This window comes from Crocuta crocuta, unplaced genomic scaffold (assembly GCF_008692635.1).
Source record: "Crocuta crocuta isolate KB4526 unplaced genomic scaffold, BGI_CrCroc_1.0 scaffold247, whole genome shotgun sequence".
NCBI lineage: Eukaryota > Metazoa > Chordata > Mammalia > Carnivora > Hyaenidae > Crocuta > Crocuta crocuta.
In genome coordinates this window covers 2,345,146-2,412,981 of record NW_027531910.1, presented here as the reverse complement: position 1 = coordinate 2,412,981, position 67,836 = coordinate 2,345,146, and the positions used below count along the sequence as shown (strand labels likewise).

Below are 67,836 nucleotides of genomic sequence, written 5' to 3'. Positions count from 1 at the left end.
TTTTGTTTTGTTTTTTCTTTTTTCTAGTTTTTTTTTTTTTTTTTTTTTTTTTTTTTTAACTTTGGGAGAGAAGAAATCAACCTAAACTGACTGAAGGCAGAAAAAAAAAGGATGAAGAAAATAGAAATGAAATGTCAATGGATATTAGAGAATGTTTCTAATATCTTGGTCAGACTAGCAAGGCATTACTAGAGATATTTCCAAGAGATAGTTACAAAACTGTTTTTCAACAATTAATATATGTTGGCATGTGAGTTTAGTAAGTCAAAATGTAGGCTCACTGTCCTAGTCTCAACTGTGAAACTATTTCTGAGCTACCTGGCTTATACAATAAATCCTATCTTCCATCCCACGTTTTCAAAATGATTTGGCCTCATATAAGAAAGATTTCATATATCTGTTTATACATTATCTCCATCTCAAGGCATTTCAAATGCTTGATCAGTTTTGGATTATAACTTCAACTCATACTTTAGATAACGTAAAGTTTGTGGGATACATTAATGACAGATCATAAAGAAAGTCTGCTAAATCCACATCAATGAAAAATCTATACTAGAAGAATTCTTCTCCTTTGGTCATATAATCTAGACATACTACTTAATGAAAGTACATAAAGTACCAATGGTATGCTTTTGAAGGAATATAGGCAATTGGATGTTTAAATTCTTTGCTTGTTAACCCCCAGACTCACTTCCTCAAAGCCACAAATCAAGTCTTCAAATGTCCCTCAGAATGTTGGATGAAAGGAATAAAAGCAATACTTTAGTTCCCATTGCAATTTACTGAGAGTAAAATGTTGGATTTTGGGCTAGGCAAAGTTTTGGTTTTGTGGGTTTCAGATCAAACTTAGTGGTTTCTACTTTATGTTAGGCACCATTCAAACCAAAGCTTTCAGGCTTTTAGAACTTGTAAAGCATCAGCTAAAATATCAGAGGATAAAAAAAAAAAAATCAGTGGAAATCACTTTGGTACATTCATTTTAAAGACATATACACCTATGTCAGCTTGTAATGTGAAGCTGTTAATTCCTGACTATCCATGAAAACAATTATTTTCTTTAAGAAGTATTATTTAATATTTGTTTGCTAAGGCCTATGCTTGATACAAAGGAATCTACAATGAGAAAATTGAAGTTGACAAGTTCCTATAAACAGCAAAGTGATCATAATTGACTAAAATCAATTGTCTTCCAAATTCTATGCATCTGATGAATTGTTTCTTAGAGTTAATTATAACTCTTAAGTTATATTGATTTTTACTGATATTAAAATTATATTTTAAAATTGGAAAAATTACAACTAGGGCTTTCTTTAGGTTTTTTCACTTAACCCAATTTATTCGTTATTAGGGCCCACACATTATAGAAATGTGTATATTTTAATAATTTTGTATTAAAATACTCTTCATTGTGCTCCTTAAAATGGCTTTATCTTATTATGTTCTAATAGGTAATCTGAATCAACTTACTTTACTTCCAAATATTTTACTTTCTCTAGAAAGTTGACACACATAAGTATAGCTTTCATTTACTAATTTTTTTCTATGCTAGTAAAATATTTTAATCTAACATGTCTACCTAAAGTATTTATAATCATTTCAAGTATTTATAATCATTGAAGTTAACTCTATCTTACACAAGCCTTAAGACAAACTAAATTTTCAGACAAAAATGGAAAAAAATTCACTGCAAAATATTTGAACTTTGCAGATCAGTTCCACAGTTTTGGGAAATAACCTATATCAATAGAGACAAAATGATTTTAAATAAAATAATTAAATTATATTTAATTACATAATTTTGTTATTTATTTGCCCAGGACAGTATTCCCCGTAAACACTTCTGCTTAAGGGGAACATAAAGCAGATATTTAGCATGCACTTTGTTACAGGCTTAGTCAGATGTGTATTATGTACTCTATTTGTTTCAGTGGATATTGGACATACATACACAACACAAAAAGCTAGCCTATTGCCATACTGTAGATAGTGGAAGAAGACACTAGATTACTGGATCGGAGGTAAAGTATTTTATTATTTAGGGCAAAGCAGTAAGTAGAATGTAGTCAGCATGATGTTCACACTGCGTCCCCATGTCCTGCAAGTTCCAAGATGGTGGCACACAGAGTAGGTTCTGTTAATGGAGAGCTCATGGGTTTACCATTTTTATAGTAAACCAAAGGATGTCTGCTTTTTGTTAAGAGAAAGATGTTCCCTCATCCCTGATGGTTGCTCACTGCAAGTACAACCCCAAGAAATGGCCCAAATAAAAAGCATTTAGAGATTTCACTTTCTGGAATACCTAGGAATAATTTTAAGGGACCATGGTAGATCACCATTCCAACAGACTACATATGTTTGAAATTTTCAAACAAACAACAAAACCTTTAAAAATGATATAGAAGATTTACAAACTAGCAAAGTAAAACTCATAGAAATGAAAATACCAACACGATAAACTCAATGATTAGATTAAACAGAAGAGCTAAAGAGAGAAATAGTAAACTAGAAGATCAGAAGAATCTATTCAGAATAAAGAACAGAGATAAATTTTGAAAAAGAGGGTAAGACAAAATAACACAATAAAAAGATCAAATGTTTAATAGAATCCTACAAGTAGGAAAGAGAAATTTAGGTAGAGAAAGTAGATAGTCGCTGAAAATTTTCCAAAATAAGCAAAAGACATCATAACCATATTTAAAAAAATCCCAAAGAATCCTTAGCAGGTTAGGTAAACTGCAATCTAAAACTATGTTCAACATGTTTAACTTACTGAAAGAGCCAACAGGAAAAATTAAAATAAGCCCAAAAGATGGTAATGAAAAGAATTTCTCACAAAGAACCTGCAGTAAGTTAACATCTGAATTCCTACAGTTAATTTTATCCATGTAATAATCAATAAAAGAAATCTACTCAATTCAAGACATTTGGTTCTCTATGGACTTGCACAGAATATAGCAATTTCCCCTTGGAAGGGTTCATATAATAGACTACACAATCTTCTTGACATCTGCTTTTTCCATGGGTTTTCCTTCTCTTCCTCTTGTTCTTCCCATTCTCTTATTTCTCACAACCAAGAAACTCTAGGCTTTGAAATACAGTCACTGCTAGAGTCAGCTCCCCCATCCCCTCTAAGTTCTAGCTTTCATTCTAATCTGAATAATCAGAGAATGTCTTTCCAGAAAATAGGAGGATATTTCTGAAATAAAATGTTGCTGAAATAAATTCTGGTTATATATATTTTTTCAACTCACAGCACACATACAAATGTATGCCTTAATCATTCAGTCAATGAAAAGTTATTCCAAAGTTGCATCATTAAGAAAATATGGATGAAATATCTGTGTGTGTGTGTGTTTAAATTTCTCCCTTCTTCAAAATAGTAACAATAATGCCAACCTAAATAAAGTCTTACTCTTTTCACCTGCAACTTCTTCAAAAATATTCTATTTCTAGTTTCTCTGCATCTGTGTTCATGGAATTTTCTCCTTTTTTTGGCCTGTCTGATATTACGTATGTTTTATTTTGTTTCTTCGTGCTTTTTTTGGTTGTGAAATGAAGTACTGAAACATGAAAGCTTTTATGTCAATTTGGCTTACGTGTTACCTTATATAGGAAGCCATGTAGGAGATGTGTGATCTTTTTAAAGTTTATTTATTTATCTTGAGAGAGAGAGAGAGAGAGCATGTGTGCATGAATGCAAACAGGGGAGGAGCGGAGAAAGTGGGGGAGAGAGTGTGATGTGGGACTCGATCTCATGAACTGTGAGATCATGACCTGAGACTAAATCAAGAGTAGACGCTCAACATACTAAGCCACCCAGGTGCCCCTGGGCTGTGTGATTTTGAAAATGTGCAAGCAGAGCTTCAGCTTTCTCATGATTGAAATAGTGACGACTGTTTCACAGGTTCTTTTGAGAATTAAATATTTTAACATGTAAATGGTTCAGATTATAGTGTATGTTTATTAAATATTAGGTACCTCAGTGTACTTCTTCTTTCCTTTACCCTAACTTATCTCAAAAGTACCTGACAGCTTTACTGATTTCTACCAGTCCAAGGATTTTAATCTTAAGCTTGACCAAAGCATTCTTTTTTTTTCTAAATGCATAATTCCATCCATGCACATGACTTCTAGCCACTTTATAGTGGCTAGATATCTTTTATAGTGAAGATATCTTTTGCTATATATCCAGCTTTGATATCTTTTTCTCTTGTGAATTATAGGTCATTTGGAAAGTTTTGCTCATGTACAACACTGGTAGGCCCATGACATCATCATTTCATCAAGGCTGATCTTCCTTATTGCAACAAATGACTTCACTCCGTAGCCACCTTATTTTTTTTAAAGTTCTTTTTTAAATAATTAACTGCAAAAGGTTTACACGATTCCTTCCTCTCCCCCACTTTCAATATAGAGTCAGCAACTAAGTCTTGCTAATTCCATCTACTAAATATTTCTCAAATATGTCTTCTTTCTTACGCTATTGCATATATAATTTCTCAGCTGCAGTACACCAAGAGCCTGTCTTCATAACACCTGTCTCCAGGATAAGTTCAAGCCACGTTGAAACGATCATTCTAAAATCTAAATGCATTCCTGTACCTGGAATATACACTCCTCACATTATGTTTCTCCTAAATCGCTATCAAGTATATGGAAAAATAAAACCAATAACAAAACAAAATAAAACAAATCTGTAAAAAGCAACTCAAGGATTAACTTCTCAGGGAACAGTGGCCTTATCCTCCAACCATGGATTTGGTGCTGCATCTTGTTAGCAAGACAGGAACAGGGACATATTTTTCAGGGACAAGTGAACATGCTTATCTTTCTCAGATTGCATTTAATCATATTGTGAGTAGTAGTATAATTTTTTATTTCTCTCACTAGATAAGGAGTTTTCTAATGCCATGTATAATGAACATTTATTCAGTGATTAGTAATTGCCAGGGAGTATGCTAAAACTATGCATCAATTACATCATTTAATCCTCATAAATCCCTGTGAAGCAGGTAGTACTATTATGAACATTTACAGATGAGGAAACCAAGTCACAGAGGTTAAGTAATGGGCTGAATGTCTCTTAGCTAGATGGTAATTAAGACAAAATTCAAACTTAGAAAAGGTAGCTCCAGAGTAGAGCTTCTAAACAATTATATTACACTTTTTCCTTTAAAGATCGAGACATTTCTTTGCTTCTATATATTCAATCCCTACTATAATACTTAAACAGTAATAGACATTTTGTAAATGTTCATTGGATGATAACTACATAAATGAATGAATGACAAATGAGTGAATAAATAAATATTTTAATAGAGAGCTTTTTGCTTTTATATACTGGATTTATAAAATAATATTTGGCCAGGGAGCAAATAAGTTTCTGCAATTAAAACATCAATAAAAAGCTGTATGAGTTAAAAAAATTTTTAAAATAAATATATATTTTAAAACTTGGGAGTATTCTTATAGATTATAAAGATTTAAATGATTGCTATGTTTTGAATACATATATAAGCCTCTATTTTATTTTTAGATTCAAACTATAGCCATATACAAAATAAATCTGCAAAATTGTCTTTGCTTTCCCCCTCCCACTGACAAATTTAACAATGTTAGAGATGTGACCATAAGCAGCCTAACAAAATACAGTATCATCAGAGTCCTCATCTGTAAAATGAGGACAATGAGCTATGGAATCTCAAAGGCCCCTTCTAGCTCCATCATTTATAATTTTCTGACTTAATTTATATCATATGTTTTACTAGTGCACAGCATGTTTTCTTTTAGTTCCAGACTAATTTCTTCCTTTTTCTAAGTCTATAGACTAGTGCTAATTGTCATGCCTAATCTATAGGCCAATTTGTAAGGGAAAAAAATCCACTGGGGACATTGCAAAGAGTCCACAATTTGCAGAGGGTAGAGTGGGAGACCTGCTGTGCCTGGACTGAAACAGCTGTTTCAAGAACCTTAAGCATCTGGGGAAGTCATCCAGAGAAAGGCCATCTACTGTGCTTTGATCTCTCCACCGAAGCACTGCCTGCCCATATGCTTGGTGAGAGTCCAGCCTGTTAGACCCATGCCTAGGGCTAGCTTTACCCCTTGTTTCTGCCCAGGAAATGGCACCAGAGTGTTTCTAAAGTGTCAGTGAAATAAAATTTCATTATGGTAGAGCTTTGTATGAAACTGAGGTTATATGGTATTACATTAATTAAGCTAAGTCAACATTGTGCTTTATAAATGAATAAAAGAAAAAAATAAGGGATAAAAGTGTAATGTTTAAAAACATGTGTGTAGAACCGGATGGTTTTTAAAATGCTTCTCAAATATTTTCTCCTTTAATCCCCATAAGAATCCTCTGAGCATACTCTAGTTACTTCCATTTTATAGAAGGAGCAATTGATTTTCAGATAGTTGCTTAGGAGCCCCTAATTACCAAACATGGGGTCTGGGCTCAAATTAAATCTCCTGTTACAACTTTCTTATCCTTTCCATCCCTATGCATTATCCTAAGAGAGAGAATGATAAGATAGATATACTCTAGGCATATTTAACTTCCTAAACTAAATTGTATTCATATATAGAAGGAATACATTTTTTTTTTTTTAATGGAAGGAAGTGTAATTTACTTTGGCTGTCATTTAAGAAACAATTTTATGAAGCTTATTTCTCTAAGAATGCAAATTAGTCTCATAATATTCAACTTAATTATCTTATTCTCTATCAGTAAAAACAATTAAGAACATGATGGGGCACTGAGGATGGATACTAATCAAACATTGCTTGATTTACACAAAAAAGACATTTAAAGCCTTCAATGTAAAGTTCTCCTTAAACCATGCAAAAAGTCAAAGGTATCTTTGTCAGGACCAACTAATTTTGTATACCTACGTTTGTCAGAAATCACTAATTGCCTATCTTACCTAGTCTTCTCCTCTGGTTTACTAACAGTACCTCAAATAACTAAAAACAGGATTTTCCAGACTTAAGCATATAATCTGAGTTGCAATAATAGTTGTTGGATGGCTCCAAAGCAAGTTCTTCAAGTGTAAAAAACTCACTGGAATGAGTATTTTGCCTTTGTCCTTTTCGCTTCTTCCTGAATGGAATGCGGGTATGGTACTAGTTGTGGAGCTGCTATCTGGGGACTACAAAGAGACATGTATGAAGCATGCTGTCTGGTAAGGATGTCTGAGAAGAGGAAGAAAATACTATTGTAATGGATAATGCAGCCACTGACCCTGTCCCAGCTTGCCTGTTCTGGGCTTGTTGCATGACACAAATAAACTGACATTTAGTTAAACTGCTATTATTTGGGTTCTCAGTTATATACATGTGAATGTAATACCTTACATATTTACCCTGAACCAATCACTATATCCAGGAGGAATTAATGGGAACAGACTAACTTATGTGCATCTGCTGCCTCTCACCTTACTAATTTCTGTCCATTTATATATATTTTCAAATCAATCCATCAGGGCCCACACCACAAAAACCATATAGATACTATCAAATGGGGAAAAATCCAGTCCTCTGAGAAAGGGACAAGGAAATAATGAATGATGGGTAGTCCCTCACAAATTCCACTATAATATCCCTGTACCATAATTTCTTTAACTAGTCCTCATTTAGGGATACCTAGGCTACTTCTATTTTGTTATTATCATGAGGCTTAAACTCTGTTGTAGATAAATCACGAGTTTCTGTGTGTGTGTGTGTGTGTGTGTGTATGTGTTTCAATGTAAACTTCTGCCCCAAGTGTATAAGAATGCTTAAAGTATAGTTACCCTCATCATCACCATTTATTTCTATCATCATATATACATATATACAGGTTAGTTGCAAATAAAAAATTTTATAGACAGAATTTATTTTCTTTGATTTAAACAATAATTTTTAGTTTCTGAATAGTATTTTTATTTGTAAATCATGATGTAGTTAATCAATTAAAATCTCCATGGCAGTGCTTCTTAAACTTGAGTGTGTACATCAGAATTGGCTGGGGGACTTTCCCCACCCCCAGCTTTATTGAAGTATAAATGACAAACTTGTATATATTTAAGTCACATAATATTATGATTTGATATGCATGTACAGTGTGGAATGATTACTACAATCAAGTTAATTAACACATCATCACATCACAGTTACCATTGTTGTGTAGGCATGATGAGAACATTTAAGATTTACACTCTCAGCAAATTCTAAGTATACAATAAAGACATTTATTAAATGTATATTTAATATACATTTTGTATATTATTGTATAATATCTTATTGTATATTAAAGTATACAATATAACATTCTGTGCATTAGATCCCCAAAACTTACTCATGAAAACTGAAGTTTTTTTCCTTTTAACAAACATCTCCCCAATTCCCCAATCTCCCACCCTCTGATAACCCACTGTTCTACTGTTTCTAGGAGTTAAATTTCTTTAGATACCACATATTAGTGAGATCATATAGTATTTATCTTTCTCTGACTGGTTTATTTCAGTTAGCATAATGCCCTCCAGATTCACCCATATCATCACAAATATACAACTATATATCACATTTTCTTCATCTCTTCATTCCTCAATAGACACTTGTGTCGTTTCCATATGTTGGCTATTGTGAATAATGCTGGCAATGAACATGGGAGTGCAGGTATCTCTTTGAGATACAGATTTCATTTCCTTCAGATAGATGCCCAGAAGTGGGATTGTTGGATCATATGGTAGTTCAATTTTTATTTTTAATTTTAACTTTATTTCCTTTTTTGTGAACATTCAGTTTATGCCCTTAATTAATTTTTGTAAGGATTATATTACCTTTCTCTAAGGATTGTCTTTGTCTTTTTCATATGTGCTAAATACAATATTTTTCTAGTTCCAGTATTTAAAACTTCTCTTTTAGGGGTGCCTGGGTGGCTCAGTCAGTTAAGCATCCAACCCTTGATTTCAGCTCAGGTCACGATCTTTCATGGTTCGTGAGACAGAGCCCAAAGTCTAGCTAGCACTGCATGGACATCACAGAGTCTGCTTGGGATCCAATCTCTCCCTCTCTTTGCCTTCCCCCTTCTCAAAATAAATAAACATTAAAAAATAATAAATCTTCTTTTAATATTTTGAATTTCAAGATTTCAAATTTCAGAATAACACAAACTTAGTAAGAAGCTTCTGTGTTCCTACATTGCTTTTACATTTAATTATAAATCAAGAACTCATTTATATTTCCTTTTTTTAATGTTTATTTTTTAGAGAGAAGGAGGGAGACAGAGGATCTGAAGCAGGCTGTGCACTGACAGCAGAGAGCCTAATGTGGATCTTGAACTCAAGAACTGTGAACTCAAGACCCCAGCCAAAGTTGGATGTTTAACCAAGTGAGTCACCCAGGAGCCCCATCATTTATATTTTTTTATACCAAGATGCTTTATTAGTTTTTAAAAATAGCTTCTTGTTTTACTAATTATCTCTATGCATAGTTGATTAATCTGATTTTTTAATTAAATTTTTTTTCTTTTAATTTTTAACCACTTTCTTTTCTACAGTTCCTTTGGGTTGATGATGTTTCCAACACGTTAAGGAAAATGTTCATTAATGTTTAGTATTTCCTATTTTCTAAAACAAATTTAAAAATATAAATTTCCTTCTAAGTTCTTATTTAGCTTCATTAAACTTCACCCATCATGGTGCTGTTTAATCATGATTAGCTTCTAGCACTTAATAGAGCATTTTACCCATTCACTCTTCATAAACCCATTTTTATGTTCCAGATCTATAGATGAGAATACCTGTTTATTAGCGAATTACTAATATTATGATATAATCAGTAATTTTCCTCTATGCAGAGTTGATATTTTATTATTTAATAGCACTTTCTTTACAACCTGGAAACAAATATTTGTAAATGTTGCATGTATCTTCGAAAAGAATGGGGGCGGGGGTGGAGAGTAACATTAATAAGACCGTGAATCGGAACCTCCAGACTCCCCTTCCTCCCAAATACAGATGCAAGGAATAAACAGCTACACGTGTAGGACCGCTCTGAAAAAAATCCAGAAACTAGTTGGGAATCTCCTACACACCCAGTGACTGAGAAAATACCCACAACGAAACAGGCAGGGAAAGCTGAGACACACTCCTACCTTAAACCCCATCCCTGGGACAGCACCATACTATCTAGAAAGCATCCCCAATTCACAGCTTCTTCCTGAGGAGTGAAAAGTTGAGACCACGCGTCCAATGCACCAACCGTTACTGCTGCCACCTGAGGAACGGCCCCCCCTGACTCGCATTTCTGGGAGCTGACATTCGCTATTCCCCTGGAACCACAGACACCGTGCCTGCCCCCTTTAAACCCGTGCAAGAGCACTCCAGCAGCTCGTCCACACGGCTCTGCGCACAGCACGGCGGCGAGCCTGCCGGAAAGCCCAGCTCCGGCCTCCCCATGGAAGGGGCTAGAATGCGCGGCCCAAGCCCCGACTCTTCCGCCTGCTGGTGCAGGGTCTAGCTCTCCTAACTTTGGCGGCTCACACTGTGCTCTGGAAGCTTGGCCAGTGTCCGGCTGGTGGGACCACATAACCTCGCCCCCCAAGCTGGTTTTCTGAGGTGAACGGGGGGAGCCGCGGGCACCGGAGGTAGGTGACGCGTGACGCGTGGGGGCACTTCCGGCGCTTCCCACCTCAGGCAGTCCTCCACCCCTTGTTCCAGGGAAAACAAGCAAACCCTTTTAGCTTCTACCCGGGAGGAATCGGACGACATTTCCAGTGCCCTCACTTTTCAGCAGCTGCCAGAGCGGCTGGGCTTCTAGCCGCGTCTAGGAACTTCTGCTTCAGGGCATGTGTTAGTCCCTGGGGTGTCGGGTAAACGAAGCAGCGCGGTTTTAAATAACTCTGCAGGCCCCACTGTGACTCCAGTCCTATCCGCCCCATTAACAGCACCCATCTCCTGGCCTCTCCCTAAAAGAGGTTAGACTGCCCATCGAGTACCCCAACTTTTCCAGCTGCCTCCCCGGAAGTCTGGCTCCTAACTGGCTAGTCTCTAGCAGGTAATCACTGGTCTCCAGGGGGTTGGAAATGGCGGGTGAGCACTTCCTGGAGGACCCCTCCTACCCCCTTACTCCGGAGATGGAACGAAGCCTTCCGCTAAGGCGCCTCTGAGAGCTCCTGGGCCTGCCGTTCGCTTGTCCCCAGGAGTGACAAGAGAGAGAACAGCGGTGCGAAGTGGTGTCGCAGGATCCTTTACCTCAAAACCGGGGTTCCTCGTCTCCTGGCGTTGAAGAGTGAAGAAGTGGACAAAAAATGAACAGCAGGCAAAAGTGTAGAGTATAATATCAGAAAGGAAGAATAGTATGAAGGCTCTCTGCAGAGAGGGGACATTGGGAGGTGAGTATCCCCGACTATAGGCAAGGGGCCTTGTTTTATAAGGTTCTGGTCAGCCGTCCCCTTCACTTCTCCCCAGTTTCAGCTCAGGCCCCACCCTTATAGGCTTGACAGCCCTAGGTGCTGAGTGGTCCATTCCCGATTGGCTCCATTCCATTGTATGAGGCGTTACCAATGGCCTTAGCATTCCTTCTGTCGTCTACTATTTATTTTTAATTAGATATTTTGTCAAATTCCTGAGGGGAACTTCAAGGGGAGTAGGTGGTGTCTGTTACATTCTTAAGAGAAACCTTACGCCAGAGGGAATTTGTTGTAGTCAAGACACTCAGCATTGTTTCAAAGTGTGTGTTTTTCCCCACCCAGGGACCTCAGGTCCTGTCCCTTCCGTCTTTGCCTATTTTATCCTGTTGTAGCAGGATTCTCACACAGGGTCCTGACGCCACTGAGGCTTTTCTTTCCAGAAAGCAACTTTATTCCAGCCGGCCTCGCTCAGTTGGGTTCATACCCAAAGAACTGAGCCCCTAACACCACATGGCATGGTTTTTTATATATTTTTTACCTCTTTGTCTCCCATATATGGTAACACAGAAACACGCAGTCTGATTAAGTGGTCTTATGTTACAGGGTCCTGAGGGATGTTGTCACATGCACAAATTGAGACGTTCTTTTTTTCCCTTTCCTTAGAGGGGGGGACACTACCACACTATCTTTCCCTGTCATAGTGGCACGTGGTCTGAAAAAGAGTTCAGGCATCTGCCATAGCTCCTTTCCCCAGCTCAGTGCAGAGTGAGTGTAAGGTAAACTCCAGCTCCCAGGTTCTCCATGAGGAGAGAAGAAATTGGACCACATAGCTAGCACCTCAACTTTTCCAGCTGCTGCTAGAGAGGCTGGCATCCATCTTGCCTGTCTCAGGGAACTGAAAGGACTTGGCACACCCTAGTCTCCTGGGGAAGAAAATGTTAACTGTGTGAGGAGCTGGTTATGTTAATCAGCTTGACTGTAATAATCATTTCACTATGTGTATGTATCTCAAAACATCACCCTGTACACCTTAAATATAATATGGTGTTTATTTTGAACATTTTAAGAAGGAAAACAAATGTGTATACTAAACTTTTTGAGCAGTGTTACTTATATATATTAGAACAATTCATAAATTGTGGTTTTCAAACCTTCCAGTGTTTCAACTGTTTTGCCTACATATCTGTCATTTTTCAGGATTTAAAATGTCCCTTATGATTTCAGATGTCTTTTAACTAAAAACTTTTTTTTTCTGTCATGAATCACATCACATTTGTAGATAATGTCTTTATTGGAGAGCAGGGAAGACAGCATGATGTGTATTTTTACAATTTCTAATCCAACTCTCTTTTCAAAACTATGCTGCTCACGTAATATCTCTTAGATAACATCTTTTATGCTGCCCATTGCGCAGTATTTTTTACCTGAATACCGGAGATTCGTTGTCTCCTCGCTTTGAAGAATGAAGAGGTGGACACAGATTAAAATGAGCAGCAGGCAGAAGTTTATTAGAGTAGAAGATTAAAGAGTAAGAATAGTATGAGAGCTCTCTTTACAAATGGTGCACATTAAAAAATGAAAACCTGCGACTATAGACAAGGGACTCTTGTTTTATAGGGTTTTGGTTGGGGGCACTTGTTCCTTCTCAGGTTCTACCCTTGACTAGGTAACTCTAAATGCTTAGTCATTCTTTTTAGATTGGTTCATTTCCATTGTATGAGGGAACAGGTCACTGTTACTTGTGGGTCATATGTTTTATGGTCTGCTTATTTTTAGTTGGGTCTTTTGTTTGTCAAATTCCCAAGGGAAACCTGAGGGGGAGTAGTAGGTGGTATCTGTTACACTCCTAAGAGGAATTTTATTCCTGAGGGAATTTGCTGGAGATGAGATATTCCCAGAAGAAATGTTTTAAAATGTGTTTTTCTTTACCCAGGGACCTTTTCTGCCTACTGAACCCCATAGTTCCCTATCACACCAAAACTCATCCAAACCCTCAATATTATTAAAGCCCCCAATTCTCAGAAATTGACTTCTGAGACTCTTACAAGAGAATGCTCCCTTATGGGAAGACTGCTTATTTTCAATATAGCATATTGCTTATGTAAACCTGACTTTAAAAGCATATCTTCAGGACTCCTGGGTGGCTCAGTAGGTTAAACTTCCAAACCTTGCTCAGGTCATGATCTCATGGTTCCTGCTTTCAAGCCCTTTGTTGGGCTCTGTGCTGACAATGTGGAACCTGCTTGGGATTCTCTCTCCCTCACTCTCTATTCCTGTCTCACTCTCTTCAATCTTTCAAAATAAATAAAATTTAAAAAGTAAAATAAAAGCATATCCTCATAAATATATGTAAAATTTAATCTTGATATAGTAATGTACAAGCCCAATGATTTATCTTAGGTTAACTTTAAATATCTATCATAACATAAGAGATTTTACTTGGTTCCTCCAATTTTCAAATCAATTATATATTAATTTTAATCAGTCAGACTCATGGACTGATTCTCAATGATAAACACATGGGAGAGTTAGATTAAGCCAACAGGCACTTTAATACTTTCATGATGAGGATTATGCCACTGCTTTTTGAGGGACTGGGACAGTGATGTTAATCATTCTTGGCATCCTAGACTGGTATAAATGTGTATTGGACTGAATTCTAATCAGAAGTATCATGAGGGATAACATGCCATGATTAAGTTATAACTTTTTCTAAGTTTGATGATTGCTTTTTCCTTTAAATATACTCTAACCATCTTGATTAGATTTGAGGATATTCCACATATTTACAGATTGTCCCTGAGGATAAGATACTTCTAGGATGGCACCTCTCAAATATTACTTCTTGATGTTTCCGTCTTTACTCTCAGTGCTAATATTTTATTGAAATTAAAGAGACACATATTTCAAACTCATTCTCAAAATTTTCACTTGATTAATTTTAAGACTTCTTCCTGTCCTTGAGCTGCTAAAAGGAAATCAGAACATTTCAGAATGTTTTTTGACCTATAACTGGCCTTTTATAACAGAAGTTTCACTAAGATAAATGCTTTTGATATGTATTTTTAGTTTATAATCCTTTAGAATATATTGAAGCACTACTGATTGAATAAGAGTTAAAAAACATATTGTTTAGATATGTTTTCAGTTTTAAATAATAAAAATTATTTTCTTGTATCACATCATTTTGTATTCAATATTCTATAATTCTGTGTTTGTGATTGTATACTTGTAGAGTCCTGAACAGCCCTGTAAATCTTCAAGATCTTTTAATGTTTTATGTATACTAACTCATCTTATTCTCATTCTATTTTACAGATGAGGGAATGAGTCAGAGTGAAATCAGATGACTTTCTTAGGTCACAAAACTTCATAAGAAATGAAGCAGGGATTTAAATCTGAGCAGCTTGTCTGGAGTCCACTGGGCTTTATTGGAACTTTTGGTGACATATGATAAACAGCAGTAACTAAAACTACATATTGTTACCCATATAAGCATATGGAAAACTTGTCATATGAACATAAGAATCCAAAGAGAACAAATATAATATTGTCTGGGAAGTAGAATGACAACATACCAAGCAGGGGCAGTATTTTTAACGTGGTAAGTATAAAGTAGGAACGTAACAGTTCCATTCTTTCTATTACTTACTAGTGTAGCTTACTCTTTCTCTTTTTTTAACTCCCAAATATTTTTAAAGTTATCTGTAAGAATGCCACAATTGCTCTTATCGTTACATTTTTTTTCTGAAAGTTTTAGACAATAATCAAGAAAATAAAAAAGAAAAACTTGAAAGAAAAACAAAATTTATCATTTGCTATTGTATTTGTAGAAGTGATTATATATTGTTTAAATTTTCAGTATTGTTAACGTGCAGTGTTACATTACTTTCAGGTGTACAATACAGTGATTGAACAATTCTGTACATTATTCAGTGTTCATCATGGTAAGTGTATTCTTAATCCCCATTACCTATTTCACCCATCCCCCCCTTCAGTTTGTTCTCTATAGTTAAGAGCCTGTTTTTTAGTTTCTCTCCTTTTTCTTTGTTCATTTGTTTTGTTTCCTAAATTGCACCTGTGAGGGAAATCTTGTGGTATTCATCTTTCTCTGACCTATTTTGCTTTGCATTATACCTTCTGGATCCATCCATGTTGTTGCAAATAGCAAGATTTTATTCTTTTTTATGGCTAAGTAATATTCAATTGCATATATATAGACCACATCTTCTTTATTCATTCATCTGTTGATAGACACTTAGGCTGTTTCATGTCTTGGCTATTGTAAATAATGCAGCATTAAACATTGGGGTGCATATATCTTTTCAAATTAGCATTTTCATATTCTTTGGGTAAATACCCAGTAGTGAAATTACTGGATCATATGTTAATTTATTTTTTTAAAATTTTTTGTGGAACCTCCATATTGTTTCCCACAGTGTCTGTACCAGTTTGCATTCCTATCAACAATCCATTACGTTCCTTTTTTCCACATCCTTGCCAACACTTATTGTTTCTTATGTTTTTTATTTTAGCCATTCGGACAGGTGAGAGGTGATATCTCATTGTGGTTTTGATTTTCATTTCCTTGATGATGAGTGATACTGAGCATTTTTCATGTGTCTGTTGGCTGTCTGCATGTTGAAGAAATGTCTGTTCATGTCTTCTCATTTTAAAAATTTTTTTTTTTTAGAGAGAGTGCACAAGTGGGGGAGGGGCAGAAGGAGAGAGAGAGAGAGAGAGAGAGAGAAAGAGAGAGAGAGAATCTTAACTAGGCTCCATGCTCACCATGAATCATGACTTAAGCCAAAATTGAGTTGGATGCTTAACCGACTGAGACACCCCAGGTGCCCCTCTTCTGTTCAGTTTTTAATAGGATTTTTTTTGGTTTTGGTTTTGGTTTGTTGTTGTTGTTGTTGTTGTTTTTCTTTTTTTCTTTCTTTTTTTTTTTTAGTATTGAGTTGTGTAAGTTCTTTATATATTTTGGATTTTAGCCCTTTATTGGACATGTTATTTACAAATATCTTCTCCCATTCAGTAAATTGTCTTTTAATCTTTTTTCAATTGTTTCATTTGCTGTTCATAAGCTTGTTTTTTTCTTGTAGCCCCAATAGTTTATTTTTGTTTTAATTTCCCTTGCCTCAGGAGACATATCTAGAAAAATGTTGTTGCAGTCAATGTTGGAGAAATTACTGGCCATCTTCTCTTCCAGGATTTTTATGATCTCCATTCTCACATTTGGGTCTTTAATCAATTTTCAGTTTATCTTTATGTATGGTGTGGAAAAGTGGTCCAGTTTCAATTTTTTGCATGTGGCTGTCCAGTTTTCCCAATACCATTTATTGTAGAGATAGTCTTTTCCTGTCACATATTCCTTTATTTATTTTTGAGAGAGAGATAGAGACAGCATGAGCAGGGGAGGGTCAGAGAGAGAGGGAGATACAGAATCCGGAACAGGCTCCAGGCTCTGAGCTAGCTGTCAGCACAGAGTCCAATGCGGGGCTCGAACCCACAAACTGCGAGATCATGACCTGAGCCAAAGTCGGACGCTTAACTGACTGAGCCACCCAGGTGCCCCTCCTGTCACATATCTTGTCTTTTTTTTTTCAAAGATTAATTGCCGATAAAATTGTGGGCTTATTTCTGATTATATTCTTAAACAATATCTCCCAAGAAATTCAATTAAAACATTGGAATTCAAAAATTCATCTCATTTGAAAATACAGTGTGAATAGTTCCATATGGCAACATAAAATAAAATTCCTGATAAAAAAATGAATAAAATATACACAACTCAAAGATGTACATTATAAATGTCTCTTGGAAGGAAAATGAAGCAAGCAAATAATTGGGTTATATATCTAATAATAGATGGCATTATCTCTATTAATTATTATGTACATATTTATTGAGTAATCCGTATGGGGCAAGTACTCCTGGATAAAATGTATGAGTCAAACATTGTCTTTACAGAACCTATCATGGAGTGACAGAAGGATTAGTTATATAGCCTATAAAAGTTGTCATAAAATAGAAGATTCTACCCTAGTAAAGAAGCTCATAGAAACTACCCAAAGAGACAATATACCTAAAATCTAAAGTAGATTGAAGAGGCTTCTAAGTGCAGAGGGTGGGAGTAGATAGCCCCTTTAAGGCAGAAGGACACTTTAGTAAAGACCATGGTTGAAGCATAAACATAGCAGTATTAGGGGAAAACCATGGAGTTAAGGTACATTGAAAGGTGAAACTATAATAGGGAGTACATATCAGATGATACTAGTCCTGCTCAGACATATTAAAGATGTGTTCTTCAGAGCAAAGGGTGACCATAAAAACATTTCATGTAAGAAGAAAGTGCAATCTTATTTGTGTTTTGTAAAAATCACCCTGACTGCAATGACAGAACAAATTGAAAATGGGATAAGAATTCCCAGTAAGTAAGACAGGAAAGGAAAGGACAGAGGATGAAGACAAAAATGAGACCCAGGTTTCTGATGGGAGTAGTGAGAGAGAAATATATATTGAAAGAACAGAAGATTTTGGCAAATCAATAATAGATCAAGGCATTAAAGAAAAGTAAACCAGATATCTGTGTATCTCTTCCCACCTCCTGTTTCTCTCCCTTCATATGAGTTTACTGTGTAAAAAAGAATTTTAAAAACCTAGAAAGAGAGAGTTATTGAAAGAATCGTGATGGTACAAATGCTAACTGTGGGAAAATTTTTAATTATAATGTAATTTCAGCACATTTACCAAAATTAATTTCAAATATATTACTTAAAATAATGATTAAAATTGAAAATTTAATAGGAAAATTACCCAAGTAAAATATAAATTAAATATTCTTATATTAAGGAATATTATGGTTATTAAACTAATGATCTCAGCTTCAAACGGACCCTTTTGTACTTTTCTTTGAGATGGGGCTGGAACTTTGCAAACCTCTTTCCTCCTTTGATAGAGGGTTCCTATTAGATTCTTTCAATAGGAGTAAATATCAGAAAGCTGCTATCAGAAGGAGAAGGACCTGCTACTTCTGTTTGCTTCCTGCTTCTGTTGCCATCACCACAACACTCCTTTGTCCTCAGCAGCAACAGAGAACCGAATCCTGCCTTAGCAGCTGATTCCATTTGTTAGTCTTCCCATGCTGCAGGAACACATGATTTTATGCTGTGGCGTCTCATAGGTAGTCCCAACTTTGCATCACCCCTCCCTAGAGATCTGAGTTCCAGACTCATAGGACTCTTCCTCCAAGTTTCTAAATACTAACAATTCAAACCTTACCTCTTGGTTCTCTAGCCAAAAAGGTGGGAATTGCTTCCTTCTGTGATACTTAAGTATTTCCTTCTTCTCCTTCTAGTTGTCTCAGTCATGGTTTATAATTCTTAATACCAAAAACTCTGTTAAACTGTCTGATGAAGTTTTTGTATCTGTACTAGACAGGCTGGTACAGACTGCTATTTAACTATGATATCCATTAAAGAAATCTTAAAAGGAATGATTTACAGATTTGTTAATGTTAGAAAAACCATCAGTATTCTCCGGTAAACTACTATGTGTTAAGTACTTCTCTAAGTGCTAGGAACACAGGAGTAAAGACCAACTGAATCCTTGACCTTAAGGAGCTTATTTGACCATAAGGGTTAAATGTGAGATAAGGCTTAAACATGTAAGCAAGATAGGTTCAAGTGTTGATAAGTGCTTTGATAACGGTAAAAAATGAATGATATATTAGAATTATAATGCTGTCTAGAATAGGGAGTAGAATGGGTATTTGACTTGAAATCTAAAAGACAGTAATAAGCAAACCATGAAAAGTTCCATGAAGGAAGAACTTCCTAAGAACAAATTAAGCTCTGCAGAGTCCTTAGTGACATGAGCTGGAAGTCTTTTCGTTTTTGTAAGAGAAAAATGCATTAGCTCCTGTGAGAAAATACATGAATAAGTAAAAGGAGGAGGAGGGGTGCCTGGATGGCTCAGTCAGTTAAGCCTCCAACTTCAGCTCAGGTCATGATCACGCAGTTCGTGAGTTCAAGCCCCACATCAGGCTCTGTGCTAACAACCTGCTTCTGATTCTGTGTCTCCCTCTCTCTCTGCCCCTCCCCTCCTCATGCTCTGTCTCTCTCCCCCTCAAAACTGAATAAATGTTAAAAATAAATTTTTTTAAAAGAGGAGGAAGAGAGTAGAAAGAAATAAAACTGGATAATGAATTAAATCAATCAGTCAATCAAATTATATGAATCCAAAATGGGTAAAAATAGCACTGGACTAATGACACTCAACAGTTAAAAATAAGGTTATATTTTATAAGCTATTGAAGGATGCCAAGTCCAACTTAAGAACCTGCTGGGACCCGCACTGGCCTCACTGCATGACAGTTACAGCGAGGAAATGGTGGCGTTTGCACAGCTCCTGCCTTGAGAAACGAAAACTGGTGTCTCTTTCTGCTACTACTGGCTCATGTTGGAAATGAGCCTGCTGGTATTGACCAGGCCTCACAATATTCCAAATCAGACTGATATTCCCCACACAGATTGCTCATAAGGAAAGGCATGTCCTTGCCTTTTCCAAAGAGATTTCAGATGAAAGCATTGTGGATGATTATTAAAAGGCTCTTCCTAAGGGCCTTGCAGATCCAAGACTTACATAATAAAGGGGGCTTGAGTCTAGCCTTGAGACAAAGAGCCTAATTTAGAGTTAAGGGCAGATATCCACCCCCACCCAGTTGTTTCTGCTTCGATCACTGGCCGTCCCCCACCCCAAGGCATTTGTTATCAGTTATTTGGAGTGACTTATTCTGGCCTTGAAGATGCTGATTGCTTCCTGTGGAGGATCCTATTGAGGAACTTCTTTTGTGATTATGGGAGCAGAGATGTCTCCTGAAAGACCTGTTTGACCCCTGCTCACAGAGAAGTAACCTCACCCTTTTATGCTAAAAACATTGTCTGATAGGCTAAAGATACTTTCTTCCCCATAGGATAAGCATCTAAATCACCTATCTCACTACTGATAAAGGTTATGCATGAGTCTTCTACAAACCTATGTTCTGGGAAATTCTTACATATCAAAGAAGTTTGTTATCAGAAATCATTGTCTAAGGCAAATGCCACTTCTGTGCCATCCCCCAAACACTTATAAAATAAAGTTGAGCCCCAGTTAGGGCTGAGATGCCTGCCTGGTGACCAGAAAGACTGTTGGGCCTTGCTCATCCCTCCCTCGCCAACACCGTCCATCCTTCAGGGACCCCTGGACCCTGGCCGGAGCCGGCCTCCGACAAGAACCCAACTGATATATATCTCATATTAAGGATTTTGGAAATTTTCATCTCCTTTTTATAGCATTTTTCTATGAATAACTCTTAATGGATATTAATACATCAAAATTGCAGAAACTTGATAATGATTATGAAGCTTTATGACCTAGAAAGTTTTCACATGTACTCTCTCATATACTTATATGTAACACAAAGAAGAATAACTGGACGAACAAGCATTTCATAATGATTTTCTCTATTTCTTAAAATTATAGTTATTCCTTCAAACACTCTTTCTCATGCAGCACTTATATATTGGATACCTACTACATGCCTTGCCCTCTTGCATATGGTGATGATTTCCTTGCCTCCATAATAAGGAACCAGTAACATCAATATGTAAAAAATCAGTTGACTGAAATTTTAATGATAAAGCTCCTGTGAGGATTTTTTTTTTCTTTTTTAAAATCAATACCTATCCAAGGATTTGAAATCCCTTGGATGTGGTACTAGCAGGAATTTTTCCTCTAATCCATCTATCCTCCCTTTTTAAATTAATGTTGTTTAATTGAAGAAAGCACCTTGATTCTGGAAATCATTGCATTAACATATCTCTTTAGCAATATACTGTCATGCTTATACTGAAGTTCTGAATTACCAAGTGGGTCAATTTCAAACATCTGAAATGACAAGTGTTCTGATTTCTGGCCACTGTCTTCTACTTGCCTATTCTATACCATATTCTCTTTTCTCGTATACTAATTTTAAAATATTTCAACCCAATGGTATCTTTAATTTACTAACCATATGTTATTTGCAGGATAAGAGGTCTAACATTTTTCCTTTCTCAGTTTATAACTGGATCTAGCAGTATAATCAATATCATCATGAATACAACCTCTACTCCAATATTCCTTTTTTTTTTTTACTCCACTCTTGGAATTTACCTGATAAAAATCTAAATTTTCCAACTATTTCTGCAATATATCCAAATTGCTGAATGTAGGGGCTGGAGAAGAAAATGCCATTTCACTGACTTGGTCTGTCTTCGAATTGATGGCTACAAACCTCAAGTGAGCCTTCAGATCTTCCATAAATCCTATTGCATTTCTATCAGATATTTTCATGTTGTCTCTCCAGATCCATTCTTTATACTTCTGAAAATTGTTCTTTTTCTTAGGAGACTGATCTATATGGAATCTCTAGGTTTTGCAAAATTTCAGCCTTTCCTGGGAACAGGAGTGAGGAATAGAGAATCATTTATCATATCTGAATTTGGATCACTCAAAATTATTGGAGTTTCTATTGTCAACCCTCTCCACTAACAAAAACTGAAACTTAGGAGTATCCATGCTTCTCAGGGCTTTACACCAGTACTTAGAGTCCCTTTTCAGGACAAGGTTATCCAGTCTCCAGGGAGTAGAAGTATTACTCACATTTCTCAATTACAGTTTATTTTAAAATATTTTAGATGGAGGGAGGCAAACCATGAAAGACTCTTGAATGCTGAGAACAAACTGAGGGCTGATGGGGGTGGGAGTTAGGGAAAGGGGGATGATGGGGATAGAGGAGGGCACGTGTGGGGATGAGTACTGATTGCTATATGGAAATCAACTTGACAATAAACTAGTAAAAAAATAAAAAAAAAATATTTTTCCTCTTATTTATTTTTGAGAGACAGACAGAGGCAGAGCACAAGTCAGGGAGGGGCAGAGAGAGAATGAGACACAGAATCTGAAGCAGGGCTCAAACTCACAAACTGTGACATCATGACCTGAGTGGAAGTTGGACGCTTAACTGACTGAGCCNTCTGTTGGCCATCTGGATGTCCTCTTTGGAGAAGTGTCTGTTCTAAACTACACTTCTAACACTAATGCTATAGCATAAGTCCTTTACATTTCATCCTTAAAAGCTAAGCTTTTAACTTCCTGTCAAGACTCGTTATTTTGCACTCTATATCCTATCTAAATACAGCAGGTCGAGCTATATGAATGGGAGAAAACATTGGGATAGTATGAAATATTAAGGAATATTGAAGAATAAGGTAATATTTCACACACACAAATATATATGAAACTAAAGTTTTCCAAATTAGTCCTGAGAACACATTAACACTAAATTGAAGAAGCTTTTCAACTGGTAATGAGTTCCCATTAATGGAGGTATTAAGGTGAATTAGAACAATCCTCTCTCTAGTATATTGTCCAGTAAATTAGTACATTATAAGGAGATTGGAGAAGGTAGCTTTCTAAAAAGGATGAATTTTATGGTTCACTCAGACTCTGAAGTTTTATGCTTCTAGTGATGAGATTCAGAACATATTAAAGTTCTTTACTCAAGTTCCTTTTCCTAAGATAATCTTGTTTCTCTGACACACTACCATGCGGCTATGATGAACCCAAGCATGCTCTGGATAATTTTAGATATCTGCAGTGGATAAAGTTTATTGAGATACTCTGGTAAACATTTTTCCAAACTCAGCAACCTCTTGTGTTGATTCTAGGCTTAAACTGACCTTGAGATTTTGGAAGATAATTGTTCAGGAGTGTGTTAGATGTCCTGTGTGTCTCAGGAAAGAGCTATTTCTTTTGTGGGCGGACCTTAACTATTTTACTCTTCTGCATTTGTGAAACTATTTCAGGAAGTACAGTAGTTTAGATGATTGGAAGTATACAGATATCACCTTAAGCTGCAAATATATTTATTAAAATATGTATAGTTATAAGTCTAGGCAGAAAAACAAGTGCTCTAGTAAAGACACGCATTTCTGCCATGATACTTAGGGAGGACTTCTAGTGAAAAGTGGCATGATGAGTAAAATTTTGAAAGATAGATTAGAAAATTGAAAATAGGTAAAAATGGAAGTGGGAGAGAAGTGAAGAGCATTTACTGATTTTTTAAAGTTTATTTATTTATTTTGAGAGGGAGCGGGAGGGCAGAGAGGGAGGGAGAGAGAGAGAATCCCAAGCAGGCTCTGCAGTGTCAGCGAAGAGCTCATAATAGGGCTTGTAACCACGACTGTGAGATCATGACCTGAGCCAAAATCAAGAGTCAGGCACTTAACAGACTGAGCTAGCCAGGTGCCCCAAGCATTTACTGATTTTAAGAGGCTTTTTATTCTGGTGCCATAGCACAGGGTGAAATTACGTTTTCGAAATGAATAGCATCTGCTGTGTTCAGGTAAAATTATGGTGATACCAGCAGTATTCTAACCGGAGAATTAAAGTTTTCTAATGGTTCCTTCCTATCATTGAGAACCTTTAAGGCCAGTTTCGTGTTTGTTTGTGGTTTTGTTTTTTTTGAAAAACAGTGTTATCTTAAAGCTACTGTTTGCCATTTGAATTTTTTAAAAATTTTACACACAGACTGTCACCGTACAGAATAAACAACCTCTAACATTAAAAAAAAAAAGAATTTTGTCTTATTTTAAACCTTTAATTACATCAAAACCATGGAATCCCACAAAGCAATTCCATATCTAGTTCTTAATGAAGAAGATACTTTGCCATAGATATTTGTGTTCTGCTTCTTGCCACAGCGAATGTTTTCCTTGGTACCTAGGATGATGACCATTTTTCTTGTTTGCACTGGAGAGTCCCAGCACAATCCTGTTGTCCAAGCTTAAGAGTTATTAGTCATCCCTTTCACCACTGGAATAAAAATTAATAGGGGCACCTGGGTGGCTCAGTTGGTTAAGCGTCCGACTTTGGCTCAGGTCATGATCTTATGGTTCATGGGTTCGAGCCCCATGTTGGGCTCTGTGCTGACAGCTAGCTCAGAACCTGGAGCCTGTTTCAGATTCTGTGTCTCCCTATCTTTCTGACCCTCGCCTGCTCACACTCTCTCTCTCTCAGAAATAAATAAAACATTAAAAAAAAGGAATAAAAATTAATAATAAATCACATGACCACAGCAATTATAGTACAAGCATGTTGAAATTTTGTGCTATATGTCAAGTTTGTTCAAATTTACTTTAAAAATATTATACATACAATGAAATATTCTTCACCCATAAAAAGAATTGAATTAAATTTTGCTATATTTTATAACAAAATGGACTTTTAAAACATTATGCTTAGCAGAATAAGCCAGACATAGAAGGAGACTGAAATTATATGAGGTACCCAGAATAGGTACATTCATAGATACAAAAAGTAGAATGGAAGTTTTTGTGTTGAGGAAATGAAAAAAATGGCATTATTGTTTAATGAGTACAGAATGTTGGGGATGATGAAAATTTTGGGGTATAGGTAGTGGTGATGGTTACATAACATTGTGAATGTATTTCATGTCATTGAATTGTACACTTACAAATAGTTAAAATATAAATACTATGCTCTGTATGTTTTATGAGAATAAAAAAGAAGACATGCATTAGCCTAAGGCAATATTATGTCAAGATTTGTTTGATAAGCAAGCTGAATTAGGTGAGCTGAAATGCTTTGCTGTCCCAAATTTGGTATGTTTGTAGATACTCTGGAGAACAAGATAAATGCACTGCAATAGCTTTGATCCTGACTCTTCATTTATCCTTTCATTGTGTTTTGTATCCTACTTCCCTGGTGTCCTTTCCCAGGAGTTACTGTGAGCTCATGTGGGGATAACTCACTTGTAGAATTTCAAGCTGAATAAATCATAATAAAACATGTTAAAAATGTAATTATTTAAAATTATATTTTTGTCTGGCTCATAGATCAATTAAAAGTAGAGTTTAAACTGTAGATAAGACCCCATGAAAATACCTAAATATCGAGAGTAGGTTATTATTCGTTGAGTATTGTGCCAGTTATGGAGTTATCGATAAAACTTTTAACTACAAAATTGGTAAGATATAAAGGGCATGTCAAATATAATTAATGAATCAGTATTAATAGCAATACATTAGACGTTGTAGGATTTCTTAAATACTTATTGTAAAATGGCTTTTATTAAAGTGTAGTTGCAAATACAACTGTTTAATTTCAAGTTATAAGGAATTTGTCACAATGTTTGGGTAGCGCTGCATTTATGGCAACAGATTTATATAGATAACATGATCTACTTTTAAAAAGTACTAAGTAGAGGGATGTCAGTCAGAAGAGCATGCGACTCCTGATCTGTATTGCAAGTTTGAGCTCCACATTGGGTGTAGAGATTAAATAAATAAACTTAAAAAAAGGTGTTAAGTAGAATAACTATACAGACTGAAGAACACATGGTAAGGGGACTTTATGGAATGGTTTGCACCATATGACAACTTCCTATATATAAACTTCACTTTGCATTTCTATGATTTTCAAAAATCAAAACAGTAAACTTCAAGTGGTTACTGTGTGTATATCACTAGTTATTGGAGATATTGTGTATACCATGTTGAAATACTAATATTTTGTTTTATCTGCAATTGTTAATATTATAGAAAGTTTTAGTGCAGTATTAAGGCTACAACCACCCTAGTGCAAATTGTATAGGAATAACTTAAAATATTAATTAAATTATAGATATTATACTTAGGAGTGTTACACAGGATATCACATGTTCACCAGAGAGACTGATGATTAAAAATATCTTCTGGGACACCTGGGTGGCTCAGTCAGTTAAGCGTCTGACTTTGGCTCAGGTCATGATTTCGTAGTTCATGGGTTTGGGCCCTGTGCTGACAGCTCAGAGCCTTGAGCCTGGTTCAAATTCTGTCTCTCCCTCCCTCTCTGCCTCTCACCCATTTACACTCTGTTTCTCTCTCTCTCAAAAATAAATAAAACATTTAAAAAATTTAAAAAATCTTCTAAGGATATATATGTATATATTTATCATGTATTATATATTATTATACATTTAGATTTGGTGTGATGAGAAATACTTTAATTTTGTTCCTTGAGATTAGTTTTAATCCTATGGGGGTGGGGTGTTGGTAGAAGTAGTTCACAAAGATTTCTTGGGCAGACAAAAATGTTGATAGTAGGACATAATAGAATTCACAGCTATTTTAAGTCAAAATGAGTTCTTTAATCTTCTATCTAGTGTATGTAGAATTCATTACTAACTTCACACAAATTTCAAGGAAACTAGGTAAGCTGTAACTGTTAAATTGTGATAGAAATTAGGAAATATTGAAGTGATCTCATCAAGAGACTGTGCATAATGTCATTTAGTACATTAGCAGAGTCCCCCAAATCTTGTTCAAAAGTGTCTTTTACTATCTTCGTTTCACCATTGCTTGGCTCATTTGAAACGGCCAGTATGTTTGAAGCGGTTTATAACTGTGGCTGAAGAAGCTGTTCAACACAGCTTGTTAACTGGCAATTTTACCTCAAGACCATCTTGATTGAGTATTTGATTCCTCATGGTTTATTCTTCTGAACAGAAAATAAATAAATAATGCATACTATAAATAGACTTCTTGAGTGTGGGTGGTTTCTTGATGAGTTAACCAATAATATAAACTTAGTTTGTTGGCTGACAATGATTGTTTTGTGCATATCTGTGTATGGATTGATAAGGTAGCAACAACATTCTTTAAACAACAGCAGTTTAGAGGCTTAATGTTCTATTTTCATTGTTAATTCTTTCCTCTTCTGGTGAAGTTTCATAAGGTGAAAATGGTCAAGTAATTTGGGTTCTGGTCCCTGCTGTATAGTTGGCTCGTTACACCTGAGTAAGCACCAAAACAATGCTGATTCTTAATGGAAGTGTTCATTCTAGTTGGTTGCAATAAGGTCTGCCTAATCCTCTCTCTCTCTCTCTCTCTCTCTCTCACACACACACACACACACAGGTACACATTCTCCTTTCCTCCCCATTTTCCCTTTCTCCAAAAGTAATAGGATTAAATTTTATTTTTGTTGTTTCTGGTAGGTGTCTCTACAGTTCTAAATAATATGCTTATATGACCATAGTTTGATTAATCAACTTTGACAGTGTCTGATGACCTTCATCTTTAAATAATTAAGATATTAACTCACGCTAACCCTCTTATCCTCCTTTTTAATTTTTTTGCTTACATTAAACATTCACTTTATAATTCAATCAGTATAATGTATATCCCTTAACTTGCTTTCTCCATTTCTATAATGGGAACAATAATAAATCATGTTATCAGGCTTGATGACAAGAAGTAACCTGTATGACTTATCTAATTCATGGTGAGATATATAGGTTATTATGTTTAAGTCAAGTTCTGGAATAGCTGAGTATGTAAGATATTGTATGTATGTATCTTTTAATTTTGCCATCTTTTAATTATGTTTCCTGAAGAGCAAAGATTAATAAGTGGACAATAGTTATCAGTTATTACATCACTCAATTTTATAACTCAATCTGACTCCCATTTATAACTCCCATTACTCCTAAGTGCTGAGTAGTGGACTAACTTGGGCTGGTTTATGATCACGCACTGAAACTTCACCATATATATTGTAGAAGATATAAAGAGGGTGGGATGAGTTAGTAGAACAAAGACCTAAGTATGCAGTTAAAATCCAATAAGCAAAGTAGAGATAACTCAAAAAAGTGGCCAATAGTAGAAGATATTAGGCTGAATATAGATAGCAAGGATCATTAGAACGAGGTAAACAAAACAAAACACAGCAACCTCGGAGGGTCAGAGAGAGTTGATGAACCAGTATAGTTGCCTGGAATAAACCTTGTTACCTGTGCTTGAATTTGTGTATGGTATGGAGTAGGACAAAAGATACTCTGACCTCAAGGAGATTACAATCTAATGAAAAACCATAGATATTAAAATACATAAAATATTAAAAACATAACGAAAGAATTTTTTTAAAAATTGAATTACACGAAACTTTAAGTCTTGGTGGTTGTAATGGAAAGTGAAAGCACATAATGGACAAAATTTTCAATATTTAAATGCATATAAGAAACAACTAGATTCCCTTAAAACATTTTAAGTACCTAGTACATTTGAGTCTTTTAGACCACTGTTGTTCAGTATTATGTCTATTTTTAATGAAATGAAAAGTTACAGTAAAGGGTTATCTTTAACTCTGTCTCTACACTATTAAGCTATCTATAAAAATAACTAATAATTAGTAAGGATTCTTTCTACCAGAGAATATTATTACAAGGAGATTGCTTAAGTCCGGATGGTCTATCAAGATTATATTATATTTTATTATAAATATTATATTAATANAAGAAATTATTTGTTCTAATTTAAAAAAATCAAGTTTGATAATATTGGGTTATATAATAATAATTTTAAAAAACTCTTGGTAAAAGACATTTAATTTACATTTATTTTAATACATCAGGCTGCTACAATCCAAGGTGGCAAACCAGGTTAAGTGTATTAATGGTTGGACTATTAAGCATATCACTTATAGTGTTCACTAACATTTATTGATTCTTAGAAAAGACTTGCTAGTAAAGCCTCATTCCTGTAATGCTAAGATTAGGTTTATCCTGCATTAATGCTTTAGTTTGATCATTTAAATGTCTCTCAAGTTCAAGTTTTACATTTTAATTTATTCTTAGGTTTATGACCATGCAACTAAAACTTTAAGACTTTTCTCACTGGAATGATTTGGCCTTGATTTTAATAAGCCCAGGCAAATTGGGAGCTTTAAATAACACACAAAAAAAACCCCACAGTATTTTTCAAGCTTTTTGTATATAACTACACATGATTATCAATGTTATGAACAATGGGATGTGATTGTTCATGGAGGAAGAAAATTTCCTCTTATAAATTACAATGCATCTATTTTGTCCAAGTAAGAAATTTCACAATAGCTTTGAATGTTCTTTTATAGCCAGTGGGGGTGGGAGGGAAGTATAAAATGAGTCAATCAAATTAAAAGATGACTAACTTTTTCTTGTTTTAGTATTTTCCCTGGGTTTACCCATGTAAAGGAAAATTACCCAAAAGTTGCAAACCAGAGTATTAGAAGTATTAGATATTCAAAAGTATCTTCATTCATAGTCTTTGTTTGTATTTCTAGATTTTATTTTTATAAGCATGATTGTCTCATTTGATGTCAAGTGGCTACTTTAAGTGTATGGTATATGAGTCGTGATAATCAATAAAACTCAGTTCTCTAAGTAGTCATTGAGTTGTTTGGACTCAGATATATCACCTTTTTGTTATTTTTTTTTAAATTTTTTAATGTTTTATTTATTTTTGAGAGAGAGAGATAGAGACAGTGTGAGCAGGGGAGGGTCAGAGAGACAGAGACACAAAATCCAAAGCAGTCTCCAGGCTCTGAGCTAGCGGTCAGCACAGTGCCTGATGCAGGGCTCAAAGCCAAAAACCATGAGATCATGACCTGAGCCCAAGGTGGACGCTTAACCAACTGAGCCACCCAGGTGCCCCACCTTTTTGGTATTTTGACATTCTTCATATATATCCTGTCTCCTCTTCTTATGGCTTTTTCTCAAATTTCTATGATATAGCCTTAGGCACCTATTTAATTTCTTAGAAGGCATTTCACTTAATTTTAATATGAGCCTATATGAATATGCTCCATAAACNAAACAAGCCATTTCTTCATAGTTACTCTTACAAAAAAAAAAAAATTCAAGGTATAATAAATTCTGACTTCTCATACTGAGTTTCCTCAGGGTCACTGCATAGCCAAGATAGCTGACATGAGGTAGGCAACATGTCTGCAGTAACCATGTATTAGGATTAGGACCTGAGCTACTATTTATTAAATTTATAATAATTAAATAAAAATTATTTTAGTCTATGGATTGGCAAAAGATGAGAAATTAAAGCTGAAGTAATAATGTAATCAAAATGATTAGTGTTTCCTTCTTTCAAAGGGAAAAAATGCTGAAGAATCCTACATTATAGAGGAAATATAAAATATTTGAGCAATAATAAATATAATCAGTGAATTTATCACAATATGCACAAATATTATATATCCCTATAACTGCGGATTTTGTTTTTATTGACATTTTAATATAATAATGACAAAGTGGCAATGCTTGACATTAATTAAAGAGTTATGGAGAGAAACTTTGAAGTAGTATATGCAGTGGTCTTTTGTTTTTGTTTTTGTTTTTCTTTAAGAAGCACCATCACTGACACAGTACTAGGAAATAAACTCCTAAAGTAGTACGNAAGTAGTACGTCTGTCCAGTAACTATTGAATTGGTAGCTTCAAGCAAGTCTTCTAAATACATTTAAAATGATTATAATAGTGTTTGCAATCCAACTAACTTGACTATTGTGAAAGTTTACTAATAAATAATAGCATAATAAATAAATAAATAAATAATAATAAAAGCATAACATTCTCCCAATACCTAATATACTATAATTTTGCTAGCATATCATTTACAAAGCTGGAAAAGAGTCCCATATTTCATTTTCATTTTGTGAGGATAGTGATATTCTTGCTCCTCATATTTATTCTAGTTATACATTCTAAATAAATCTATTCAAATAATCCTTATATAACTATTAATTTTCCTATAAGTGGCAAATTTCTGACACATATGCACCTGGGTGTCATCAGTAGACAACGTTATCAATGATCACTGAATTTACCCAGCTTTGGCCACCATCTTCTCTTGAAGTAACCCACAAAAATCCTTTATATATTGCTTTTTCCTCACTCTTTCCTTCCTCACTTCTTTCTTGCTTCTCATATGCCATCTTATTTGTGTGTGTGTGTGTGTTTGTGTGTGTGTGTTTTATTGAAATATTAAGTTCCTGTGGCATCTGGGTGCCCTAGTCAGTAAAACATCTGACTTTTGATTTTAGCTCAGGTTATGTTCTCACATTTGTTGTTCAAGCCCTGCACTGGGCTCTCCGCTGATGGTATGGAGCCTGCTTGGGATTCTCTCTCTCTCTTCCTCTCTCTCTGACTATCTTCTGCTTATGCCCCGCCCCCCCCAAGATAAGTAAATAAAGACATAAAAAAAGAAGTATTAGTAAGCTCCTGCTACTGTTTAAGGTGTTACTGTATAGTAATGGATAAGACTAAGTCACTGCCTTCATCATGGTAGGATATTGAGATTCTAACAAAGTACACAAATACATGATAAATTTGCAGATATCAAGATATGCTGTGAATTACATAAAATAGGGCAAGTTTATAAAGAGTGATTCCAGAGATGAGTATGGGATTGTCTTTAGGGAAATTTTTCATGAATGTGTTTAGAGAAATTTTTTCTCAAAGGCTGATATGAGACCTGAATGACAAAAGTAAATGACAAGAAGACATGGGTACAGCAGGAGTAGACTGCTTTTTTTAGAAAAAGCCCATTGAACAAAAACAAAACAAAACATTTCATTTAGAAGTGCTCTAAATGAAAGATAAGCTAGAAGCACGAAGTGTTCATTCCAGTGATACAAAGATAGCTAAAAAACAGAAAATCTCACTAAATAACCATATAAATAACCATATGAATGGGTCAAAAAAGAAAAGATGCATGACCATCTCAGTATATGCCTAAAAGGCATTTGACAGGATTTTAAAACTATTCCTGATTTTTAACCCTTTGTTTTGTAACAAAATAGCAGTGGTTGACTGTTTCCTTAATATAACTAAAAAAATGGAAAAAAAATTGTGATCAGTCCATAACTTTCTAATGTTTCATTGGAAACATTACAAAACACTGAAACAATTAAATATGAGAAGCATTTATGTTGAAGTCTCGAAGGCTAGAAGGAAAAAAAAAAGCCCCAAAATTTTTTTTTTTTTTTTTTTTTTTTTAAGATTGATCTTAGAAGTACTGGTCATTACAAGGGAAAAGAAATTAAAAACAAAACACAAAACAAAAACCAAAAAACAACTTTCACTGGATCAAGCAAAATTGTATTGGAGAAAGTGTGGATATTGAATGGGTAACAAATGAAGTTAATGAGGGAGGCAGTTGTCAAATTAGGTAGAAAGGCATTGGCCATTGCTAGCAATGGGCAGTTATTCTAAGTGTATTGAAAAGATAATGAAAAACCATTGGGAGTATCAGAGGACATCTCATGAACCATTCTGAAGGTTCATTATCAAAAACTTTTCTTAATTTTTTGCTCTTCTAATTTGCACACAAGAAACTGATGGACATTATTTCCCTATCCTGTGTTGCTATCTTCGTTCATGGAAATGTTCTGTGGATAACGTCTATCCTTCCTGTTTTTGCACTTGTCACAGTGATCTTCTGCCTATGATCCCAATCCTTTGGCTGACCAAGCTGCCCCAAAATCAATGGTAAAATTAGCAAAGGGGTAGTCCTTCTCTTCTATTCCATGGTATATTTTTGTCCCCTAATTCTACAGGTAGTACTCGTTATGCTGTATCTAACAAGCTTGGAAAAAAGCATAGGATCCTACCTATACCAATTTCCCCCATGAGACAGCACAGTGTCTTTCATTCTTCATTCCTTTGGACATTTTATTTGCCTCTCGTGCTTAATTTTCTGCTTTTTTACCTAAAGAAAGCAAACAAACACAACTAAAGTTACCTACCAGCATTTCACTAACACAAATGCACATCAGTGTCTGGTACGAGGCTCTACCAGGCCAATAACTGCTTAGGCCCAGCTGAGGGAATAAGACGATTTCTTATAGAGCCATTTATTTTTAAAAAAAAATTGTATCCACTAGACCAAGTGATAATCTAATTTCTAAGTATTGAAGAGACTGAAAAAAATTTCATCACATGTATGTTTGATTTTTATCAATATGGCTATAAGAACTTGTTTTTTATTAAAACTCTCCAGATTAAAGAAGGACTCTATTTATTTTGAAAATAATGAAATATGCAAATATACCAAAAAAAGTGTTAAAGACTCATAGTCTACCATTCAAAGTGAATGGCTGCTAACATTTTGTAAGTATCCATATGTGTATGGATTTGATTATTATGTGTTTGTCCCATTTGAGAAGTTGATTTTGTCCCTTACTTTATTTTGAACATGTTTCCACATCTTACATATCTTTTGATAATTTTATTTTATGGTCAGTATCTTGATTTAGTGTCATATTTTAACTCTTTTTATATTCTGTTTGTTGCAGGTACAACAGTTTTGTGTTCTTTTATTCTCTGTTGAGGTTTTGCTTAAATAGAATTATAACTTGATATCACCATTAATGTTAGTATTTCAGATGAAGTTTCTACAATAGTTATTTTTGATCCTTGAATTAGATTTTATTATCTTATTAAAGTCATTACATCTATATTTAATTGGATACATTGAATATTGCTGGTCCTTTTATTATAAAAAGTCCCATCCTATGTTTTCAGGATTTAAATAATCTTTCAGTTATTTGGAATGTGTCATTTAATACTTGTTTTTTTCTAAACAAAATGTAGACGGCATATGTTATGAGATAATTATCTAAGAGCAACTTCTAAAATTTATTTTTGTTTTTGCCTTTCTGAATAAAATTCAGATAAGCTAAAACTAGAAATCTTGTTTTACAATCTTCATTATCTTTTGGCAATCTTATTTACTTTGAGTTTAAAGTCAGCCAGATATCTTTCCCTTTCTCATAGGTACCAAACTTTTTTCCCCCCTAGGAGCTTATAGAGAGTATTTTTAAGTCCTTTACACTTTTACAAAGGCGTATCTGAGTTCTGGGATCTTTTAACTAATATTGGCCAATCCTCTAGTAACTCTTCCTAAACATAAATTCAAATCTTTAATATAGAAAAACATGTATTTATTAATTTAAAAATTATTAATCTACCATTTTTAACATGTCAGCTTTCTTTCCTCCTTCCGTCAACTTTCCTTCATCTTAATCAGTATTCTTTTTTTCCGTTTGACTTCTGAGATAATTTCTTGAGTTATTATTTATTTTATTAATTTTATTTTGCTTAATGTCCAATCTGATGATCTCATCTCCTTTGTGGTTTTTATTTAAGCAGTCATACAGTCATACTCTGTCTTTTCTATTTCCTAATCACAAAGTCATTAGACTTGCATACATTTTATTGAAGTGTTTTGAGAACTTGCATAAGACACTTTTTAAAAGTTCTTATTATAACATTGTTTACAATCGTCTTTCAGAGTGGTTTCTTTTAAAATACAGAGTTTTGATATAGCTCATAAATTCTTTTTTCATGTTACTTATTTTATTTTGATCCCCTGGTATGCATCTTTGAAATTATATGAATTCTGTTTATATCTTTCAAATCCAGACAAATGAAGAGGAAAAAAATTCTATTTTCTGTAGTTTACTTTTGTGCTTCATATATCCAGTAGTTTAGGGTAAAGGTAAGGTAGCTAAAGCTCATGTAATTTGACTAGAAAGTCTCTTCTCTTCTAGGTTTCCCCCCACTGTATTTGGCATGATTTTCTTACTTTGGTAGGTGACTGTTTCCACTGTGTGTAACATGGTAGTCATCCTTAAAAAACAGATTTAGCAGTGTGTTGACTTTTTGCCTGTTATGGTTGTGTCAGAAAATTATTAGCCAGGAACAACTGCAAGTTTAGATTATGTAAAGAGTGCAGATTCTTGTTTCTGACTTTCTTGGTGGAGTTGCTGATAAATCTATAGATTTCTTTTGATTTGTTCCTCTTGGTTTGAGGTACAAGTGCCTTCTGTTCTCATGCTTCAAAATGAAGTGGTGTTATTGGGACTGCTAAGTTCACTGAATTTATTCCTCAGGGTTACTATTCTTTTTCAGAAAGGGCATCACTGTATGTTCAAGATGTCCTAAATCTGATGCTATTCATTCTATATCTAAGAGAAAGAATTTCTTTGAATATAGAAAATTGCTCTGTTCACTTTCTCAGTTTTAAGAACTCACATCACACATATTCAACATTGGAATAGGAATCAAAGAGATTTTTTTATTGCTACTTTTCCTGGAAGCTGCCATTTAAAATAAATAAGTAAATAAAGGAATCACTTAAAACCCCACTGTATCTCCTTGGTCCCTACACACATTTGTCATGTTGGTCAAAAAATACAAAGTTTATTAAAACATAATTAGATTATGTTCTTCAAAGAAAATTATTTAGTTATTATTTTGTGTGGCTTTCTGGTTAATAATACACGTTCTCTGTGAGGGTGTGGGGGTGATAGCATTGCAGTGACAGGTAACCAGGCTTTGTCTTCCAGGAGTATGAGCCTTAACTGGAGATATAAGACACACAAACAACTACATAAGACAGAAAATCTAAAATGTCCAATAAAGACAATAAGGACCAAAGGTGCTTAAAGGAGGGGAATTTACTGGACTTATTTAGAGAAGGCAATGGAATTTTAACTGAGACTTGAAGGAAGGGGTTGATTTCAATAAATATGAGTAGCAGTTAATCTAAGTAGAGAGAAAAGAATGGAATTCAGAACATGAGAGGCATACTAGAGAGATTTAATGTAGTGCCATATGGTCTGCTTATTAAGATTGTTCATCGTGATGTCTACTAGAACTTTTGCATATCTGCACCTGGAAACTTTAGTTTGTTATTATTTTTAGGACAATTTGTATTTTTGAATGGATAACTGTACCTTGAATCATTCTTCTATAGTGAATTATGATGAAATCACACAATTTGAGCAACTTGAAGATTTTGAGGATATCAGCTTACATTTTTTTTATTAAGAATGTTACTCTTCTCCAACTGTTTTAGGAAAAAAAAATGATCAAAAATGAAAGAGTAACTTGATCTTAGTGAGCTTTTGTTCCCAAAGTTTCACCTAAATTTTTACTCTATAAAAATTGGATGGCAACAAAATCTGAGAATCTGAATAACTTTAATTTAATAAAAATATTTTTCGTGTTTGCACTGATAGTTTTTTTCCACTCAGCATTGAACTAGTATATTGAAAAATAAAACATCTTATTACACGAAAGTTCAATGATGTGTAAATACATTGGGTAGCATCAGCTACTTACCCTACTTTCTTAATACTTAATTTTCTCTACTACCAACACAGTTGATTTTTCCAGTTAAAATAAAATCAAAGAAAAACATCTTATTCAAAAAAAGACTATATTAGGCACTCAGTTTTTATCATTTTTGGTTAGCCAGGATATTGTGACATCTTGTAAAGATACAGGGAAAAATTTGGGATCACTGAGTTTTACTGAATATCAGAATATTTTCTGTAGTGGATTAAAAGATATATAGCCTTATTATGCATGTTGTATGTCATCATAACACAATATTTACACAGAATGGAATAATTCTGAGAAAGCTTATTTTCTCTTTCCCACAAATTATGCTTTCATATATGCTTATGATCATTTTTAGTCTGAACCAAAATAATTGCTCAAAAAGTGTGTGATTTGTCTTAACATGCTTAAACATTATTAAATCCTAAGATAGTGTAATATTAAAGGTATTGAATTTAAAGTCAGATAAACGCATGTCTAAATATGGGCTTAAATGGTGACAAATTGTATAATCCTGAGTAAATAATTTTAATTTACTTGACTTCAGTTTCCTTATGTGTAAATGAAATAAAATAAAATAAGTAGTTTAGAGGGTTGTAGACACCAAGTAAGGTACTTGGACTAGAGTTTCCAGAAAACTTTAAAAGGTTGAATGTGATAAGAATTATTATGTATATTTCACTGTTGATAATTTCCATCTTGAACTGATTTTATGGTTGTAGTATTAAGTGTGTGTGTATTTATTAATTTTAATATTCAAATGTTTGTTTAGAGATGGGACTTTGGATTTTAGTTGGTTGATTAAGTATATATAATTTTCTTCCTCTGTGAAGATTCCACTGAAATGGCAGAATAACAACAAGAAAAAGACCATAATATGGTAGGCAGCAAAAATAAAAGGATTTAGTAGTAGACCAGAAAGTTTGAGTAAGTCTTTATGATAGAAGCAAATACATTTAGATGGATATAATATACAAATTAAGAAACATTTTATAAAACTACTACTGATTGGAAATCAATGTTTATTGAGAATTCAAATGTCAGACACTATGCAAATATGTTCTGTTGATTATGTCAAATTTATTTGAACCTTCTGAAGTAGATTCTTACAGTGTAGACAATGAAGGTTAGAAATTTACTCAGTATGCTCTAAGGTCACACAACTAAGATAAGGCAGAGTTTAGTTGGAAATCAAGGATATATGTATATATAATATATATAATTTTGTGTAGATTCTGCACCAGTGTGTATGTGTGTGTGTACATACACACTATACTTATGTATATAAATATGTATGATTCATTGATATAATGTTACCATGACTTTCTGTTGTCATAATGAATTTTAGTGTGTTTAAACCAAATGTTAATTCCCTTTAACCTCTCTTATCTATATAGTTTGATCACTGTTTTTAATTTAAATAATAAGGGGTAGGGGCGCCTGGGTGGCTTAGTCGGTTAAGGGTCCGACTTTCGCTTAGGTCATGATCTCGCGGTTTGTGGGTTCGGGCCCCGCGTCGGGCTCTGTGCTGACTGCCAGCTCAGAGCCTGGAGCCTGTTTCAGTCTGTGACTCCCATTCTCTCTGACCCTCCCCTGCTCACGCTGTCTCTCTCTCTCTCTCCTAGAAATAAGTAAATTAAAAAAAAAAATTTAAAAAAAAAATAAATAAATAATAAGGGGTATTTACATTCTTTTGATTTAATTAATTTAGTCCACTGCAGAGTAAATTAGTATATTATGATCACATTTCTTTTATCACTTGAATATTGTATTCTTTTCTTCATTTTATGTTACATATTTTGAAATTCACATATCCTTAATGACTATACAAGATTTTTTTTCCAAAAATATGCCTATTCGAGATATTTTATTGAGTTTCATCTTGTCTTCCTAAGAGGAAAATTCTTCTTCCTTCTTTCATCTTGAGACTCTCAGTCCTCCTTCTGCTCTCTGGTCTGCTCCCCAAGTTTACTACAAAGCTGCCATGTTTCTATTACTGTGTTGAATCCACTGTTTGTTGTTAGACTTTCATCTTTCTTGGTATTTGCACATGTCATTTAGAGCACATTAACAACTCCCATAAGAATACGTGGGCGAAAACTTTTATAACTCCCTGTATTTTTTTCAGTATCTTAATTATGTATTTATACTTAATTGATTAGTTGGCTTACATGTAATTCTAGGTGGAAAATTATTTTTCCTTAAAATATTGAAGTTATTTCTCCATTATTCTAGCCTCCTGCATTGCTGTTGAGAAGTCTAGTGCCATTCTGATTGTTAATATATTATATATTTACCTTTTTTTTCTGAAAACTTTTACGTTTGGTGTTAAAATTTTTATGTTGATGTGCTTAGTTGGGAGTCTTTATTTTATTAAATTTTATTAAAAGTACTACTCTCTCAGGGCCTGTGACTTTTATTTTTGTGAAAGTTTCCTGTAGTAATTCCTTGATAATTTTCTCCTCTCCTTTATTTTCCTTTTTTAAAAAAAAATATTTCTCCTCTCCTTTATTTTCCTTTTAATAGGAAATTGGACTTCCTAGACCGAGACTAATATATTAGTTTTTCTCTTTCTTTCTCTGGCTATGTCCTTTTTCTTTTGGTTCTTCTACTCTTAGGAGAACACTTTAAATTTATCTTTAAAACTTTTTAAATGTAGGAGCATTGAATGGGATAAAAGGAAAAGTAATAGATGTCTTATAAAGTTTTACAACTCCAAGTTTAAAGAAAAATGTCTAAAAGGTTGATAAAAAAGAAAAGAGACCAAGACAGAAAGGAAGCAGAAGTCTTGCTTTATTGTGTCAATTAACTACTGCCTCTACTGAATAGTAAGCCAACTCCTGCTCTTAGCACCTTTTAAGTCTCATCAAAACTTCCCATATTTACTTCAGATTTCTACTATACATGCTCTCTTTTGGAACAACTATTATTTATCTTTTAATATTTGCTGTTTGGGAAATTATCAATTTCCATGTTATTTGCTTATTTGGGAAATTGATCAATATCTCTGGTCACAGATTTTGTCTATTCCTGAAACCAGCATTAGTATGAATATACTTACTCTTTTTTCATATGTTTATTCTCATGTACTTGTTCTCAGTAGTGTCTTGAATTAGAACTATGTTCTGCTATTGCTAGTTGTAAAAATGTGGCAAGTTAATTAGTTAATTACTCACCATTTTAATTTCCCATAGAAAAAAATCCTAGTGAGGGGCGCCTGGGTCGCTCAGTCAGTTAAGCATCCGACTTCGGCACAGGTCATGATCTCACAGTTCGTGGGTTCGAGCCTTGTGTTGGGCTCTGTGCTGACAGCTCAGAACCTGGATCCTGCTTCAGATTCTGTGTCTCCCTCTCTCTCTGACCTTCTGCTGCTCATACTGTCTTCTCTCAGAAATAAATAAAACATTGAAAAATTTTAAAAAAAGAAAGAAATCCTGGTGAGACTCAGAAGTCAGAGGAGATTGGTAAAATCTGAATTATGTACAGATTTTAGTTATGAAAGCAGGTATATGAAAATTTGTTCTAAGAAAATAACTAAATGAAAAGGAAAAAATAATCCACAGCTTCCACAGAAACAGAATCAAGAATTTCTATATGTATATCTATATCTGTCTTTATATTTTTACTATAGTCATATCTAAATCTCTGTAACTACATATCATCTATCTATCTAATCATTTATCTTCTATTTTATCATCAAGAGAAATTTATTTTAAGAAAATATCTCATGTGAGATATCCCAACAAGGGTTGGGAATTTTAAGCTTTGTAGGGCAGACTGAAAAATTGGAAACTCATTAAGGAGCTGATGTGTGGTCTTGAGATAGAATTTCTTCTTTACTGAAAACCTCAATTTTCCTTTTAAGGTCATCCATCAATCGGATGAGGCTCATCCATGTCATTGAAGGTAATCTCCTATATGTAAAAGATGCAGATGTTAACCAGCTCTATAAAATACCTTTACAGAAACACTTAGATTAGTGCTTGATTAAATAACGGAGTAGTATAGCCTATCCAGTCTGACATATAAAACTCACCATTACATTTCTTATGACAAGTTTTTTTTTTTCTGTCTAATAATGTTAAAGACTAAAGGTCATGATTCGCAATTTAAGAAGCATAAGCTGGTTTTAAGAGGAGAATAAATTTGGTTATCTAGTATCCATCCTATGAAATCTTAGCCTAAGCAACGATGGTTACTAAGAATGGGATTTAGGATTGGAGAAGGACATAGAAAATTGAACATTCATTTACTTTCCACCAGTGATTATTTTGATCAGGAGCATTCCAAGTGTTAAAGTAGAGGTGAGGCACTGGAGCATTTTCAAGTCACTCCTGGAGCTTCTAGCACTTTTCTATAGAATAGACCCATCTCTCACTCTCAGACTGGTCTTTAAAAAAAATATATAATAGTCAATTTAAAAAAAAATTGAAACCAAGTTCTCAGGAAGCTTTAAGGTGACCCTTTCTAAACTGAAAGTGCCCTGAACTTTCCCACACAATATTGTACTCTTTCTAGAGAAATCACATGGGGATGCTCCTTGCTTATTCCATTATCAGTTTATCCATGTGAAAATATTTGGAGGCCAAGCTACTGAACCTTATCAACCCAAAGAATTGTTGTTGTATATAAATAAAACTGGAAGAGACCACATTTTGCAGCTTTAGCATTTTATTTTATTTTCACACTGTTCAAAGCTCTTCAATAAAAATAGATATTCTATTAATACAGAAATTAAACCATAAAATTTTATGCAATTGTTAAACAGTGTATCAATTTAATTAAATATTGCTTAAATATAGGTATTTATGGTTGTATATTAGGAACAAGTTATTATTGAATAGGTTTTGATTTTAAACTTTTAAAGATATTATAACTAAAGTTTCTCATTTTTATATAAATTAATTCTTATAATTTATTTTTATACAAATATCCAAAATGCATATTTAATTAAAAATTAGAAAATCAGTTAATTCAGCAATTTTATTTATGATAAATTTATACCAATAGGAGAAATGATTTTCAGATAAAATCATGAATGACATCAAGACTATTGATGTCTTAAAGCTTATTTCCACCACTTCTTGGCATTTTATAAATATTGCAAAAGATGTATTCAATCTAAGAATGCATTTTTCTATTTCTGTGCTTAAATAAATGATGTCATTGTTAAACCTAAATGATTAAATCCCAAGATTAGCTAATTTTCAATGGCCAGTTAATATATAAACAATAAACTTGATTCTCTGCTTCAGCTTGAGAGATAGTTTTTTTTTTCCAGGTTAGAAAAAAAATAATAAATTGCCCTTTCTAACTTCAGTTTTCCCCTTGAACTCTACACAGGCAATTTCATTATGTGTGGTTCCATCATGTGTTTGCCCCCCAAAAAAGAATATTTTTCCACTCAGTCACACTTGTATGTTTGTAGGCACTGGGTGGGGGGAGGAGATATCTGGGGAGGGTTTTATCACTGAAATGCACACCCAGTATGCACCCTTACGAAGTCTTATCTTTGATTTTTATTGTTTTAATGCCTACTATATAGAAAACCACTATTTTTTTAATTAAATATATATATTTTGAACTTTCTTACATTTTTTTTCTTTACCTTTTATTTTAGAGGTGAGAGGAGAGGAGCAGAGGAAAAGATAAAGAGAATCTTAAACAGGCTCCATGATCAGTGCAGAGCCCAATGCAGGCCTGATCCCATGAGCCTGGAATCATAACCTGAGCTGAAATTAATAAGAGTCAGACTCTCAATCAACTGAGCCACCCAGGAGTCGTGAAAACCACAATTTTTTTAATGTCTTCTGTACACAAGCACTGGCCTAGGAAATTTACATACATTATCTCTTAAAATTTCAACAACGAACTTACTTGATAGCTATAATTTATCTTTATTTTAAAGGGAAGTTTAATCAAGGTCAGTGTGTTTAAGTAGTTTATCCATGTGTACATATCTATTTGGTAGACTTAAGATGTATGCCCCACTATGTCATCATAATGAATCCTTCCCAACTTCAGTGTTTATCTGCAGTACTATATAGTAAGAATCACTACTAATAATATTCCAGAGGTAGTTTCTCAATCATCTGGGACCTGGTACATCAGTTTATTAGTTAAGATAGACCCACATTTGATGTTTTAAAAAAAGACAATGCATTTTCTTATAAGTATTTTTGCTTTTTATTAAAATGGAGTTATTTCCAAGAGAGTAGTGGGGCCTGATTATGGTAGTAGGATATGTTTGCCCACTTGCTTTCCACCTTTGTTATACCATAGCTAGCTTAGTTTCAGCTCCTCACATTTCTCTATCAGCAGTAATTTCTAAGCTAAAGGAGAATTCTAAGTTGTAGTTCAACACCTGATTCAACAATAATTTTCACCAAGCTAATCTCTGTTCATGTTGTAATATTTTTACTTATACCCTCCCCCCTTATCTATTCCTTATCTATTCCTTATCTATTATTCCCTCCCCCCCTTATCTATTCCTTTGAGTCTGCCTGTTTGTCTTATTTCTAGCCCTCTTGAATTTCACTTGCCTTATTTTTACCAAAGTATGGTTGACACCATATATTAACATATATTAACATATTAGTTTTTATTGACTTTTACTTTTAAAATTTATAAGCAAATAGCATCATTATAAGGTACGGTCTTTCTTTTAATGTTTATTTATTTTTGAGAGAGAGAGAGAGGGAGACAGAGCACAAGTAGGGTAGGGGCAAAGAGAGAGAGAGAGACACAGCATCCAAAGCAGGTTCCATTCTCTGAGCTATCAGCACAGAGCCTGATGCAGGGCTGGAACTCACGAACCATGAGATCATAACCTAAGCTGAAGTCAGATGCTTAAGCAACTGAGCCACCCAGGTACTTCTATAAGTACTGTCTTTAAAAATAAGTATGTGCTATTTTTATCTTTCTATTAGTTATAACATATTAGACTCTTACTCCTTTTAATATCATTTTGTAACAAAATTCTTTAATCTTTCAAATGTCTCCATGTGCTCCCCTATATTTCTCATAATCCTTTGAAATTAATTTCATGTCTTATGACTAGTTCTAGCCAATGGACTTAGAGTATAAATAGTGTCTTTTATTTCCAATCTGAGAATATTTAAGAATTGATGTGATTTCTCTACCACTGTATTCCCAGGTCACAGCAATGTCAGAGGGCAGATGGTTCAGATAGTATAGCTACAAGATGATAGAAGTCCACCAGCCCTTCTCTTTTACATAAATAAGCAATAAATGTTTATAGGACTAAACTAATAATACTTTGTGGCTAATTTGTTATAGTTGCATGGCCTAGCCTATTCTGTATAATACACCAATATATTCTCCAAATAGTTGGCAATGCCTTCTTCCTTCCAATAAGATCTTGACTATAAACTCTTTTGTTCATAGATAATTTTAAATTTTTTTTTAATGTTTTATTTCTAGGAGAGAGAGAGAGAGAGCGTGAGCAGGGGAGGGTCAGAGAGAGAGGGAGTCACAGACTCTGAAACAGGCTCCAGGCTCCGAGCTGGCAGTCAGCACAGAGCCCGACGCGGGGCTCGAACCCACGAACCGCGAGATGATGACCTAAGCGAAAGCTGGACACAACCGACTAAGCCACCCAGGCGCCCCTATTCATAGATAATTTTAATTATAATGATTTTTTTTTGCTAGCTGAATTTTTCTAAAGGTATCTAAATAAACTTGACTCAGAACATAAATTCAAAACAACACTTTAAAAATAAAAATCAAGTATTTGGGTGTATATTTATAGTATTTTCATGACATTCTGAATGATTAAACTACAAAAAATCAAAAGCATAACAAAGCAATGAGAGAAGTAGAATCCCTCTTCCTACAAATACAGATATATGTCATGCTATTGTCCTATCCATATATCTTCATATATATTTCTAAACATATATCCATGACAGAAGAAATATGGTAAATTTTATAAATCAGTGAAGTATAATAAGAAACAGATATTGCTTCTAGACATACTTCATGAAAACTTGATGCAGCACCTTTCAAATAAGTACTATTATCTATCTATTAATTAATCACATAGCTGAACTTTTATTACTATATAGTGAATATGCTTTGTGAACCTACAATGATTTTAATTCCTTACATCTGTAAGTACATGAGATCCTGAGCCAAAGTTAAATGACACTTGTATGTATTCCACATTCTCCTAGACCTGGCCCACCATCGCTCTGCAGAATGCCTAACCTGAGTCATAAGCATTCCAGGAATAGAGAGGCCATCTCGTAATTGTATACTCATAATTGTACTTTTGCCAGCAGTCATCAGAAATGACTTATTAGGTATACAAAATCATATTGCCTGGGTTTTATTCCTGCTCAGAAGTCTAATAGTGAGGGCCTGGGCCTTAAGCTCTGCATCTGGGAAATGAAGATGTTAATAGTATCAACCTTATATCATTATTACAAGATTTAAATGTGTTAAAATTTTGGTAAAGTGCTTAGAAAAATGCCTGGAATATAGCAAGCATTTTATCATGTGTTTTTTTTACTATGAATGCTTACATTATTTATATGGAAATCATAGGTATATTGTGCTTATATCATTAAGTTAACATATAAATGAGCCTCTGACAATCTAAGATATTTATTTAACAAAAATATGCTTTTAGTCAGAAGCAAAAGGATTTAATTTCCTCAAAACTTCTTTCCCAGCATAAAATCAAATCACATACTATTCCCAAGTATTTTCATATGAAAGCCAGAATTCCTTATCCTTGAGGGAAACATCTCCCGTTCCTGCTGCACCCTCATAGCCCCACTTCTTGGCGTTATTCACTGAAGGTGGAGTCTTAGTGTGACCTATTGTCTGTCTTGCATCCATCACTGGTTTCTTGTCCCCACCAGCAATTCTAGCTTGATTCTAGTTAGGCACCATAAATCTCACATGGACTTTTGTTTGGATTTGGTTGTTGTCTTGGTTGTTGTCTGGTCTTGCCAGAACCTACAGTGGAGAACCAGCTTTTTAATTTTGTTGTGTTGCATTCTTTTCACCATGATATCCATCTGTTCTTCTGAGCATTCCTATTACAGCTCTTTGTCACTATTGTAAGTTTCTGGTTACTGACATTGACCTCAGAAGTTTTACTTCCTTTTATATCTTTTTGAGAAAAAGAAAACAAAAACACAAGTAGTGCTAAGGTGTGTATATTTGATTTCATTCATCAGTTCAGATCTCAGTATGGTATTGCTCTGTAAGAATCTTCCATTACTTTCAATTTCTTCTCTGGAAGGGGGTGACTCAGAGAGTTGCTAATTTTCCTGCACAAGCTCTAGTATACTAGTGCCATTCTTTCTTCTTGATTCAGAGTCTGTGTTTGAAAGAAAGTAGAGCTGTCTTGGGACTTTCATTCAAAGCTATTGCATGTGCAGACTTTGAACATCTGAATAAAATGAATGACAAAAAGAAATAACAAATGAATGTATAAATTAACAGTATTAATTTTTATTTGCCTATAGAGTGATTTGATGCATTCACAGAGATAACTGCATTATAACATAATTTAGAAGTAGGTGGAAATTCAGCACATGAAACCAAAGCATGAGTATAAATAGAAGCCAATAAAGTCTCTAATGCACTGAATACCTATAAAAGTGAAGGTGAGCACAGATGCAATTTTATTTTTTACCTGTCAAGAATAAGATGAAAATGCCATTGCTTACGTGGGTCAGGACATCCATAAAAACAAAACCAGTGAATAGAGGAAGCCAAAGATAAGAAACACATTTTTTGAGGGAACATACCTACATATTCACAAACACATGCTTTCACACACATGCCAGTACTCAAACTTATATAACTATATCTTTATATATCAAGTAGGTATTCCTTATAAATATCTACTAAAAATCTTTGTAATTTTGAGCTCCTTATAACTACCTTATAACCACAGGAGATTTCAAAGCAGAGAGAAACATGAAATCTGACAAGGCCATGAAGTCCAGAAGATTAGAATGTCACGTTTGTATTGCTGAGGATTGTAGATGCACAACAATTAAATTGAAGCTTCTCCAGACCATTTCAGGATTGTGAGCCACAGCTGAAACACACTGAGCCCAAAGTCTCTGCTCCCATCTTCTCATCATCAACCAGAACCTTAGATTTCCTTCCATACCTCTTGGCTGCATTTTCTAGCCACAGGACTCACTTTAGAAGGCATTTTCTGAACCAGGAGGAATTGTTGCCACTCTGTGAAACAAATTGAGAATATAGCAGGAAATTTACTTTATTTGGTCTATCACAATTTAATCTTCGGCTCTAATAGTTTATTTGCTAATCCTACTTGACTAAATTCTTGCAGAGGTCTTTAATCTGTAATGATATTTATATCAATGCCCGCAAGCAGTGCTATAGTTAATGGTCTGTTGTCATTTCCATTATAAGCTCCCTATTGCACGAATAACAGGAGAACCAAGAACCTGTGACTTTCCTAGCTGAGGGCACATTTCAGTGCTCTTCTAAATTACAGTATTAGCCAGAGCACTTTTGTCAGGCAATTTAAGAAATAGCATTTAAAGGGGAAAAAAAGAAATCCAAATCCTACTCACTATCTTAACAACCAAATAGATATCTATAGGTAAAATTTGTTCTATTTTTGTAATTTCTTAATCATGTTAAACATATATGTAAAAATAATAAACGGTTTTATGTCTTCATTGCATTACTGAGACATTGTCTTTAGCATCTGGCTTCAATTAAATACAAAATAAAGTAATAAACGTGATGAACCTTTTATGTTTTACTCAGATTTTTAAACAATCTACTACTATATCTGGAGGCATGAATGAAAAGTATTACTAACATATTTTATGAAAGACATTTTTCTAAGATACACATTGGAAGGGGCTGATAATTATAATTGTAATGTGGCTGAAATGGACAAATATAACTATAATATTCTTTTCACTGAATAAATTATACAGCTGAGTGTTTCATTACAGTCGTGCCTTGCTTAATGGAGCAGAATATAGAACCAATAGTTCTAGTCTCTTCTTGACTTAAGCTGCTATGGTTTCTGTGGAATGATAGGCTCTTAAGAGAATAGCCTTCCCTTAATAGAAAGGAGATAGTCCACAATGAACAAACAAAAAGAAAAAAAATACAAATTCAGAAAATACAGTGTTAACTTTTTTTTAATTTAAAATACATGGCAGAAAGAAATGTATTCTATCAACTACACTATTAATTCTAAAATGTAAAAAATATATGGGACATATGGAGTAAGTATAATATATACTTAATTTCTAAAGGTGAATTTCTTTCATTACACAATTCTGGGATATGACAGAGGACAGGTTGCTGCGACCCTGGTTCATTGCAGCAACTGTCCTGTATAAGCTTCCCTTTCTCTCTTTGCTTCCCCTAGTCAATGTGTCTGTGAAGATCCCTGAAGGGAAATAGACACAGAACTTCACTTCTCCGTGGCTCTCTCTGAAACAAAATGCAAACCTTCTGTGAGTGAGTCAACTGAGAATAATTTGTTTTATGATATTTTATTTTACTCTTAAACAAAGGCACTTAAAGTCATACCCATTTTTTTGTCATACATTTTTGAAATTTATTATATGTCTTCCTGCATGTAAAAGAGAGCACATTGAAGACCATTTAAGCTGTCATTGATGATTCAGTCAGAATTTAAATTATTGTCTTGTGATCTAATACAGCAATGCCCCCAGGGCATATTGAGTTAATGTGAGGCTGTTTGCCATTATGCTAAATGACCTTACACTGTGCTGTGTTTGTAGTTCTTATGTTCTGGTTTTGTGGATATTTTTCATATTTTTCTCTTATGCCTGGCTGTATGCTGGCAAATTTTATTACTCTCATTGAAACTGTTAGTCTATATTTCCACTTAATTTAATTTAATTCAATTTAGTTTTAAGTTACTTTATTTTTTTAATTTTTTAAAGCTTATTTTATTTTGCTTTTATTCTGCTGGTGACTCACAAAAGGCTATTATGAATTCATGTAAAACAAGATTCCATAGCTGTGAATGAGAATCTGAGTTTTAGAACGTGAGCATTATTTTATATTGTGTGACCTCAGTTATGATTGTTCAAAAGGTTTTTTGTTTTTAATCAGTATACATTGTGTTTCTACAAAACATGTTTGGGAAATTATTGGATGATAGGTGACTTGTTATAATACAGAAGACTAATTTCAAAGAATATTTATATATTTAAAATATTAATAGAACTTTATGAAGATACCTTCAGTAATTCCATTACATAAAACCACTAATGAGTGTTTTGGGGTTTTGCATGCATTCTAGTAGACAGTAGGTATCTACCAAAGCTCTCTTAGTCCCTGCATTAAAAATTATTATTATTTAGATGCAAAAATATTAAAGGAAATCTAATATTTAATGTAATACCTAACATAAAATATGTCTCTTATTTTTTTCATGAAGGAATTGCATTGACAATTGTATTTTGAAACCATATGCAAGTCCAATTATAATAATGCTAGCTAGCTTACATCTATTGAGGGCTTATTGTGTGTTGAGCACTGTTCGAAATCTCTGTTATTTAATAACTCTTTTAAGTCTCACAGCAAATCCTAAGATGGGGGTACTTGTTTTTTGGTTTTGATTTTATTTATTTATTTATTTATTTAAGGTAAGGAAAACAAAGCATTAATAAATAACAGAACTTCCTATGATCCCACAGGCAATAAATGAGGAATCAGAATTCTAGCCCAAGTGGTCCAAAAATATAGTGTCTTAGCCATTATGTGCCTTAGTAGGAGAGATAATAATAAAACAAACATCCAGTATAGCATTAACACCCATTCAGTAGAAGTATGCTATTATGACTATATAGAAACTGAAAAACATAGAAAAGCACCAAATAAAAATCTATACATTTTGTGATCACATCTCTTTTAAAATATGGTTTGTAAATGATTATTAAAAAGCATAGAGGGGGGCACCTGGGTTGCTCAGTCGGTTAAGTGCCTGGCTCTGGCTCAGGTCATGATCTCACAGTTCGTGGGTTCGAGCCCGAAGTCGGGCTCTCTGTGCTGATGGGTAGCTCAGAGCCTGGAGCCTGTTTCAGATTCTGTATCTCTCTCTCTCTCTCTCTCTCTCTCTCTCTGACCATCCCCTGTTCATGCTGTCTCTCTCTCTCTCAGAAATAAAAATAAAAAACATTTAAAAAAATTAAAAAAACAGAGAAAATAACAATTATGTTTTTTTTCATTTTTTATGTATGTATACACTTTTTATATAATTTTTGTTTTTTTATAATTGTAAGAATGTTTAACATGAGAACTACCCTCTTAAACGTTTTGAGTGTATAATATACTATTATTAACCCTAGGTACAACATTGTACAGGACTTGCATAAATGAAATGTTATACACATTTCCCATTGGCCCTAATACTGTTCTATTCTATGCTTCTATGTGTTTGACCATTTTAGATTCCTTATGTAAATGGAATCATGCAGTATTTGGCCTTCTGTGACTAGCTTATATATTTTTAATGAGTATATATTGTTTTGTAATAAAAGTATTTATTTAGATATATTTAAAATATATAGTAAATCTAAGGAAAATGACAAAATAGTTAAATAAGCAAAAAATGACAAATACTTATAATATCAAGGACAAACAATTGGGTTTTTGACAGTATGATTAATACATAAGAGACATACACAGATGTTTATGATATATATACATCAAGGAGGTCCATTCCCTGTTAGCACTTCATAGATTCAGAAGCCCAGTTGGAAATGAGTTGGAGAAAATAAAAGATATGCACTAAAAGACTCTCTGAAAAGGAGTTTCAAATGTCTCCTTATCCAAAGAGGGCTCCCAAAAAGGAAGAAAATGAGATCTGAGTTAAGTTTTGCAATGTAACATTAAGATTAGTATTCTCAGTAACTCTGGGAGGAGCTGCCTCACTCTGGCCTGAGCCACAATGGTGAGGCAGCCCCAGAGTAGAAATGCTTGAATGGGCTTCCAGGGGCAAATAAGGGCCCAGGTAGATCAAAGAGGTGATACTCAGGAGCAACCTTGACTTTGTAATTATCCTAGTTTGTGATTCTGCAAAAAGTAAACTAGTTCCTCAGTTTGATAGATAATTCAGTCATAGCTCAGAATTCTAACCTTTTTAATGAAAGTGTAAGCTCTTTCTAGGTACCAAACATGAAAGCACAAAATGACATACCTTAAGAGAGAAAGGGAGATAACTAGATGAAATTGTATTATAGTATAGGATATTATATTGATCTTGAAATACTTGTATTCCCTAGTTTTAGTTGCTTGGATTCTGGTAGTTTTGAGGTAGCCCTTGATATTCCTTCCCTTGACTCACTTGGTCTGTCTTTTCTTAGGTAGTTAAGAAAGGGCAGCCAAACACGGAGTCCCTACAGAATAGGTGGCAAAGATCTACATTTATCTGTATGGCTCATTTTTCATAAATTCTTTGCAATGTAAAGAAAGAGCAATGTGAGCTTCAATCTCCTGTTTAGAAGCAACGAACAGAGAGAAGAAGCAGAAAAAGTAAGGTGAGAATGTGAATATGCCACGGATTAAGTTATGGCCTGGAAGAAGATGAGGGAAATGAGAAGCCAAAATTACCTGCTATCTGAAAAGGTAGTTCCAATGAGAATAACCCACTTCTTTTCTGTTTTCCATGCTTTGGGTCAAAGTTGATGACCTTGGTTACACATGTCTTCTTCCCCATCTAGGAGAAAGGGCAAACACATTCAAATGTGTTTGTGGCATACGGGAACACCCTGCAGGAAAATAGGCTCTTGTTTGGGAATTGATTCTAGTTTCATATCTACCAAGTGGACTTTAGATATGCAGCTAGTTTCCCTAAGAGGAAAATTGTATAGTACTTAAAAATAACAACAGCCTTGAGGCCTACTTTTCACTTTTTACAGAATTCTTAGAGTACTTGAATGGCAGGTGGGAAGAGAAGGATACTGGGTAGAAATAGGCCATGGTATCTGTTCTACAGTACTCTCCATTTTCTGTTCCCAAGGACCCTGCTTACTAAGCAACCTCACGGGCTGGAACATCTAGTAAGAAACCTGACAAAACAGTCTTCATGAGAGAGAAGAGGAAAGATCTCAGCACAGCATACCTAGGTGCTTCACCTGAACTAATGAGGAGAAACAAAACAAAACAAAATCTGAATTCATTTGTCTTGCTTTGCCGAGTTTTCCTGCAGCCAACTTCTTAATGTTACCTTAAGCAGTTTATTTTGTTTAATTATCTAGTTCTATTATAAAGTAGGATGACTGTGCTTAAAATTTCACTTAAATATTACCTTCGGAAGTGTTATTTACTGTGTTCACAGAAGAGTTTGCTTTGTACGTTTTATAATATTCATAGAGAATGATGTATGCTTGTTTGAATTTAATTTAGACTGGAGGAGTAGATAAAAGGGGAAGTTGACAAAACCCACAGGATAGCATTAAGAAAATGAGGCAGAATAATGCTGCTGAAGAAATGCAAATCTTTCAAAGTCCATTAGTACTGTTAATAGAGAAGGAGAAGAAAAAGCATCAACTGCCTGCCTGGGGTAAATAGAGTGCAACTCACCCACAAAAGCTCCATGGGTTGGGCCTTTGACTAGGTATTTTTAGACTTTACAGACTCAGAAAATACCTTAGATCTTTATTAGATAAAATCACTGTATGCCTTGTGCTAGGTAACAAACAAAATTAAAAATTTCCTTCTGTAACTGAGTGATAAGTGACCCTGTGTGTAGCTACTTGACTGAAGGAGTAGGTTACAGAGAAATTGACAGTTATTGGGTTTTCCTTGTTTTGAGATAATTCTCCAATCTGCTATGATGTTACAAAGAAAATTTACATCTAAGTATTATAAGACTCTTAATAGAAAAACAGTATAAAGAACATTTTTAATAGCTCACCCTGTCAGTGGTAAAATCTCTTGTTCTGTGTGTGAGGAGACACTTTATCACTCCTAGATTTTTCAAACTGAAACATTTATTTAGAAAACAAGATGTCAGTGGAAATAGGCAATGAGTGATTCTCCTGAAGAACAAAATAAAAATAATCTCTTGATTCAGTTTATGATTTAAGTAAATCCAAACATCAAAATAGTACTGAAAAAGATACCTGAACACTTCCGATCCTGTTCATTAAATGCAAGTGGGAGAGAATGATCTGTATTATCCACCTGAACATCAGGTTGACCAAATGTTGACATAATTGGGGATAGAGAGTATATAAACTGCAGCATTATTACATCTCTTTACTATTATATCTCTTTACTAATAACAAAGTAAGAAACTAAATACATATGTATTAAATTAAGTGGACTCCTCAAGGTGCTTACCAACTTCCTAAGAGGAAGTGATTTTGCAAGTGATTTGATGTTAAAAAACACACTGGTTCAATAAGAAATTGCTCAACTGGATTTGGGTTGCTATGTTTCCTTTTTTTTTTTTTTGTAGCTTATTAGTACATTTAAGTAAGATTATACTATTACCTGATTAAGTGTTTGCTGTCTTGTTGCATTAAAGGCACCTATTACTCAAACTTTGCATTCCAGGCTATGCTAGCAAGAGTATTTATGTATCTGTTATAATCTTGTGATGAAAGTAGACAATTGCACTTACACTGTCAGCAAACACATGCAAAAAAACAGAGAATCTCTGTTTCCTTCTACTCCCCTGCCCCTCAGCTATATCTGCACCAGAATGAGCCCTAAGTAAAATTGGCTCCAAAACTAGTGTTTATATTTGGAAGCTCATTGACACCAAGTAATTATCAAACTCTCCTATTCTTCCTTTACACTAAAGTATGAATAGTTTATAACAAGCTAAGGCTGTGTCTCTCAAGCTGGACTTACCAAACAATATTATCAGGTATTCAGCTAAGTTATGTTCCCATAGTCAGATATGCTTGAGAAAAGCTACTCTGTCCTCCATTAGGAGAATCATAATGCACATTAGCATATGCAGTCACTGAACAGTACTGCTATAAAGAAATTTGTTTATCTTCATTTAGCCCAATACTTTCCAAATGTGATTCATCTTGTAGCTTTATTTTTATTTTTTTCTTTTGAACAGCTCATTTTATGCTTAGGAATGAATCGGAGAGATGGGGTAAGAAAAAGGCTGGAATTAGAAATAACCCTGCTCCGTCTAGGTGTGGACAAACTGCCTTTTGCCACATTGTTGTGGTGCAAAAAGCAACAAGGTGATCATTATAGAGGACCTTCTCAAGATATAGAAGTGTCTTTAGTGAACTCAGTAGTAGAAAGTAAAAAAAAATTTTTTTGATCATCAAGTAAAGGTGGTGTGTATAATTTTTTTTATACACACCACCATTCTTACTAAAAGCCCAGTGCTTTGCAGGCAGTTGAAAAGGGAATGAGTATAACCAAATGGAAAAGATCTTTGGATTTGAGATTTATAGAATTATTTGAATACTTACTTTGGCATCAATCTAAATTTAACTCCATTTTTTTCTCTCTTAAACTGTGTGTAGAATTGGTAAATAAAAGGGAAAAAACTGGTATATAATATGTGGTAAATAAGTGTCATGTTACACATTTTAGCTCCAAACTACTTTCTCTGGGATAAAAGAATCATAAAACTGGAGATGGAAGAAAATGCTACTAAGATGATACAGAAAACTGAATTCCAGGAAAAAAAATACTAGAATAAGAAATGATTCAACATTTAGTTTATAAATAAATTAAGTGAAAATTATGTTTTCTAAAACTTTTATTTTTAGAGCAGTTTTAGATTTACAACAAATTGAGAGGGAAGTACAAGATTTCCCATATACCTCAAGCCCCCATCCATGCGTAGCCTCCCTCATTATCCACATAATTCACCAGAATGGTACACTTTTACCAAGGATTAATCTATTTTAATGCATCATAGTTGCCCCAAGTTCATAGTTGATATTACAGTTCACTCAAGGTGTTGTACATTTTATGGACTTGCACAAATGTTTAATGACATGTATCCATCATTATAATATCATACAGAAGATTTTTAATCCTCTGAAAATTCTCTTTCTTCCCCTATTTATCTTTTCCACATCAACCCCATAGAATCACTGATTGTTTTTATTGTCTCCATAGTTTTGCCTTTTCCATTATGGCATATTTTTGGAATCATACAGATTTTTCATATTGTCTCCTTTAACTTAGTAATATGCCTTAATATTCCTCCATGTCTTTTCATGGCTTGATAACTCTTTTTTATTTTTCTGGGTATATCCTAATTTATCCATTTATCTACTGAAGGACATCTTGATTTCTGCCAAGGTTTGGCACTTATGTAGAAACCAGCAACAAATAGCCATGTGGTTTTTGTGTAGATAGAATCTTTCAACTCCTTTGGGTAAAATACAAAGGAATATAATTGCTGAATCATATGGTAAGAGTATATTAGTTTTGTAAGAAGCTGTCAAAAATAGTCTTTTAAAGTACCTATACCATTTTGCATTCCCACCAACATTGTATGAGTTCCTGTTTCTCCACAACCTTACCAGCATATGGTAATGTCAATGTTCTAGATTTTGGCCATTCTAATAGATACATATGGTATCTCACTGCTATTTTAATTTTCATTTCCCTAGTGACATATGATGTGGAACATCTTTTTGTATCTGTTAAGGTCTGTGGATCATTTTTTAAATGGGTTGGATATTTTCTTAATGTTGAATGGCCTCATTTCTCAAATCTGAAACATCAGTGTGGCAGCCATTACATTGTCTATGTAATGTTATAACAGTACTGTCTTGCTAAAAGAATATAAAAGATATTACACTGGAAGTATTGCAATGAGGTGGAATAGGATGATTTGTCTTTAAATATAATTTTCATGTGGGGTGCCCAGGTGGTTTAGTCGGTTAAAGGTCTGACTCTTGATTTGGCTACGGTCATGATCTCATGGTTCATGAGTTTGAACCCCACTTCGGGCTCTGCACAGGCAATGTGGACCCTGCTTGGGATTCTCTCTCTCTCTCTGTCTCTACCCCTCCCCCATTTGTGTGCGCTCGCTCTCTCTGTCTCTCTCTCTTCCTCTCTCTCTCTCCCTCCTCTCCCTCTCTCTCTCTCTCCCTCTCTCTCTTTCTCTCACTCTCATATATAGTAAAAAGCTTTAATATAAATATTTTTTTTCATGTGAAAACAAGTTTATGGTGCCTTGTCCATTGTCAAGGGCACAGAATGCCAATAGAAGCTAACATTTAAAGAAAATGTACTTTAAAAAAAGAAAAGAAAAGAATACAGAAAATGCATGCAGTGTATAGTTGAAGCTGTAGTCATGGGAGCAAAAATATGTATGTGTGAAATGAAAGCAGTCATTCAACATTAGAGCAAGTTGAAAGAAATAGAGAAAAATTCATTGTGTGAACTTATTTACTGAAAATGTGGGACTTTATTATTTTTTTCAGTAGTAATTTAAAATGCTCTGCAAATAACAGGATGGCAATGAAACAGGCAAATGCACAATGTTCTTCTTATTGAATGAGAATGTTTTGTTTTTGACATAAAATGTTAAGCTAAAAATTTCCTTCTGATTTAATGTATAAGCTAAGGCATTTCCCAAGTTTTTTAGTAAAGATTCTAGTGAACAAGTAATAATAACTGTTAAGAAAAGCATTTTATAAAAATGATTTCAGCATTATAATTTTCAGGTTATATGAAATATAATTGGATATCCATTTCAACTTAAGAAAATAATGTATAGGGGATGCCTGGGTGGTTCACTCGTTTGAGCATCCAGCTTTGGCTCAGGTCACATGAACTCATGGTTGGTGGGTTCGAGCTGGGTATTGCGCTCACTCCTGTCAGCGCGGAGCCCATTTCTGATCCTGTTCCCCACTCTCTCTGTCCCTCTGCTGCCCATGCATGCTCTTTCTCTCAAAAATAAAATAAGCTTAAAAAAAAAGAAATTATATTTAGGACAGGGATTTCCAACCACTTTACTGAGGTAGTGAAAATTTAGTTTCTGTTTCACTCAGATGAAGCCTCTGCCTCACCTAATTAGGGGTTAACAAAGAAACATAAGCAGAATGTTTGATATATGACAGGAGAATATCTACCAATAATTCACAGGTAAGCAATAGTTTTCAGATTTTTATTTTAAGTGTGATTCCTTCTATCAACAATGCCTTACCTACAGCTAATTTTTGTGAGATTCACAAAACAACAATGCTGATTTCAGAAAATCCACAAACCCTGTAAAGATCTATGTAAAATTAGTGGGGCCACCTGATTTAGGACAAGTCAAAGGATGTGCTGTTCTACACAGCAGATCAGTGAGAGAACTATAGAACATTAAAGACAAAAGAAAGTTTACATGGATACCCTCATTTTACATGTAAGAAAAGAAAGATGATAGATGAGAAAGCAGTGACAGTGCTAAGATTAGAACTTTCATCTAGTGTTTCCCAAACTCTTCTTGAAAAAGGAACTTGGAACTCTCAATATTTAACCAAAGCTTAATTTTCCACTTCTTTATGATTCCTCTTTATAACATTAATTACAAAAGTTTATTCACTTTTAATTTACTTGACATTGACTTTCAGGCCTTCTTTCCTGCAAGTGCTTATCTGCCAACTGTATTTCTGAGATGAATAAGAAATCTTTACTATAGTTAAGATATTAAGATATCTTAAATGCATCTTTATATTCATAAACAATTCCAGGACCTCCAGTTGCCACTACTTTTCCTTGAAGATTTGGATTAAGCCAGAATTAAATAGATTATAATATTTAGAGAACAAGTATGTTATCTCCTTTTAGAATAATTATTATTCTGTGGTTTCCATATTGTGAAGATTTTGAGAACTCCTTGAGGATGCTATGAGTTCTGTATTTTTGTGAATCCACAAAGTGCCAGCGATTGTCTACAAACATCATTTTCTACATTCTAACTGCAAATGTCTGATATGTAAATTGTGCAAGAACATCCATTACATTTTTATCCATATGAATTAAAATTATGTCAGCCCTGTTAATCTAAAACAAATAATGAAATGAATTAGGTATTAAATCCTATAAATCTAGAATATAAAATATAATCAATATAAATCTGTTCACTAAAACAGATTTGTTCTTATTTGTAAAAGAGTATTTTTATAGGATGATTCTCTTTTCCAGTTTATTGAGAAAAATTAACATACATCACTGTATAAGTTCAAGGCATACAACATGATGGTTTGGTTTACATATATTGTGAAATGATTATCACAGTAGGTTCAGTTAACATCCATCTTTTCATATAGATACAATTGAAAGAAAGAAAGAAAAAGAAAAGGAAAAAGAAAGGAAAGAAAGAAGAAAGGAAGAAGGAAAGAAAGAAAGAAAGGGAAAAAGAAAAAGAGGAAAGTAAGAAAGAAGGAAAAAAAGGAAGAAAAGGGAAGGGAAGGAAAAGAAGGAAGGAAGGAAGAAGGAAAAAAAAAGTCTCCTTGTGAACTCTTAGGATTTACTCTAACAGCCTTCCTGTGTATCATACAGCAGTGTTAGGTATAGTCATCATGTGGTATATTACCTCCCTAGTACTTATTTATCTTATAATTGGAAGTATGTGACTTCTGACTATCTTCCTCTAATTACCCCTCTCCCTACCCCCTGCCTCTGGCAACAAGTATGATCTTGATAACATTTTCTGTGAGTTTGTTTTAGATTTGAGATCATATAGTATTTATCTTGTCTTTCTCTCTCTCTGCCTTATACCACTTAGCACAATGCCTTCAAGGTCCATTTATATTGTTGCAAATGGTAAGGTTTCCTCATTTTTTGTTTGTTTTTTATGACTGAAAAATATTCTATGTCTTGGCTATTGTAAATAGTGCTGCTATGAACATGGGAGTACAGATATTTTTTGAGTTAGTGTTTTCATTGCCTTTGGATGTATTTCCAGAAGTGGAATTGCTAAATCATATTATAATTCTATTTTTAAAAATTTTTTGAGTATTTCCCTTATTGTTTTCTATTCTGGCTGTACCAATTTACAATCCCACCTATAGTGCACAAAGGTTTCCTTTTGTTCATATCGATGACAGCATTTGTTGTCTCTTGCCTTTTTGATGATGGCCATTCTAATAGGCATGAGGTAATATCTCACTGTGGTTTTAATTTTCATTTTCCTAATCACTAGTGATGTTGAGCATCTTTTTATGTACCTGATGGCCTTTTGTATATCTTCATTCGATAAGTGTCTATTTAGGTCCTTTACCCATTTTTTAATTGGGCCATTTTTCTTTTTTGCTATTGGCTTATAGGAGTTTTGGTTATTAACCCCTTATCAGATACATGGTTTGCAAATACTTTCCCATTATGTGGGTTGTCTTTCACTTTGTTGATGGTTCCTTTTGCTGGACAGAAGTGTTTTAGTTTGATGTAGTCCCACTTGTTTATTTATTCTGTTGCTTGTGCTTATGGTGTCATATCCAAAAAAAAAAAAAAATCATTATTAAGAACTTTGCTCCTATTTTCTTTTAGGAATTTCATGATATCAAGTTTTATACTTAAGTCTTTAATTTCAAGTTAATTTTTTGAGAACGTAGTAAGATGTGTATTCAGTTTCATTCTTTTATATATGAATGCCAGATTGTTCCAGCATCATTTAAGTGTTCTTGGCTACCTTGTCAAATATCAGTTGACTGTATATGCTTGGATTTATTTCTGGGCTCTCAATTTTGTTCATCTATTTTTCTGTTATGTCAGTACCATACTGTTTTGATGACTATAGTTTTATAGTATAGCTTGAAATTAGGAAATATGATACCTCCTTGTTTGTTTTTCTTAGAATTCTTTGGTTATTTGGAGTCTTTTATCGTTCCATATACATTTTCATAGTGGTTTTTTTTTTCTATTGTAAAAAATGATATTGGAATCATTTCCTTAAATTATTGATTCATTTTGAGAGAGAAAGAAAAAGCAGCAACAGTGGGGCAGAGAGTGAGAGAGAAAAAGAGAGAGAGGGGGATATGCCAAGCAGGCTCTGTGCTGACAGCACAACAGTTTCAACATGGAACTCAGTCTTACGAACCCTGAGATCATGACCTGAGCCTCTGCCATTAGAATCTTGATAGAGATGGCACTAACTCTATAGCTGACTTTTGGCAGTATTGACACCTTACAATATTCTTTCAGTTTGTGAACAGAGGATACCTTTTCATTATTTGTGTTTTCTTTTATCAATGTCTTGCAATTTTCAGTGTAGAGATCTTTTACTTCCTTAGTTAAATTCATTCCTAAGTATCTTACTGTTTTAGATGCTATTGTATATGGGATCAATTTCTTTATTTTTCAGAAATTTTATTGTTGGTATATAAAAAGCTACTTATTCTGGTGTATTGATGTTATATCTTGAAACTTCATTGGTTTCATTGTTTAGATCTAAAAGTTTTTTTGATTGAGTCTTTAGAATTTTCTATATATATAAGATCATGTCATCGGCAAATAGAGATAATTTTACTTCTTCCTTTCTAATTCTGATACTTTTTTTTTTTTTCTTTATCTTGCCTGATTGTTTTAGCTAGGACGTTCAGTAATATGTTGAATAGGAGTGGTGAGAGTTGGGACCCTTGTTTTGTTCCTGATCTTAGAGGAAAAGCTTTTAGTATTTTATCATTCAGTATGTTGTTAGCTGTGGGCTTATCATATATGGCCTTTTTTATGTTGAGATATGTTCATTCAATCTCTAATTTGTTGAGTGTTTACATGAATGGATGCTGAATTTTATTGAATGAGTTTTCTGGGTCTATGAGATGATTATATAATTTTTTAAATTCTATTAATGTGATATGTACCACATTGATTGATTTGTGTATGTTGAATTATCCTTGCATTCCAGGGGTAACTTGTACTTGATCTTAGTGAATACTGCTTTTAATATGCTACTGAATTTGGTTTGCTAATATGATAAAATTTATTTATTTTGAGAGAAGAGACCATGAGTCCGGGAGGAGCAGAGAGAGAGAGAAAGAAGAGAGAGAAGCTCAAGCAGGCTCCACACTATCAGCACATGCCTGGTATGGGACTCAAACTCACAAACCATGAGATCATGACCTGACCAAGATCAAGAATCACATAACTGACTGAGCCACCCAGGCACCCCTACTAATATGAGAATTTTTGCATCTAATTTCATCAGGGATATTGGTCTATATTTTCCTTCCTAGTAGTGTCCTTGTCTGGTTTTGGTATCAAGATAATACTGGGCTTTTAAAATAAGTTTGAGAGTGTTTCTCTTCTTTGATTTTGGAAGCATTTGAGAAGGATTCGTAATTCTTTACATACTTGGTAAAGTTTCATCAATGAAATTATCCAGGCTTTTCTTCGTTTGGAGGTTTTTGATTACTGATTCAGACATCCTAGTAATTTGTCTAGATTTTCTATTTCTTTTTCATTCAGTTTTTTAAGTTACATGTTTCTGAGATTTTTTTAAAAATTTCTTCTAGGTTATCCATTTTGTTGGGGAAAGTTTTCATAGGAGCCTCTTAAGATCCTTTGAATTTCTGTGGTATCAGTTATAATGTCTCCTTTTTTATTTATAATTTTGTTGATTTGGGTCCTTTCTCTGTTTTCCTAGGTTAGTCTGGCTAAGGGTTTGCAATGTTTATCTTTTTTTATAATTTTTTATGTTATATATATTTTTGAGAGAAAGAGAGAGAGACACTGCAAGCAGAACAGGGACAGAAAGAGAGGGAGACACAGAATCTGAAGACAGGCTCCAGGCTCTGAGCTGTTCAGCACAGAGCCCAATGCGGGGATCAAACCCACAAACCGCAAGATGATGACCTGAGCCAAAGTCAGATGCTTTTGTTCCTGCTGCTTACTTTGGGTTTGATTTTTTTTTTTTTCCTAGTTCCTGAAGGGATAGAGTTAGATTGTTTATTTTGATTTCTGTTGCTTCTTAATGTAAATGTTTATTACTGTAAACACCTTCCTCTTAGAACTGCTTTTGCTGCCTCTCACACTCTGGTATGTTGTATTTTCATTTTTGTTTGACTCAGGAAACGTTTTTCATTTCCCCTTTAATTTATTCCTGGACCCATTCATTGTTCAAGAGAATATTATTTTGTTTCCATGTGCTTATGAATTTTCCAGTTTTCCTCTTTCGATTGATTATATAAACTGTGGTCAGAGAAGATACCTGGTATGATTTTAGTCTTCTTGAGTTTGCTAAGACTTATTTTGGGTCTTAACATGTGGTCTGTCCTAGATAATGTTCCATGGAGGATATATATTCTGCTATTGTTGGATAGAATATTCTATATATGTTTATAAGGTTTATTTGTTTTATAGCATTGTTAAGATTCTCTATTTTTAAAGTTGATTCTCTGAATGATCTATCCATTATTGAAAGTGAGGTATTAAAATTTTTAACTGTTATTGTATAACTGTTTATTTCTCCTTTTAATTCTGTTAGGTTTCGCTTTGTATATTGAAGTGTTCTGATGTTGGGTACATAAATAAGTTGTTAATCTTTTTGATGTATTAACCTTTTTATAATTATATAATGACCTTCATTGTCTCTTTTTACCAATTTTAGTTTAAAGTCTATATTGTCTGATATAAGTAGAGTAACTTCTGCTTTTTGTTGTTGTTGATGTGTTACCATTTACTTGAAATGTCTTTTTGCATTTTATTCTCAGTGTATGTGTATCTTTAAGGCTAAAGTATGTCTCTCAGCAGCATATTGTCGGATCTTGTTTTTTATCCAGTTAGCCATTCTAGGTCCTTTGATTGGAAAATTTAATCTGTTTATGTCTAAAGTAATCATTGATAGGTAAGGGCTTATTACTGCCATTTTGCTAATTGTATTCTGCTTGCTTGTAGATCCATTGTTCAGTGTTTCTCATCCTGATGTCGTGTGTGTGTGTGTGTGTGTGTGTGTGTGTGCGCGCGCACATGCACATTCAGGCACAGATGTTGATTTCTTTTGGTGTCAGTATGCTTTAATTTAATCGTGATTTTTTGGTGTGCAGTTAGTACAAGTTTTCCCTTGTGGTTAACATGAATATTACATAAAATATCTTAAACTTAGAATACCCTATTTTAACCTGATAACCATTTAAGTTCAATGGAATGTGTATACTTTACACTTTACCTTCTCCCCCATCCCATTTTATGGTTGTTTTCCTTTTTAAAACACTCTTTAAAATAGAGTTTTTTATGTAACCATTATTCCATATTGCATAATCTATGACTGTACATTTACAATTACCAGTGAGATTTATGCTTTTTTGTAATTTCATTGATGTTAATTAGTATTATTTTATTTCCACTCAAATAATTCCCTGTCGAATTTCTTGTAAGGCAGGTTTGAGGCTAATTAACTCCTTCAGATTTTGTTTCTTCAGAAGAATCTTTACTCCTCATTTGTATCTGAAGGGCACCTTCACTGGGTTTAGAATTCTTGCTTAGAATTTATCTTGTTTCAATATTTTGAATATGTCATTCCATTCTCTCCTGGCCTAAAAAGTTTCTATTGAGAAATTTGCTCAGTGTCTTATGGCTTCCCTATTATGTAACTTTCTGATTGCTACTTTTAAAATTCCTTCTTTCTTTTTCAGTCATTCTTTCAGGTAAATGTGATGTTTCCTGAAGAGAAAAGCCAGACTTTCAAATAAACCAGAATTTTGAAAAACTTGGATATGCCACCATGAACTTCACAACTCTCTAATATTTAAACACTTTTTCTGAAAAGATTGGTGGAGACATTGACAAATGTCAGTTTTTGATGTTGTATGATGGAATGCGTGCATTACCAAAAACATGCAGGAGTAAAAGATTCATTTGAAAGGTAAGAGAGATTAATATATTCAATGTAATAGAGTAGTAATCAGAGTAATAAAGTTCATTGAAATGGTTTCCATTTCCATGTTACTACTAGCTTTTAAGAACCTACCATTTATTGACTTTTGGTGTAGCATTGAAGAAGAATATTTTAAATTACCTGAAAGGGTATTAAAGTACTTTCCCTTTTTCTAGCTACATATCTGTGTGAGGCTAGATTTTCTTCATATGCTTCAACTAAAAAAAGCCTATTAGAATAGATTAAACACAGAAGTTATGTACCCAGTTGCCTTCCATCAAGCCAAACATAAAAGTTGAGTAAAATATGGAAAGCAATATCACTATTATCACTATTTTTTTTAAATCTATTGGTTTTTTTTCAGTAGGTAGTAGATTTATGTTGCTATTTTAAAATAGGTTAATAAACATTTTAAAATTTAAAGAAATTCTTTCTTTCTATTTGACTTTTAACATTTTAATTATAATTTGTTTTGGGGTAACTCTATTCAGATTCAACCTATTTGAACTCTTTGGACCTAATGGATCTGGATGTCCATTTTTCTCCACAAGGGCTGGGAATTTTCAGCCATCATTGTTTAAATATACTTTCTCTTTCTCTTTCTGTGAATTCCCACAATGCAAATATTGTTTCTTTTCATTGTGTCATATAATTCCCATACCCTTTCCTCATTCTTTTTCTTTCTTTCTTTTTTTTTTCTTTTGTTTCTCTGGATAATTTCCAATGTCCTGTTCTCCAGGTTTCTAATTCTTTCTTCTGCATGGTTGACTGTATTTTTGAAACTCTTTAGTGCTTTAGTTAAGTTACTGTATTTTTCAACTCTAGGATTTTTATGTCTTTTTGGGGGCAAGTTCATAGTTTCTATTTCCTTGTCAGACATATTGGTTTGTTCATGTGTTGTTCCCCTATTTTTGTTTAGTTGCTTGTCTGTGTTTTCTTACCATTCACTAAACTTCCTTAAGAGGATTATTCTGTATTATTTGTGTGACGGTTCATAGATTTAGGTCCTGTTATTGAAGTTTTATTGGTTTCCATTGGGGGTGTCATATTTACCTGACTTTTCATGATTTTTGATTCCTTATGAGGGCATCTGCACATTTGAGTAATGGGGCTCCTCTTCCAAACTTTATACATTTGCCTTGACAAAGACATTTTTTCACCAGTCAGCTCAGTTTGAGTTTCTGGGTCTATACTCTGGTGATGTCTTTAAACAAGTGGATCCTGCTATTATGGTCTATTTTTTGGATGAGGGAACTATTTGAGCTCTGATGATAGTTGTGGGGTGCCCCTACCTAAGAATGACCCTATTCAAAGGAGACTATAGGATGAGCTCCACAGATACCTGAATTCTCTAGTCAGGGTTACTAGATGATTGAGACTAGGTACAATATTCAGTAGTAGATGGACCTATAAATTAGCTTTCCTGCTCTGAAAAGGCAGCAGGCCAGGGCCCAGGACCTATACAGCTTATTACTTGGGGACCAACTTAAGCCTGTGTATGCACTGAATTCCTTGGTTAGGGGAGGCCACCAGCTTTGCTCTACAGATGGTAGAAGTCCGGGACTGTGTTCTCTGTTAAAATGCCACTGGATGTAGGGCTGTTGAATGTGCTATGCAGTTCCCATATATTCTACTTGGGTTCCCTGGCTGGATAGCCTGAAGAATGTATCCAATAATGCACGGGCTATGAATTAGAGCCCCTGTCCAGGTGCAGTGGGACAACAGCTCAAAAACCAGTAAAACTCTTTGTTGTCTTAACTCAGGCCAACCTACACTCTAAGGTTCTTAGCTGAATGGGACCACTGTCTTTGCTATGCAAACTGTCATCTCGGTCTGTCCTTCTGTCAGCTCAAGTACTGTTGGACCACTCAACTTTCAGGTGTTTTTGCCAGCTCTTCTTTTAGTCATATGGGACTGGAAGACATTTTCCACAGCATATGGGGCTACGTTTCTGCCCCTTTGCCTAGGTGGGAAGGGGAGCAGCTGCTCTAGGTTACTTTTGATTTCCCAAACAGGCCTTCTGGTTGGGAAAGTCTGGAAGATACCCTCATCCTTCTTTGTATATTAACTCGCTGCCTATGCATAGCAAAAGAAACCTTCAAACCTGGCATTAGCTTTGCTTTGGGGGCAGTCAGCTCTGCCTGTCTCTCAGCTTGAAGACTGCTGGCCTGCATATCCTCCAGAAGTTATCACTAGCCCTTCTGCTCATACGAGGCTGGAAGGCACTATCTGCAGTTGATGTGATTCAGCTTCTTTCCTGGGTGAGCAAACTGGGCTCTAAAGCCACCAAAACTCCTTGTTTGAGGATCTGAATCAAGCAGATCCACACCCTGCCAAGTAACATGGTTAGAGTCTCAAAATTTGGTTTTGTAGATAAGCAAAGATCCTGGCTGAGAATACTGTTTGAGCACTACAGGTATGAATTCTGTTAAGATTCAAGTGTTGGTTGCAGCAAGCCCCTCCTCACTTTTCATCATGATTATATTCCCAGTGTCTGAGCACTTCAGATTATCTTGAGGTCCCCATGGTAGGAATTTAGAATAATGTCTCCCACAAAGTAATCTGAGTTTTCTTTTCCAATTGGAGGAGCGGAAGCTCAGGGAAAACCTCTTTGCATGGTGCTATGATGTCCTGGGGGAGGGGCAGTGCAATCAATGTGTAGTTGCTTCTCTTGCTCTTCTAATGTAGTCTTTCTTGTTCTCTGAGGTGCAGGGAATGTTGCAGCCTCACACCCATATTCTAGGATTGTCTCAGTGGTGTTTTGTTCTTGAACAGATGTTAGTTCAGCTTGTGAGGGGGAATGAAGTCAGGAATAACCTATGTCTCTGTCTTGGTAGTATCATTTTATTCCCTTATATCTAAGATGCTTAAGCCTTTATGTTTTATCCACTACCCATTAATGTATAGATTCTATAATAGCAATGATTTTTATAAAATACAAACACATATACATACACATGCATTTTAAAATTACAACCAGAAACAAACAAGAAAACAAATAAAAGGCATGAGTGATTTTTTTACTATCCCCAAAGATAGCAAAAGATAGAAATAACAACAAAAAATAATTTTAAAAAGCTGTAACATGCATCTATATACCCATGATAAAGAAACTTCCCAGCTATGTTATTGTCATCTAAAAGAAAATGTATCTCATGGGAACCCAGGTGCAAATGGTTTGCCTGAGGTTTCTTATAAGTCTAAGATGACTTCCATACCTTTTCAAACCATTCTACAGTGTTTTTCCTTTATTTTTCTTTTTTCATTCTCTCTCTCTCTTTTTTTTTTTTTTTTTCATTTTCACAGCTATTTCTGAGATGGTGCAGCTGCAGCTGTAAGCATAACAATAGTTCAGTTTACTGGCATCTATTTCCTGATTTAGAATCAACAGGGAAATAATTGTCAGAACTTGAAATGGAATGCTGCAATACAATAGTTGTACATTTAAAAATTAATGTGAGCCTATTTAATTCTAACACCTAGAGATAGTTTTTTAAAAAACGATACTTCAACAATTTCTCTTTGGGAATAGCTAAATTTGAATTTAAAATTTTCTGCCTGACCTTGATTTATGTAGAATATTTTATTCTTTTATCTTTCATAACTATGACTTCAATATAAGAAAACATTTAAAAAATTCTCTGTGACATACATATACTTATGTGTACTTAACTATACTTATAACTTAACTAATTTACCTATACTTAACTACAATAACTGGTCAATGCAAACACATGATATAACTTTGAAAAGAAAACAAATACATCATTTTCCTAAGAAATGCTATATAGAGATGCCATACTGAGAGTTACATAGTTAATTTCATTGGATATATCTTAATATATATGTGATTTAAAAAAAACAACAGAAAACACTTAAAAATTTTACTCTGAATAATTTAGTAAGAATAAGCCCTCTGAGATTTTAGGAAGTGATATGGGGTTAGGGCTACATAATGCCAAACAAAGGGTTGGAACAAAACTAATGCAATAAAAGTGGATTCTTTGAAACCATTGAGAAAGTAGACGTATTTAATTTCAATATGTGCTCAAAGTAATACATGTCAATTAAAATAAATATTTTCTTTTTCTCAATGTTTAAAAATTTTAAGTCATGGATGCAAATATTCCCCAGGTTTAAATTATGTTTATAAGTAAACAAATAGTTAACACACATTAAATGCTTCTGATGCTAGACACTGTGATGTTGTTTACATGCATTTCATCATTTAGTTGTCACAGTTTTCTACATATTATTACTTTGCATATTTTACAAATGAAAAAGAGGTAGCACAAAGATGTTAATATAGCTAATACGTGATAGAACCAGACTTCTAACCACATATTTCCATGTTTTCATATGTAGTAGCCTAAAGTTACATTAGCTTGAGGAGAGATGGAATTAAACTTACATTGCCGTAATACACTTTCATAGTAAAACATGATGACTTTTTTAAAGTATTTCTTCTATACTTTAATATACCATAGTTTGCCCTAGCTTTCTTATTTCTGTCTACTTTTTGTTATTGTTTATCTTATTTGCCTTAACTCAAGCAACAAGATGCGTGCTCTTA

The 67,836-nt window shown here is 34.2% G+C and overlaps 1 long non-coding RNA gene across 1 annotated transcript; it reads left to right on the top strand.

The window, feature by feature from the left end:
* Positions 1-10,694: 10,694 nt before the first annotated feature.
* On the top strand, positions 10,695-40,352 carry LOC144240391 (uncharacterized). Its single transcript, XR_013337700.1, has 5 exons — positions 10,695-11,040; positions 11,186-11,377; positions 14,714-14,999; positions 15,291-15,342; positions 40,311-40,352. It is a non-coding gene; the product is annotated as an uncharacterized LOC144240391 (long non-coding RNA).
* The last annotated feature ends 27,484 nt before the right edge of the window (positions 40,353-67,836 follow it).